General features: G+C 34.2%; 9 protein-coding genes across 25 annotated transcripts; 5 read left to right on the top strand and 4 right to left on the bottom strand.

Annotated features, from left to right (window-relative positions):
- Positions 1-4033: 4033 nt before the first annotated feature.
- On the bottom strand, positions 4034-4947 carry LOC140176443 (uncharacterized). The gene is made up of 2 exons (XM_072207815.1): positions 4825-4947; positions 4034-4777 (listed from the first exon to the last, which is right to left on the bottom strand). Exons 1-2 carry the CDS (start codon positions 4945-4947, stop codon positions 4034-4036), a joined length of 867 nt encoding a protein of 288 aa, XP_072063916.1.
- An 835-nt stretch (positions 4948-5782) lies between these two features.
- LOC112719785 (protein MAIN-LIKE 2) lies at positions 5783-12003 on the top strand. 15 transcript variants are annotated; one of them, XM_072207882.1, is made up of 9 exons: positions 5821-5966; positions 6919-7047; positions 7746-7793; positions 7874-7921; positions 9201-9316; positions 9424-10068; positions 10180-10347; positions 10443-10832; positions 10929-12003. In XM_072207882.1, the coding sequence occupies exons 5-9, from the start codon at positions 9203-9205 to the stop codon at positions 11871-11873; spliced, it is 2262 nt and encodes a 753-aa protein (XP_072063983.1). In that variant the 5' UTR covers positions 5821-5966; positions 6919-7047; positions 7746-7793; positions 7874-7921; positions 9201-9202; the 3' UTR covers positions 11874-12003. The 15 variants fall into 15 exon arrangements, with proteins under 15 accessions (XP_072063979.1, XP_072063983.1, XP_025626264.1 ...); XM_025770479.3 differs by having other exon boundaries at positions 10908-12003; XM_072207884.1 differs by lacking the exon at positions 6919-7047 and adding an exon at positions 7394-7545 and having other exon boundaries at positions 5839-5966.
- A 4808-nt stretch (positions 12004-16811) lies between these two features.
- LOC112719783 (glutamyl-tRNA(Gln) amidotransferase subunit A, chloroplastic/mitochondrial) lies at positions 16812-20896 on the top strand. The gene is made up of 10 exons (XM_025770472.3): positions 16812-17442; positions 17899-18210; positions 18389-18568; positions 18676-18770; positions 18911-18986; positions 19128-19205; positions 19432-19525; positions 19617-19666; positions 19895-20008; positions 20438-20896. Exons 1-10 carry the CDS (start codon positions 16909-16911, stop codon positions 20528-20530), a joined length of 1626 nt encoding a protein of 541 aa, XP_025626257.1. The 5' UTR covers positions 16812-16908; the 3' UTR covers positions 20531-20896.
- A 530-nt stretch (positions 20897-21426) lies between these two features.
- LOC112719782 (uncharacterized) lies at positions 21427-24474 on the top strand. Its single transcript, XM_072207873.1, is given in 10 exon segments — positions 21427-21753; positions 22269-22464; positions 22552-22689; positions 22823-22901; positions 23116-23184; positions 23281-23353; positions 23525-23581; positions 23797-23828; positions 23831-23940; positions 24225-24474. Coding segments are annotated over 9 exon segments (771 nt in total). The 5' UTR covers positions 21427-21753; positions 22269-22275; the 3' UTR covers positions 24249-24474.
- Positions 24475-25083: 609 nt separating this feature from the next.
- On the bottom strand, positions 25084-29237 carry LOC112719781 (citrate synthase, glyoxysomal). Its single transcript, XM_025770471.3, has 14 exons — positions 28683-29237; positions 28358-28538; positions 28093-28178; positions 27906-28010; positions 27736-27798; positions 27404-27513; positions 27085-27204; positions 26861-26936; positions 26685-26758; positions 26471-26591; positions 26130-26227; positions 25908-26031; positions 25519-25650; positions 25084-25406 (listed from the first exon to the last, which is right to left on the bottom strand). The coding sequence occupies exons 1-13, from the start codon at positions 28938-28940 to the stop codon at positions 25519-25521; spliced, it is 1548 nt and encodes a 515-aa protein (XP_025626256.1). The 5' UTR covers positions 28941-29237; the 3' UTR covers positions 25084-25406.
- Positions 29238-32751: 3514 nt separating this feature from the next.
- On the top strand, positions 32752-33864 carry LOC112723724 (zinc finger protein ZAT3-like). The gene has a single exon (XM_025775173.2). It carries the CDS (start codon positions 32752-32754, stop codon positions 33712-33714), a length of 963 nt encoding a protein of 320 aa, XP_025630958.1. The 3' UTR covers positions 33715-33864.
- Positions 33865-34588: 724 nt separating this feature from the next.
- On the bottom strand, positions 34589-40963 carry LOC112719780 (actin-related protein 2/3 complex subunit 1A). Of its 2 annotated transcripts, XM_025770470.3 has the most exons (16): positions 40864-40963; positions 40655-40764; positions 39466-39551; positions 39238-39314; positions 38980-39074; positions 38395-38464; positions 38010-38079; positions 37398-37471; positions 37271-37301; positions 36651-36732; positions 36217-36305; positions 36022-36107; positions 35724-35787; positions 35356-35462; positions 35087-35142; positions 34589-34966 (listed from the first exon to the last, which is right to left on the bottom strand). In XM_025770470.3, the coding sequence occupies exons 2-16, from the start codon at positions 40722-40724 to the stop codon at positions 34896-34898; spliced, it is 1128 nt and encodes a 375-aa protein (XP_025626255.1). In that variant the 5' UTR covers positions 40725-40764; positions 40864-40963; the 3' UTR covers positions 34589-34895. The 2 variants fall into 2 exon arrangements, with proteins under 2 accessions (XP_025626255.1, XP_025626254.1); XM_025770469.3 differs by having other exon boundaries at positions 40655-40864.
- A 3057-nt stretch (positions 40964-44020) lies between these two features.
- Positions 44021-46864, bottom strand: LOC112719779 (large ribosomal subunit protein bL19cz). 2 transcript variants are annotated; one of them, XM_025770468.3, is made up of 5 exons: positions 46742-46864; positions 46259-46624; positions 45344-45430; positions 45100-45233; positions 44021-44397 (listed from the first exon to the last, which is right to left on the bottom strand). In XM_025770468.3, the coding sequence occupies exons 1-5, from the start codon at positions 46763-46765 to the stop codon at positions 44289-44291; spliced, it is 720 nt and encodes a 239-aa protein (XP_025626253.1). In that variant the 5' UTR covers positions 46766-46864; the 3' UTR covers positions 44021-44288. The 2 variants fall into 2 exon arrangements, with proteins under 2 accessions (XP_025626253.1, XP_025626252.1); XM_025770467.3 differs by having other exon boundaries at positions 46259-46627; positions 46742-46862.
- Positions 46865-48061: 1197 nt separating this feature from the next.
- LOC112719777 (probable sugar phosphate/phosphate translocator At1g06470) lies at positions 48062-55128 on the top strand. The gene is made up of 13 exons (XM_025770466.3): positions 48062-48246; positions 48985-49858; positions 49960-50129; positions 50719-50804; positions 50927-50976; positions 51220-51287; positions 51388-51488; positions 51705-51717; positions 53128-53312; positions 53728-53814; positions 54051-54145; positions 54287-54438; positions 54723-55128. The coding sequence occupies exons 2-12, from the start codon at positions 49329-49331 to the stop codon at positions 54405-54407; spliced, it is 1506 nt and encodes a 501-aa protein (XP_025626251.1). The 5' UTR covers positions 48062-48246; positions 48985-49328; the 3' UTR covers positions 54408-54438; positions 54723-55128.
- Positions 55129-59768: the final 4640 nt, after the last annotated feature.

Raw genomic sequence — 59768 nt, 5'->3', positions numbered from 1 at the left:
AGAGAGTTAAGTGGGAAATTAATTGGTAAAAAAATGAGAAGTGAACAAAGAAGAGAATAATGGTATTAGGGGTGATCATGGGTCGGTTTGGTTCGGGTTTATGGTAAAATTAAAACCGAATCGATCAAAATGTAATTGGTTCCGTTTGGTTTGAATTTGTATTTTTTTTGTATATGTATTCGAACAAAACCAAACCGATTAAGAATGGATTGGTTCGGTTCGGGTAATTGGGTACCCGATGACTTTAAAATTCATAAAAAAAAACCAAATTTTTATCTTAAAAATTTAACAAGTACAATAAACATGTAACATCAATAGAAATAATCCAAACATGTTAAACACTAAATACATTAAAAACTAAAATAATTAAAATCCAAACATATTAATAATGAATAATCATTGTCTAATAGAAAAGTCATATATATTTTTGTATTTTTTTATTTAATTAATATATGATCGGGTTCGCAGGTTGGTTTGGGTTCCGCACTCCTAAAATCATCCTAAATCAATCACTAACAAAAGTCATCGGTTTAGTTCGGGTTAGACCCGATTACCCATTGATTTTAGAATCAATTTAATTGGTTCGGTTCGAATTCAGACGGATAATTAGGTACCCGCTACCTGTGCTCACCCTAAATGGTACCAAGGTCAATGGAGGAAATAGGCTAAGCAATCTCAATCTTAGTAGGATAATCGTTATTTAATTTCTTGGAACTCAACAAATTAGTTAAAACTGACATTATAGGTATTATAGTTAGGATAATGCATGAATGTTTTGTATTATAGTGTATAGTTGTAAGATGTTATTATAATTAGAATAATAATTGGTTACATTAGTAAATTCTATCAGCATAGTATTAAATTTGATACTTTTTGCATAAAAGCATTAAATTTATAATTTTTTCTTAAATATCTATCATGATTGATACATTGCTGACTTGAATATTAATAAGAAATGGTAATCGACCTCTTTTGTCTTTAATACAAACTTTCATATATATACACTTTAATCAACAAATCATAGCAAATCTTTTCTTAATATAGCAGCTTTGATTTGTTATTATAATTTATTCCTACCAAAAATATATATGACAGATTGCTATATACATAAATCAACAAACTTTCTAATTGACATTTCTATATATAACTTATATTGACCGTTATTACCCCCTCTCAAGTTGGCGCGTATAAATTTTGAATGCCCAACTTGACTAAGAATTTCCCAAACTGTTTCGTCCCGAGAGTCTTGGTGATTTTCCTCACACGGAGGAGCTGCGGGCTTAGCAGCCAGCAAACCTGCTTCAGTGATAATGTCCAAGGCGTATTTCCGCTGGCACAGAAAAATTCCCTTGGAAGATCGGGCAACTTCAACCCCCAAAAAATATTTCAGGTGCCCTAAGTCTTTCATGTGAAAGCACTTGTGCAAGTACTGTTTGAATTTGTTAATTGCATCACCATTATTTCTTTCAATTACAAGGTCATCAACATACACCAAAACAACCAGGTGAACGTCATTTTACAGAGACTAAACAAGAAATGGTCTTTTTGTGACTCCTGAAAACCAAATCGAGTAAGGGCAGAGGATAATTTTGCAAACCAACAACGCGGAGCTTGTCGCAAGCCATAGATGGATTTTTGAAGTTTACACACTAAGCTTGGTTGAGACACTTGGAACCCGGGTGGGAGCTTCATGTACACATCTTCATCAAGGTCGCCATGCAGAAAGGCGTTATGGACACCCATTTGGTGAAGTTCCCAATCCCGGGCTGCTGCAACGGCAAGAGTTGTTCGAATGGTCACCATCTTTGCCACCGGAGAGAATGTTTCATTGTAATCTAGTCCTTCCACTTGTTGATTTCCTAAGATGACCAACCGTGCTTTGAATCACTCGACTGACCCATCAGAATTGTATTTAATTCGATAAACCCACTTACAACCATAAGCTTTCTTTCCTGGAGGAAGAGGTGTGAGCTTTCACGTGTTGTTAACTTCCAGTGCTTGAATTTCTTTGGACATGGCATCTCGCCATCGCGAATCTGTGACAGCTTGGGAGAAGGACCGAAGTTCTTGCTCGGCTTGTAATGAAGCAAGAAAAATACAATGTTGGTCAGAGAAATTGTTACAATTCACAAAGTTTTGTATAGGATAGGACACACCTGAGGAAGTTGATGAAGTCGGATTCTGGACGGAGGGGTCCTTTTGGACAGTGGTGGTGGTGACAAAGTCGCGCAGCTTGATGGAGGGCATTTTCACACGGTGTCCACGGCCAAGGGGGGCTTCAGTTGCGGCTGGTGGCAAATCGGAGATAGGCACCGTTTCCTCAGCGCTGATTTTGGAGGGGATGACGACGTCCTCGTCTGGGTTGTCTCGGAGCTCATGTCCCCCCTTGTCTTGGATGTCAGGTGTAGTGGGTGAATATTCTAGAGTCTCATTTTGATTTGGAGGAATGGGCTCAGCTGTGGGGGAAGTGAAAATTGACCTAATTAGAGTGTCCTTTTCAAAAACATGCTCTAGCATTGGGGGCTCAATTTGGTCAACTCGTGAGTTTGCTCTTTGGACTTCACGAAAGGGAAACACACTTTCAATGAAATGGACATCACGAGATACAAGAAAAACTTTCTTTTCCAAATCAAACAGCTTCCATCCTTTTTGCCCAAACGGATACCCGACAAACATACATTTCCTCCTTCGACTGTCAAATTTGTCATTTTTCCTATTTTGGTTATGAGCATAACACAAAGAACCAAAAACTCGCAGGTGTTCATAACTGGGAACTCTTTCATGAATAATTTCATATGTGAATTTTCCTTTCAACACTAAGGACGGTGTGAGATTGATTAGGTGCCCGGCAGTTAAAACGCATTCTCCCCAAAACTCAATAGGGAGATTACCTTGGAATCGCAAGGATCGGGCAACATTTAGAATATGTCTGTGCTTGCGCTCTACTCTTCCATTTTGTTGTGGAGTTCTGATACACGAAGTTTGATGAACCACTCCTTGTTGCATAAAGTACTGCTTTAAACACATGAACTCTGTTCCATTATCGGATCGCACCATTTTGACGCATTTATTGTATTGTTTTTCAACCAGAACAAAGAAATTTTTCAATGTAACGGACACTTCTGTCTTTTCTTTTAACAAATATATCCAAACAGCCCGTGAGCAATCATCCACAATGGTTAAGAAATATGAGGCTCCACATGACGACAGAGTTTTATAAGGTCCCCACAAGTCACAATGAATCAAATAAAAAATACTCGAAGCATGACTATCACTTAATGGAAACTTATCTCTTGTTTGTTTGGATTTTTCACAAATTTCACAAATTTTATTCACCTCTTCGCTAGTACATTTGTCACTCACATTGGGGATCATTTGCACAATTTTAAATGATGGGTGTCCCAATCTCTTATGCCACATAGTCAATTTATTTTCAGCTTTGACATGACTTGCTTGAGCCTTGTGCACACCACGATACCAATAGAGCCCATCCTTCTGTTCACCCGCTCCAATCATCTTCCTCGAAGTGCGGTCCTGCATAATACACAGCTTGTCAGTCAATTGTACAACATAGTTTTCTTCATCAGTCAATTGTGGAATAAAAAGCAAGTTGTATTTTAATTTTGGTACATAAAGAATATTTTTCAACTGAAGTCCTTCGTCAAGAACCACAGTTCCTTGTTTGCAAGCAAGCACTTGCTCACCGTTAGGCAGCCCCACTAGGCATCCTGAAATTGTCCTTTTTTCACACAAAATTTTCAAGGTACCTGTCATGTGGTTAGAAGCATCACTATCGATGATTCACAAATCCCAAATTCTCTTACCAGTCATTTTCTCAAATTCAGCTATTTTTGTTTGCTGATCATATCAACTAATACCTTCCATTGCTCACTAGTTAACCTGTCATGTCAAGATTCTTTTCTTCTAGGTTATTCACACGACTTCCACTTCCTCCAGTACACGCCACATTAGCATGTATTTGAGCCCCTCGGTTGCGCATCCCTTGTCTTCTTGATCCTCTGGCAGTGCCTCTTCATTTGTGCCTTGGCCGGTCACCCCACCATTTTGGGTAACCCACTATTTGAAAACACTCTTTCACATCATGCCCATTTTTGCCGCACTTGGAACACGTCACAGTCTTTTCTCCATGTTCACCTTCCCCTCTAGCCTTGTTGCCGACATGCACCGCAAGTCCCACAACCAATCCCCTTTCATTCGCCGACTTGGTGATTGTCTTCATCCTTTCCTCTTGAATTAACATCGTGTACACACGATTAAGTGAAGGTAAGTGATCGATTGCAAGGATACTCGACCTCATAGTGGCATAGCTGACATCATCAAAGCTCATGACGAGTTGGTGAACCTTTTCTTCTTCCCTTCGCTTCTCAAGTTGAGAGCCAATTGAATACTTGCACCCACCACAGGTGTATTTGAGAATCTGGTCACAGTTTGCAAGTTCATCCCAAAGTATTTTTAACTTCTCATAGTACGCAGCCATGGACGCACCTTCTTGCTTACACCTTGTCAAATCTGCTTTTAACTGTTGTATTCGAGGTCCATTCACAACAGAAAAGCGTTCTTTGATGTCCTCCCACAATGTCTTTGGATTCTCTGCATATGCCACGGTGGCCCGCAAACTTGGCTCGATCGTATTCAAAATCCACGAAACAATCATGGATTGGACTATCCACCAATCTTCAAATTCAGTTGCATCCTTTCCTGGTTCTGTGTGAGTCCCGTCAATGAATCCCCACTTTCTCCGAGCTCGAAGAGAAATCTTCACAGCCCTCGTCCATTCGTGATAATTTTCCCACGCAATTGCACCTGCGTGATTATGTTTCCTGGGTTATTACTCGCGTTGAGGTCGTACGGCGAGTGAGTATTCTTCTCGTCTCCTCTTGAGGAGTGTGGTTTGTCTTCGATGGTCTTCTCTGGCTCTGTCGCCATAGTTTCTCAGGTCGTCCTCTATTTTATGTGTTTCTCAAGTTAGGCTCTGATGCCATAATAAGGAATGGTAATCGGCCTCTTTTGCCTTTGATACAAACTTTCATATATATACACTCTAATCAACAAATCACAGCAAATCTTTTCCTAATATAACAGCTTGATCTGTTATCCTAATTTATTCTTACCAAAAATATATATGACAGATTGCTATATACATAAATCAACAAACTTTCTAATTGACATTTCTATATATAACTTATGTTGACCGTTGTTAAATATACAAAATTTTAACATTTATTTTGATGTGTTATTGGTGTAAAATATTTTGATATTTATACGTTAAATTGTGTTTTTATACAAAATTAATTTTTGGAAATTTTATTGAATATTTTGGTTTCTCCCAGGATCTTCTAGTCCGGTAGACTAAAGATTTATCCCTTGATATTTGCTTAAACAGACTAGTGAACTAACCATTAGACCAACGGAAGTTGATTTAATCTTATGAAATTTTATTGAATATACTTTTTTTTCACGGTATCTCCTAATCAGACATAACAAGGACTAATCTGTCATGGACCAGAGCTCCATTTAAGGATTCGCTGCTAGCCAATGAATTGTTATATACACAACATAAGATTCGAACCATAACACTAACTTAAACTGACTAGTGACTTAAGTTACTTAACCACTTTATCAACTCATGTTGGTTAATTTTATTGAATATACTAAATTAGTAACACAAACTTTATCATCGTTATTAATGGCCAATAAAAGCCCAATAAGTCCAGATCACCAAAAATGTGAAATAAAACAGTTTGGGCCGAAGCCCCAAAGAGAACCCAATGGAAGGCCGTTGGGTATGAGTACTCGTTAGTTTTTGCGTTTTGCCCTGAAGAAAACAAAGGAAGCTGCTTTCTTTCTTTTTCTTTTCTTTATTAGTGGTAAGGCAAGCGACGACGCCGGTGGAAGTCGTATCGTGTTGTTTCTCCTCACAATCAATCCCTTCACTCTGTTTATGTGTAAGCCCTCTCTCTCTCTCTCTCTCTCTCTAAATTCTTTTTCCTTTTTATTTTTCATTACAAAATGCAATGCAATTCCAAAGCTAAAATACCCCACGCGGATCCCTTTTCTCTTCTCCGCCATTTTCTTATGCTCTCACTCTGTTGGAAGCGGGGTCCCAAAACTTTTGTGGGACCCAAGTTCTCAATTTTTTTTGGATGGTGCCAAGTGAGATACCCTTTTGCTTAATTTGCTCCAAGTTTTGATCTTTTTTTGATGGGGTGGTAACCTAAATGTTATGTGCTTATGTGTGGATGCAATGATTTCTTTTAGGGGAATGATGGTGCCCATAACAGAAATTTATTTGTTTCTTTTGCATTAAAGTGAGTGACTTGAATGGACTCCAACGAAATGGGAAGGGTGGTTGTTATGTATTTATGCTGAATTGTTATTTGTACACTCTTTGTTGTTGTTGCATGAAATAGGTTGTACCCGGAATCCTTCTTGGTTTTTGTAGAAGTTAAGGTTCAAGAGATTAATATGTTACTGAAAGATGAAAGTTAGAGCTGTTAGTTTGATGCTTTAGTTGTTACGGCATACAAGTAGAAGCAAAAGTAGCAAAAATGTTCTTGTTTATGTCACCATATTTTTTTGTATAAAAGAGATTCATGTGAAGTTCAAGAAGTAGCCCTCAAATAATACTTTAGGGGTATTTTATTAGTTAAGGAGCAACCAAATGAACTTTCTATCTCAATAGACTAATTGAGTAGAAATCCCAAGAAAGTTTGAAGTCGAAAAGATTATTTACTTAAAAAACGATTCCTTTGGGGTTTTGAACGAAACTAAAATGAGTGAAACTTGTGTTAATCCTTGTATAGTAAGTTTTAAGTGTTTATTATCATGGAATTAGTTTTGTTAGTGAAAGTTGTGGAAGGTGTACCTCAAGTCAGAAGGTTCATATTTTGTTTGTAGTCATTGGATTATCCTTTTAACTGATGAAAGGAGACAGAGAAGGGTTCTGGTCAAAGAAAGTGCCGAGTGTAGGGGAGGAAGAAGAGAGGATGGGAAGATCAAGGGCATGCTATTTTGTTAATTCCTTAGGTATAGCTTATATTTCTTCATTCTAATCCTTGATTGCCTTCCGTCATTGTTTATTTTCTTCCACTCACTGTTAATGGTTCAATCTAAACTTCAGTATGCCACCTATTTTCGGTTAGTAATCACTAGGATTGTGGGGTGTAATTATACATGCATCATCATGTTGACAATTTACTGTTGCTTCATGTTATTACTTACCCCTTGAGATTGCTCAAATCTTATGGCTGTTTGATGCAAATAGCAACCTACATCAGATACCTTAACACAATTCTTTAAATTTGTATCATTATCTTCTCTTTTTCTACTTATGTAGCATGCCATTACATATGTATGACGTTTTCTATTTTAGAAACTAGAGACTTTCAAATCATCCTGAAGGACCTACTGTAATCCATATGCCATGGCCATTATGTCAAATTCCTAGTGTGCATTTTGGCACTGGTTAAAATTGAGGGTTGGAGCATGCACTTAGTATTCAGGGATGATTCTACTTGCTCTAAAGTTAAGTTTTTTTTTTTTTTTTTTTTAAAGGGTTTGAAATGTGCTGCATGATTACACAGCAACCGCATTACAAGACCTTTGAACCTTTTAACATAGGAATAATAAATTAAGATAAACTTACTTCATGCTGTTTGTGGTCTTGCATATGTTTTGTATATATCAACCGACCTTTGTAATATCGTGTTTCCTTATATTTTCAGCCCTGGCAATTTCCACTCAGAATGTTGCTTACAAGGAAACTGAATTTGGTAACCCATAAAGCATGATTAGATGGAAGTGAAAGTTGAGGCTTGTGCTTTGTTTATCAGTCAATTGCTTTAAATTGCAGGAATGATCTGTTGCTGAATTCTGCAGTAGAAGCCCTTCTTTTATACTGGTAAAGAAAGAAAAAGCTTTCTTATCTTTTACTTATGTTAGCTTCATAGTTTTTTTTATTATGGATGGCGGTAAGCCAAAAATCTGCCATAAAATTATGGCGGATGGCGCTGCGGGAAATGGCGAAAATGGCGGACTACCTAAAAGATACATGTATGTACAAAAAAGTATGCAGAAAAATTCCAAATGTAATAAATTATAAAATCTAATCAATTTAATCAACTTTCTACCCAATTAATTCAGCAAATGCAGTAACAAATTCAACAAATAAACATAACATCAAGTCATAACACATCATAAAATATAAGAGGCAGGGGTAGGGGCATTAGAGGTAGGGGCTTGTCTAAGTAGACATAATTTATTGAACCTATATAAGTTGAAAAAAAATTGGAAAATAGAGAGGTTTATAATATAATTTATTGCATCGAACCTAGGTAAATAAAGGGAAACAGGAAAGAAAAAAAGGGTAGGAACACCAGAAGTCTGGAACAAAAACTAAGTTACGAACTAGAGAGAGGGAACCTGTGGCTTGCAGCAGCGGCTTCGCCAGAATGCAGAGAGAACGACAGAGAGGGAAGACGGAGAAGGAGGAACTGGTGCCGGACGGTGCTGCCTGGCATGCTGCTGGTGGTTCTTCTGGCAGCAGCGCAGCAGAGACGGAGAGATAGAAGAGAGTTTTTGGACCGTCAGAGAGGAAGAGGCAGTTTTATGAAGAAAGGAGACTGAGAAAGGTGAGTTGTAGCATTTTAGGGTTTCCTAAATTACTAAAATAACCCTAAAATTTTTCAAAATTCCAAAAAAAGAACCCCGGCAATTTCCGCCATTTCGCCGTCCGCGAAAAACTCATCGTGGCGACCACTGTATGGCGGCAAGGAAGAAATCCACCACGCCATAACGCTATGGCGCCGCCATAAATAAGAAAAATATATCTGGATATCATTCCTAAATTGGTTGGAAGATGCAAGATCATTCCATTTCAACTTTAATTGTTTTACTGCATAAGCATAATTTTGTTTCATTTTTTTGTATATGTATTCAAACATGTAATTAATAGTTTGGGACTGTGGTTACTATTCCTTGGGATTTGCGGGCTTTGTGATTTCATGTAGTGACAAGTTTCTTTCTTTCTTTAGTTTTCCTCCTCCCTCTTCCTTTCGAGTTTGCATTATCCGCAACCACCATTCCTCTTGCTTGTTGAGAATCTTTGCTTACAAAATAAAATAAATAAAATTTGAGGCATCTTTTTCTTATTTTGCTTTCCTTTTGGATGTTCGTCATAGTCATGCTAATGGAAGTAGGAGCAGGCGACCCTTATGCAACTAATCCGGGTCCAATTGATGGTTCAGTTCTTTATGATCAAGACAAGCATGTTTCCACAGCAGTATGGGATGGACAGGTGCAGTTCGCTAGCCGAGAAGCCCCGTTGCTCTGTATTTTTGGCTGAAAGATCTTATAAATTGCTTGATTATTTATCGAAGTCTTTTCTCATTAATGCTTTAACAGGAGCGTGGGGCTCTCAGATGTCATGAACACACTTCGAAACTTGATCAGTGGACACTTACCCCAAAACAGATCGAGTTGGTAGAGAGGGCTGGATTTGGATACTTGAGGTCAATCCCAGCTATTAGCCTGGACAATCCACTTATCTCTGCTCTAGTCGAAAGGTGGAGAAGAGAAACAAATACTTTTCACTTGAATGTTGGAGAAATGACGGTAACCCTTAAAGATGTTGCACTCTTGCTTGGTCTAGCAATTGATGGAGATGCTGTAATAGGTCTTACATATACTGCATGCAATTCGGTTTGTGAGAAGTATCTTGGCAAGGTGCCAGAATCTGGCTACACAAGTGGTGGAATGGTGAAGCTGAGTTGGTTGAAAGAGTTCTTCTCTCGCTGCTCTGAAGACGCTCCCATCGAAGTAATAGAGCAACATACTCGTGCTTATCTTCTATATCTTGTAGGTAGCACTATATTCTCCACCACTACGGGAAATAAAGTCCCCGTGATGTACTTGCCATTGTTTGAGAATTTTGATAGATGTGGACAGTATGCCTGGGGTGCCGCAGCGTTAGGATTCTTGTATAGAGCACTGGGTAATGCATCGCTGAAAACTCAAAGCACCATTAGTGGCTGTTTAACACTACTGCAGGTAGTTTAGATTTGTTCTACTTCCCTTAACTCTATCTTTGTCCTTTCCTCCCAAACATCAATTTTCCTTTCTATCAAAATCATATGTTAATCAGTTATTGTCTATTTGCAGTGTTGGAGTTACTTTCATCTAAACATCGGGCGCCCAAAGCTTAATCTTGATATGATGCATGATCGATTTCCATTTGTGCTTAGATGGAAAGGCAAACAAAGTGGTCCGACTGCAAATCGTGATGTTGTTTTTTATCGCAAAGCTTTGGATTCGCTAAAATCATGTGATGTGAGTCTTTTTTTGGTTTTTATGTTTAATTATGATCTGGGAATACTGGGATGTTTTTAAACGGAGAATCAAGTTTCACTGTTATCAATGTCCAGGTAGAGTGGCTACCCTACAGAAACATGGACAGCATGGTAATTCCTGAACATATCAAAAGAACTTTGTTTCTTGGGAGATCGAAGACAATGTTGATATGCTTCGACAAGGCAGAAAGACATCTTCCAAACCGGTGCTTACGGCAGTATGGCATGCTTCAATCAATCCCAGAGGATGTAGAGCGATGGGAGAGGAAGAGTAGAGGAGTGGATGGCGGGGTTGATTTATCTGGTAAAATGGAATCAGAGCTTAATGAATGGATGGATCGCCGTGTGCATATTGTTGACAGCGATGAAGGTATTGATGAAAGTGAGTACATGGAATGGTATTTGAGAATCACTCGAAAGTTCATCGGGAGGCCTATTTCTCTCTCGTCCGAGTTCCAGAGAACGGTAAGGATATGTGCAATGAATTCGGTTATATAACTTATTGCCTATTATAGATTAAGTTTGAAATGCTTTTTAAAGAAAATAAACAAATCTATGCAGAATGCTGGTCTGAGGGACATTGCACACATTGCGGATACCTTCTCGACGAAAGGGTTGGATCCACAACAAATAGAATCGATATCACGGATTAGATATATCGCCCATGAATGTTTGAGAGACCAAATTGGCGGTCCGGTCATGGTCTCAACCTCCCCCCAAGTTGAACTTGGAAAAAGGGTAAGAGGAAAGGAGAGGGTTAGAAGAAAAGGCGCGGGTAAACGATTACGGAAGGATGGTGCAGTTCAATATACTAGTGCAGTTAGTGAAGATGAACAACCTCAGTTTTATGGTACTGCTATTCCGGTTGATCAATTACATCTTACAAGGATTGATAGAGAGTTGGATCATGCACAATTATGTTCTGTAGAGAATGCAGTTAGTGCTGTCCAGTTGATTCACGCCGAAGGTGACAGTGAGAATCTGCAGCTCTGTGATGCACACATTGGTGTCAACCAATCAGAGCTGCACTATGCAGCCGTTGCTGATAATCACAACAAGCCGGACGATCGTGCTGCCGACGCTAACCATCAAGATCTAAAGGATGGAGTTGGTGAGGACATAAAGGAAGAGTTTAACCATATGACTGGTGAAGAGAATATCGATGAACTAACTGTGGCGAACACGGTTCATGATGTACAACAACCCTATCCTATGGTGAATGATAGTTCACAGGTTTGCGACGATGCCATGCACGCGATTAACAACAACCTTGCAGAGACAGCTGCAGATGTCAGTCAGTCGCGTCTCGGCAACTCGGCTGGGGAGGTCAACCCGCATCAGAGCAACGCAGACGACGATTTTGTTAATTCGCAACTTTCCCATATTAGCAATGAGAGTGAACAACAGCCATCTGCTAAAGCAGGAATAGAAGTGTCTCAACAACATTCTTCCATTGAAACCCATGAGGATATTTCACAGAAAGGTGATTGTAGTGTTGCTGTATAGGGTGAAAGAGCATACACTATTGTAGTTTTTTGTAGAGAAGCAAAATTTTAGGCAGAAGAAAACCTAATTTAAAAGATGTGGTGGTGCCATGTATAATTATTTATATTAATTTATCATCTTATTTTTTTTATTCTTAGGTGCATGCAATTTAATTACCAAGGTTGTCTCAGATCATAATTATAAAGCTTCCATGCAAGAGTTGAGACTATACATTATAAAAATGCATTACCATAGCTGAGAATTTTAAGATTAAAAAAACAATCAACATCAAAATCTGCCATGATTTTTAGACACAAAAAAAAAAAAAAATCTGCCATGATTTGTGTGTGTTAAGTTTAAATTTTACGATGAGATTCAATTGCTAATGAATAAAATTATAAGTTGAATTTAATTTTTTGAGTTGATTAAACTTAATTTACTAAACTTACTTTTACTTCTAGTTTCAATTAAAAAATATCTATATCTATATAAATTTTATAATATGAGAAATATTAGAGAGTCAATCAATTTTTTTTAGGCTAAAAATATATTAAATTACTAAACTAAAAAAATAAAATTAATAACTAAAAGGATTAATTTTCACGTACAAGCCTTTTCACTATGAACAATGCTAGGGAACCAAAAGGGTATTAGCCAAAAACCAGCCAAATATCTCTGGGTGAATTCAATATCTTTACGAGTTAATATATATGGATGTTTCTTCTGCGAAGTATCAGAATGTTTCTTTTTCATACTAAATGGATGTTCTTTTATATATTTTTCGATTTTTTTTGTATTACAAATGTGAATGTTTCTATTTCTTTAAGAATTTCATAATTTTTTTTAAAATTTTATAGATATTTAATTATTTTTGCTAAAATATAACTGAATATTTCTTTTGTTAAGTATTAAGATGTTTTTTTTTCATATTAAATAAATTTTTTTTTTATATTTCTGTAATTGAGATGAAGCAAAAGATAAGAAAAGGAACATTTCTTCTTCCATGAAAGCTTTGAGGAACAAGGAGCAAACACAATCTGGCTAGCCAAACAAGGCACGAGGCTACTCCTTTCATACCATAGGGGCAGTTGCTGCCGCTTAATAATAATAAAAACTAGTTTCATGGATCTTGTATGAAATAATAGGCTTCTATTTTCTGATGCAGTACTGCTATTCCCTTCGGAAAAGCAAAAAAAAAAAAAAAAGAAACAGAGGAAAAAACATTGAAAAAGAGATTGAAAATTAACCAAAAAAAAAAACAAGAATAACAAACGGGAGGTGGACTTCGTGTTGAAGCAGTTGTCTTGGATGCGCTTGTTGAGGGCGTCGCGGAGAGCATGGAAGTCGCCGGCGCTTCCAACAGCATTGGTGAGAGAGAGAGGTCGGTGTGTGTGATTGTTAGATGTAGGTAGGTTAATGTGAGAGAGAAGAGGAAGGTTTTTATAGGTTTTAATTAGGTTTACTTAATCAATTTTGAATTTTTTAAATTTTGAATTTAAAAAATTTAAAATTAATAATTAATATAAATTAATGTGGTTTTGTTTAGTTTTTGGCTGGTAACCTCTTGGTTCCATATACTTTTCCTTTCACTATACAAGTTACACAAGTCCTGAAAATCCCTAACCTCTTATGTTTCACGCGCCTCCTTAACAGATTTTTCAATCAATCAACGCGCAAATATATAACTTCCTTTTTTGAAAAGATTTCGTTTCCTTTTTTGAATTCCTTCTGCGTTTTCTTGTCTTCTCTCTTTGATCTCTTTCGTGCGTTTCTCTCTCCCTTCTCTTTCGCCGTTTACGTAAGTTTCACTCTCTGTTCTCTTCGTTTTTCTCGTTTTCCATTGTTTTTGAAATTAAGCTTTGAAATTGTTTTGAAGATAATGAATGATTCAACTTCAGATTATCAGCTGAACCAGAGCGGAGTGGATTTTGAATTTGAATCCAATGAAGTTCCTGAGGTGTGGTTTAATTTCAGTTAATAATTGAATTTGAATTTGAATCCATTTAGTAGTTTATAATTGTGTAGTTGAATAATGCGTGAACCTTGTCTGTGAAATTTTCTGTTTATTATTCCTTGTTTGAATTGAATCTAATGTACTAGTTCTGATGAATTTTCTGCATTTTATATCAGATGTTCAGGTAAATCATGAATATTTGGGTGTATTTTAGGAAAGTTTAGGTGTATTTACAGTTTATGACTTTTCATCTCACTGAGGGTAAATTGTTTTATTCTTTTAGTTGAATTGTTTTAGTTTCTGTTTAATGATGATTTATGAATCTGATTTTTGTTATTTTTTATGATGGTTTTATAGTTCTATTTACATTCTATAGTTTATGCTTGTTTTAATATGGTGTATTTTTGGTGTATTTTGCAGCCCTCTATGGTAATGAGTAGTTTGTTCTCCACATACAAGTATTTTTTTCATACAAGTCTTTACAAGTCTTCTCCTCCTTTTATTGTTTTGAATCCAATCAAGTGGCTGAGGTGTGGTTTAATTCAGAAGAAAAAAATGTAGTATTAGAGAAAATATTTTTCTGTACAAAAATGCTATTTGTACACTAAAATCAGCTACTAAAATCAACCACCAATATATTTGTGTATAAATACATGTGTAGTTTAATTTATTTTCAATGTATATTTGTATTCCAGTATGTATTTTATACTCGTGGCTGATTTTGGTGGCTAATTTTAGTATACACGTAGCATAACTCATTTCTGTATTTGCACCAAATTTGGGTGTAAAATGAAGATATTTGGGTGTATTTTAATAAATTTTGGGTGTAGTTTTATTCTGATAAGTTCTGCATAATTTAGAACTCTTTCTTTTCCTCCTCCTCATTTTCTGCTGCTTATTTTTTTCATCATCATCACCATCTTCTTCTTCTTTATTTCTTATTCATCTTTTCCTTTTTGTTTTACCTTCTCAAGTTTCTTCTTGTTTTACTCTCTTAACAAGAATAAAAACAAAAAATCAAACAAAGAAGAAGAAACACATAATGCTCCAAAATTACTTGAAAAATGATAAACTTACATTCATTTAACTAAAAGAAAGAAAGAAATAAGGAAAAGAAGAAGAAAAAAATACAGAATTAGAGGAAATATTTTTCTGTACAAAAATCCTATTTGTACACTAAAATCAACCACTAAAATCAGCCACCAATGTATTTGTGTATAAATACATGTGTGGTTTAATTTATTTTCAATGTATATTTGTATTCCAATATGTATTTTATACTCATGGCTGACTTTAGTGGCTGATTTTAGTGTACACGTAGCATATCTTATTTCTGTATTTGCAGCAAATTTGGGTGTAAAACGAAGATATTTGGGTGTATTTTAAGGAATTTTTGGTGTATTTTTATTCTGATAAGTTCTGCATAATTCAGAACTCTTCTTCTTCCTCCTCCTCCTCATCTTCTGCTGGTTCTTTTTTTTTTTTCATCATTATCACCATATTCTTCTTCTTCTTTTTCTTATTCATCTTTTTCTTTTTGTTTTACCTTCTCAAATTTCTTCTTGTTCAAACAAAGGAGAAGAAGAAACACATAATACTGCAAAATTACTTGAAAGAAGATGAACTTACATTCATTTAATTAAAAGAAAGAAAGAAATAAGGAAAAGAAGAAGAAAAAATGTAGTATTAGAGGAAATATTTTTCTGTACAAAAATGCTATTTATACACTAAAATCAACCACCAATGTATTTGTGTATAAATATATGTGTGCTTTAATTTATTTTCAATGTATTATTTGTATTCCAGTATGTATTTTATACTGGTGGCTGACTTTGGTGATTGATTTTAGTGTACATGTAACATAACTCATTTCTGTATTTGCAGCAATTTTGGGTGTAAAACGAAGATATTTAGATGTAGCACGAAGATATTTGGGTGTATTTTTATTCTGATAAGTTTTGCATAATTTAGAACTCTTCATCTTCCTCCTCCTCATTTTCTGCTGTTCTTCTTCATCTTTTTATTTCATATTCTCATAATTCTTTTTTGAAGGAAAAAATCAAATAAAGAAGAAAAAATACATAATGTTGCAAAATCAAAAGAAGAAGGAGGAGAAACACGATGATGAAGATGAAACACGTGAAGAAAAAGGAGGAGAAACACAATGAAAAAGAAGAAGGAGGAGGAAGAAGAGGAGGAGGAGGAGAAACGCGAAGAAAAAATGCCAGTTATGATTTTTATCGAGGAAGAAGAAGAAGAGTCGTTTTTAATGGTGAGGGAGCGCTTTGGAAACGTGATGCGCGTGTTAACACGCTTTTGTGGGTGAGTGTAGGGGTGTAAGTTATCGAACCGGACCAAAAATTATCGCAAACCGAACCGAAAATTACAACAATTGATTTAAAAACCGAAAAAATTGGTTTTTTTTTATTTTTTTCTGACAAAACCGATCGGTTCGGTTCGTTTTTCGGTTGGCTCAATAGAAACCGAACCGAACCAAACCGAACCGAAGATATGCATCCATTTCAATGTTTTAACCATTTTAACCTTTAACCTAACAACAAAAATCCCTAACCCCTAACCATTTCAATGTTTTACTCTTATTATTTCAGTTTATTGACTATTTTAAACCTCTAATTATTGTGATTCATATTTTGCTCATTAGAAATTAAAAATCGAAAAAACCGACCGAACCAAACCGCTGTTAGTTCGGTTCGGTTCGGTTCGATTGTTGTAAAAATAGTAAACCGAACGGTTGTGTGTCTATAGGAACCGAACATATCGGTTCGGTTGGTTTTTGGTCCAAAACCGAACTAAACCGAACCGATAACAGCCCTAAGTGAGTGTAGTTTCTATTGAGTTTGGTCTAACTTGTAAGACTTATAAATAAAAAAGACTTGTGTAACATGACTGTAGCTAAAAATACTGATTAAAAATAATAAATTTTACTAACATTGAACTTCTCTCAAGTATTATTACAATAACAAATGAGCTAGTGAAGAAAAAAACAATTTTAAGGAGAAAAATAAGAGTTGGTGACATTTGCCCCATCCTTTGTTATCCTGTTCACTCTGAAGTCTTGGGTCGAACAAGAAAGGGAGAAAGATGATATTGACACTCCAAACCCCACGTCCACTTTCTCGCCTCCCTCGCTTCCTTCCATTCTCCACCAACGCCTCTATCACCCTAAACCAATCACAACCCGCCACGTGTACCTCACCACCTCCACCCTACTCCCAAATCCTCTCCACTCGCCACTCTCTCCTCTCCCGCCAATTCTCCGCCGCCGACCTCCTCCGCTCCCACCTCCACCGTCTCAACCTCACCGAGCCTCACCTCCGCTCCTTCCTCCACCTCCCTGACCCCTCCGACCTCCTAGCTCAAGCCGACTCACTCGACCGCCGCATCGCCGCCGGCGAGGATGTTGGTCCCCTCGCCGGAGTGCTGGTGGCCGTCAAGGACAACATTTGTACTGCTGATATGCCGTCCACCGGCGGGTCACGCATTCTCGAAGGGTACCGGCCGCCGTTCGACGCAACCGCCGTAAAGAGGGCGAAGGAGCTTGGCGCCATTGTTGTTGGAAAGACCAATCTAGATGAGTTCGGTATGGGTAGCACCACTGAAGGTTCTGCATTTCAGGTTCTTCAATTTTCTTTAATGTTTAATTTCAAGTATTTGCGATTCTGTTATTTCTATAACTAGCTTATAGTTAATTTCATGCTGAGCATACTTAATTATATGGTATTGTATTGCATTGCATTTTGTTTTAATTGTGCGGATTTAAGTCTATGTCTGTTCTTTCTATGTTCCAATTTGGGTGAAATGAATTGTGTAACTTTTTCTCAACCATTTTCTTTTTAGTTTCATTTTGAGATAGTGAGTATAAACTTCACTGCAGATAGAAATTAAGCTCAATTTTATTGTTGAGGTTTCCGAATTGAGACCATGGGTCTAAGACCATGGTTGCATTGCTGGTACTCATGGATGTGGTGTAATTTGGCTAAGCTTTATGTTGTCTGGATTCTAGTGTTCTTGCTATGGCCCATTTATAACTGGGATTGGTTTACTCAGGTGATGCGTATGTTCATTCAATAGGTCACAGCCAATCCATGGGATCTTTCTAGGGTGCCAGGAGGATCATCAGGAGGATCGGCAGCTGCAGTTTCTGCCAGGCAGTGTGTGGTATCACTGGGAAGTGATACTGGTGGAAGCGTGAGACAGCCAGCATCTTTTTGCGGTGTTGTAGGTTTGAAGCCAACTTATGGGCGTGTCTCAAGATTTGGACTTATGGCGTATGCGTCTTCACTTGATACTATTGGTTGCTTTGGTTCATCAGTCGCTGATGCCGGGATTCTCCTTCATGCAATTGCTGGTCATGATAGATTTGATGCCACCTCAAGTAATCAAGTAAGAGTTCTTTTATATTTGGTATAATTGTTATAGCCCATCTAATCTCCTGTTGTTAGCTGAAGTTGTCAAAGGTATTGGCATAATTTGTCTATAAGATGGGCAGTTGCCAAAATCATTACAAGTGTTTATTTATGTATTTCTTGTTACTAAGCCGATTCCTAAATTTATTTCTCAGGATGTGCCCAACTTTCTGTCTCATTTTGTCTCTGCTAGTTCCTTTGAAAGTAAGCCCTTGAAGGGTCTGAGAGTTGGTCTGATCCGTGAAACCATTGGTGACGGTGTTGATGCTGGAGTAATTTCTGCAATTCATTCTGCTGCTTCCCATTTTGAGGAATTAGGATGCTCTGTAAATGAGGTCCTTCTCATCATTTTACTTAGTTCGTACCTATAGCTTCTTTATAAGTTTATGTTAGCACAATTATATTTTTAGTATGTTTCATTCATTTGCTCTTAAATGTACAGGTCTCACTTCCATCCTTTTCCCTTGGGTTGCCAGCCTACTATATCCTTGCTTCATCTGAATCATCTTCCAACTTGTCTCGCTACGATGGTATCAGGTGATAGCTAAATGCTCCATGGCCTCCCTCCGAGATAAAAACACGCATTCCACAATGTTTTCTTCTATGCTCTTTATTCTTGTTTTGTCGGGTTTGACACCTGCTCCTCCCCCCTTTCCTTTTTCTAATCTATTATCTAGATATGGAAACCAAGTTTATGCTGATGAGCTTGACTCTCTTTATGGAAGTTCCCGAGCTAATGGATTTGGTTCTGAGGTACATCCTTTTACTCCCTAGATTTCAAATTTGGTGATCTACGGGTTTTTGGCAGCTTTGTATATGTCTATGAAAGGGATGGTCTAAAATTTTCATTGTTGCTCTTAAAAGCTGGCTATGAATTTTAAATGCATATTTCAGGTCAAAATGAGAATTTTGATGGGGACATATGCCCTTTCGGCTGGTTACTATGATGCATATTACAAACGTGCACAGCAGGTACTGCTAAAGCATTATTCATTTTGCTATAACTATTATATTTGGTCCATTTCCCATTGTGTATTATAAAGTCTAAGCAATGAAATAGGGATACGTGGTATGATAGATACGCTCATGGATTTTCTTATTTATTTATTTATTTTCCCTGTTGCATTCATGTCTAAATTTCATCTACATAGGCCGGTTTAGAATCTTTGAAAAAATATTTATGACTATATTTTCACAGGTGAGAACCATAATTAGGAATAGCTTTACAGAAGCACTCAATCAAAATGACATCCTGATTTCACCAGCAGCTCCTTCACCTGCTTATAAAATTGGTAAGCATCTACATTTGCATCTTATTGCTTTGTCACGATTGCATTTCATTGCCTGCATTATTAATTGTCTATTTGCTTGTGACCTTTTAAGGTGAAAAGAAAAATGATCCCTTGGCCATGTATGCGGGAGACATCATGACTGTAAGCATTTCAATGTTATTGTTTGATTTCCGTCTCTTACTTTTATTACGTTAGCATTTACCCGGAAAATATTCTTAGTATGAGAAAAAGAATCGCCTAGTGGAATAAAGTCACCAATTAAGAGTTCATCCTCTTTGATATTGTCTGAATTTCTATTTCTAGGTACTTAATATTCATTTACCTGTCACTAACCATAATCTTTGGCCCTCTCTCTCTCTCTCTCAACAGGTAAATGTTAACCTAGCTGGACTACCCGCCTTGGTTTTGCCATGTGGATTTGTTGAGGGTGGGACTGCCGGGCTTCCTATTGGTCTACAAATGATTGGTGCAGCATTTGGTGAGGTATGACTTTTTCTATCTATTGCACTCAACTCCTTGTTGATGGATATCAGGGATATTGTCTTTAGTTTTATTCCCGTTATCAATCATCATTTCATATAGACATGAATCATGATTTGATGCATTTTCATTGTTTCCTACATGTAGCTTAACGGAAAACAGAATTGTTTTCTTGTTGCTATGCAATTATCAAGGGACATAAGTATTTAAACCATTTTAAAAGTTGTGTTTTTTATGATTTTTGTTGAGATAAAATCCAACATGTTTCCAGAAAGCTAATTGCAAATAAGAAATTTGTGTGTATGACTTGGGTCTTGTCCGACAATAAGAAAAAAACTGCAGTGTCTTTGCTTTATCAGTTCTAAAGAGATGAGTCGAATTTTATTCTTGTGAATGAATAATTGGATCCCCATCCTTTATATGGTCTTGCAGGAAGAGCTTCTGAGAGTGGGACATATCTTTGAGCAGACACTTGAAAATTGCAGATTTGTTCCACCAATTATAGCTGAAGACATTGCAAGCTAGTATAAATGATCCTTCTACCTTTCGGTGATCCATAAAAAGTTACATTAATTCATGACAATATGGTGGTTGAAGTATTTTTTTTAAGGCAATTCAGTACTATATGCTGGTGGCATTCAATGATTCAAATTAGTAGCTTAAGGAATATGATTGACAGTAGCAATGCGAGATTCGTTTAGTTAGCTTTTGATATGGTGAATGGGGTGTCACCAGCATTTTTGGTTTTTGATGAAAGACCCCCAACAGCTATAATTTGGTCAATGTAAAACTGTGTTAGGTTGATTTATGTGTAAAGAAGCAAATGGTTGTTTAGCACTTTCCAAAAAATTTGGTTAATGTAACTACTTCGTATTAAGAAGTATTAAGAAATTTTTAAGGTAAAAATCAGTGCAGTTAACTTCATGTGAAGTTGATAATTAAGAGCGGTTAGATAACAATTTAGTCAAATCAAATCTGTCAAATTATTTAACTTTTAACTGTCAAGTTTACATGAAGTTAACTTCATTTCTACCTATTTTTAAATTTGCTTGGATACTATGCCTTGAATGAGAAAAATTTGTAACCACCATTGGTGAAGTTGGTAGATACCTAAGTTTTTTTAGGGTAACATAATGTCATAATGTTTTAAATTAAGAATCTATCTTATCATAAAAGATTTATTTAATATGTGCTTTTAATAATAATATTAAGATTATTATTAGTAAAAAAATTAATTATTTTATTTTAATAAATACATAACAAATATATTAAAAATTTAAATATTATATTTTTTTTATAAAAACCTTTTAAATCGATAATTTTATACACATATTAGCTAATTTTATCACAAATTATATAATTGAAGGAAAAAAAGACCTACATTCAATATACTTTAATGAAAATCTAAAAATTAATGCAACAATTGAATGAAATCTTACCCATATCACGAGTATCCAACAAACCAAACCCAACCTTATCCCAATAAAGTTCATCTAAAAGACTATAATATAAACTGTGCCTTTTGTGCGTTTGAGTTAGGAGTTAAGACTCACCAACGGCGCACGTTAGCATCCTCAGCTCACCCAAAACACCGCGTGAGTTCACGCTCCCTGGAATCTTCCTCTCTGCGTGTTCCGATTCCTCTCTTTCTCTCCCTCCTCGTTCGTCCTTCGATTTGGCGACGAGGTTCCCGTACCTTATTCGTTGATCCACCTTCGTTCGGATCGCGTCTAGATTCGATCGATTATGTAAGCATTTAGCCAAATCTCGTTGTATCTTTCATGAATTGGAATCCTGTTTTTGATGATCTACTTTATCTGTGATCCATCCTTGTTAATTAATGTTCTTTCGAAAATTGTATTAAAAAAAAATGGAGAAGGAAATAACAATTCTCTCTCTTTTTATTTTTCCCACTGATTTATTAGCCAAAATTGTGGAAGTATGAATAATTCCACGGATCATCTGTTTCTTAATGATATGAATTAATAGTAAATGTGAATTTCTTAATGGAACCGTATTCAGTTCTCATCTTTGTTTCTGTCTTGAAAATTTATCTTTGACGTCATCAAGTGAGTTTTTCAATTGAGAGAATCCAATTCTATGCATGTATATATGAATCTACAATATTTTTCTAATAGAAGTAAATTTTCATTAACAAGAAGAGAAGGATGTTATATGAGGAAGAGAACATGAGAGGTTAGTTTCTATTGGTTTTCATGATTAGTTTGAATGCTTATAGTCTTCTTCTTTTCTTGGTTATCAGTGTCATTATGATGAGAAAAGGCGAAGTTCAATTACCTGCGCGGAAACTTCCATCCCTGGTTGATCTCTGTGTTCAGAAAATAATAGATAATATAAGATACCTTGGAAATGTTGGTTGTGTCGATCTACACCTGCTCGAGCGAATTTTGCCACACTGCACGGTTGATCAGTTGATGCATGTGGAGAAGGCAAGCGAAGTAAGTTAAGGTTCTCGTTTTTGTCAACTATGTATGGAGCTATCACCAGGTGAAATGGTTTGTCTAATTTCCCAATATGCTATGCAGGGAGCTGATTTGAGTCCGGTGACTGATAAGTTATGGAAAGGATTCTTTGAAAAGCAGTACGGGTCAAATTGCTCCAAGGAAGTAATGAGGAGGATGAGAGAAAAGAAAGTGTCATTTAAATGGAAGCAGTTGTACGAGGTGAATTTTTTACTTGGTCATTCTTTGATTTCTTTATCATAATTCTTTTTGGTTCGACTCGGTTATATTTTAGACGAATGGGGTGTATTCAATAAAAATTGTTAGCCGCGCTCACTACGTTAACTCTCTGCAGGCAAAACAGAAAGAAATAGCCGAGGCTGAGAAGGAAGTATCTAATCGAATCAGGAATCTGTACAAGAAAGAAGATGCAAGTATGTTCCTAGTGTGTGCATTATTGGCTACTTGTTTTAGTTTTCCTTGCCTTTCCTGCTTTGCTGAACGTGAATATCCTTTTGTCTACCTGATTTGAATCTTTCTCAACCTTTTAACATACATGTTTGTTTTATCCAAACAAAATGCTAATATAACTTGATAAACATACATGTTAACTGTTAGCTTGATGAACAATGTATTGGAATTCTGTAGAAAAACAGAGTAGGCAAGTACAGCTGTGCACTAAAACTCCTCCTTCAAGTAAAAAAAGATTCTGGGGAGGTAACTAGTTCAGTCTACTATTGTGCTTTATATTTTATTTATGTTTCATCAGGTTGCACTTTTAAATGTTGTTTAATCTTTGAGGATCTGTTGTAGATGGACCAGGTTACAATGTGTCAAATTTGAAGAGCAACATAATGAAGAAATCAAAGATAGAATTTCTAAAGAGGTAACTTATAATGCTGGATGGAAGCAGGGGCCTTAAGGTTTATAATAATTTCTTTTGGTCATATCAATGATCATAAGTTGGGCAAAATAAATTAGTAATATAATTATGGTTGTTTTGTTGTACAATTTTATCTTATAAATATTGACCCCTTTGTCTTTTCTTCTTTTACAGTCATGAGATGAAAAATCTTGCAGTGATGAAGAAGAATACTTTCCAGAGGACTAGTAGGTATATATGACAGCAACTTTTTGGTTAGAAACTTTTTCTAAGCATTTTTCTTTGTTTTTTGGCTATACATCTACCCAATTTGTAGTGTTTGTAATACTTTTACAGGAGCTAACAGTTTAGTTATTGCTTCCAAAATAATTATCTCAATCCTCACTCCCTTTTTTTGTTCTCCTTTTATTTTTCTAAACAATCTTCCATTGCTTGTTGTTCTGCAGTTCAACAAGCATTATAAGGACTGGAAGTACTTCTGGAATTGGTTCAACATCAAAAGATCCCAAATCCATCAGAAGGATGTTTTAGGAGCAAATTATGTGAGAGATGGCAATGCTATGGATCATTATTTGCTTTTAAACTGTAATGTTAGTTTCAGCTATCTTAACGCTAAGAAAAATGGCTTACTTTTCTTTGTTGTATTTATTGCATAAGTTGCATCGAGGCATGCATGGTAGTTGATGTAATGTGTTTCTTACATAAATGAAATTAGCATCTTCATACCGAATGAGTTTATGATCTAGCTGCAAAACAAATGGAAAAAAATATTTACTTATGAAGGGAGATGCATAAGAATATCATGGGCAGAAAGTTTGTGTAACCAATTTGTATCGTATACATTTATTCAATGATGTACACTTTTTGTATCCAGATACATTATTGTACCAAAAAGTGAAAGTGACTGATAAAAAGAAACGGAAGGAAGGACACAATGGATGTTACATGAACTCATCATATATGCGATCCTTCTCTTTCATGCTGAAGGCATGGCATGCAATGACTCTGCCTTAGACAGGTGAGTTCCTTGATGTGTATGAGAGAAAAGTTATGTGCTTAAAGCACATTGAATGAAAGTGAAAATGTTTAAGAAAGTTATTTGAAATGTTACCAATATTGTCCTGTCAGGAATATCTGGTATAAGGGTTTAGTATTGACTTTTTGAATAACTAGGTTATACCATTTCATTTCATCAAGTATCCAACAACCACGTTATTGCTGTTGCACTCTTGGAAGTGTTGAAGACTTGGACACCCTCAAGAAAATATAAATGTTTTTGTGACTTACGTGATGCTTAAACATATCTTAATCAGCATGTAATCCCTAAATTCGACTCTTTTTTTTTTTTTTTTAATGTAAACATGTTTCTGTTGCCTGAAGTCATTGAATCGGCCTCATCAGTCATCACATTTGTCATATGACACGCATAAATATCTCTATATATATATACATCTATAGAATAGATATAGGGAACTACTTGAGGTACTTGTCTTGTGTCCAAATTATTTTGTTCCTAAAATATATCGAAGTGGAGTTGAGAGAAATTAAATGATAAAATGAAAACAAAATACTAACAAGCGTCTTAAGCATTTGTGAAATGCATTCAAAAAATTAAAGGATTTATCTTTTTACTATTATTTATTTATTGCTCAAGTGTCTTAGACAAATTCTATAAAGGCACTAATTAGGAAAAAATGGCAAATCTAGTAGGATATAATAAATGAAAAAGTAAATAAAATAAAATCCAATGGAACTTCTTTATATCACCAATAATGTAAAATAAAATGATCACAAAACCAAGAATATTAACGAGTTTGATTTCATTCCATCCACAAATGTTACTTGGCATATATTGATTGATCCCTCTGGAACTGCAAATCCTGCTATCATTATTCTGCTACTAGAATAGAATACAAAACTGGCCGCATTATTTATGAAGATACATCCTCCTGAGGTCTCTTGCCTCATTCTGCTTTAGCCATAGTAAAACTTAGGCAATATAAGCCATAAAAGACTTTGGAACCTTTAAGAATTACTCCCTCTGTTTTAAATATAACTGTACAGAAAACAATAAAACATACTTTCTTAGAACTTAACAGACATATATTGGAACAAAGGGAGTGAAAATCATATATTGGCAATGTCATTAGCAAAACTATATATATTACCTATATCCCAGTTCCAGCGAGCCGCCGCTTTGAGGCATTCGATACGGTCAACTGGCCAAGCTTGTCAGTGTTACTTGATTCTGTTCTTTCTTTGATTGGTGCATAATGCCTCAGCCATTCCCCAACATAAACCTGGACATGAAATAGATTAAGGTGACATTAGGAGAACACTAGGGGCAATCCAAAATCATCCACAACAGATATCACTGTTAGTACTGGTAATCAGAGATGATAGAAAAACGTAGAAGAAACTAATTCATATACTAATGGGATACTAACAACTAGGCCAATTTGATTCTTACCCTCAACCATGGTTGTGCTATATTTTAAATATCTCAAATGTCTAAGAAAACCATAACTGAAGAAATGAGTTGAAGAAAGTAAACAACCTGTTGAGGCCTCATAATCTTCGTATCAGGATCATCCAAAGACTCTCGCCAATGCGCCAAGTAACCAGCCATTCGAGGGATAGCAAATAAAATAGTAAAGTACTCAGGTGGAAACCCCATGGCCCTGATCACATAAAGGCATTAGCTAAAGCCTAGTAACATATATTAGGAGGGATAACCTTATCTTATGCTCCCTAGAAAGAAAAACCTGGTGAGCTTTACCTATAAATTAGTCCAGAGTAGAAGTCAACGTTTGGATATAGCTTTCTTCTGATGAAAAATTCATCAGATAGTGCAACCTTCTCCAAGGCAACTGCAACCTGCACAATCAAAAAATTGTATATTGTATTAATAAGTTTTGATTTTAGATTGAAACCTTTTGAAGTGCTTTAAATTTGAATAACATTCAGATACAGATACAAAACAGCTAGAATAGTTTGCAGCAAAATCTTCGAAATGTAGAATTTGATATTGTATTAATACCCCTGATCAAACCATCTCCTACTCAAAGAATAATAAAATAGACGGCAAATAGATGGAGTAAGATATTAAAAGATGAACACCTCAATAAGAGGATCCCGGCCAACAATGGAAAACACTTCCTCTGCTAGTCTCTTTAGGACCTTTGCTCTGGGATCATAGTTTTTGTAAACACGATGTCCGAAACCACTAAGCTTTCGCTTCCTGGAGAAATAGCATCCAAAACACAAAGTAGAAGGCACAAAAGTTATACAAGAAAAAGAAGATCTTTAAAATAATACTAATAATAATACACACTTTGCTTTAACACCATCAATGAACTCTGGAATTTTGTCAACAGTTCCAATTTCACTCAGCATTTTAAGAACAGCCTGCATCAAATGTCAATTCATATATCACAACCTCATTTTTTTTCCCAAATAAGAAACATGCTAAATAAAAATGATCATGGAATCTCATCAATGTTATATTACCTCATTAGCTCCACCATGGAGAGGTCCGTATAGAGCTCCAACAGCACCAGCAACAGCAGTGTATACATCAACACCACTGCAAATAAGGTAACCATTAAGCAATCTAGAACAGAATGATTTCTTTTGCTGAAAGATCACTATTCAGAAAAAGTTCTATCCAGTGTGAAAGCTCGTTCGATATGGTGTAATAGCAAGAATATCAGCTGAAGTAGGAATATGTCTACCTTGATGCAAGATGCCGAACAGCGGATGTGGAACAATTCATTTCATGTTCAGCATGCAGGATGAAAATAATATCCAGTGCACGACTTAGCCGGGGATTCGGTTTATATGAGCGGTTGCCTCTGAAGTTAAACACATTGAACATTTTATTTCAGTCATACCCGATGCTGATATAGCTTCAGCATAACAAAAATCAGCTAGTATGTTACTACCATTCTATCATCAAGAATAAATGACAATCCTGTTTAAATAATGAGATCACAAAGGAAAATAAACCGAAAATAACGCAGTTCCTCTGACAGAAACAACAGTTAGACATACAGAGAATCAAGCATGTATAGGAAGTTCTCTGTGTAAGAAAGTTGATTGGATGGAAGCACAGGTGGCCGTCCTGCCATTCTGAGATAAATTGCTGCAGCAATTGTTGTTATCTGCATTGAGAAAGGGAAAATGATATTGCCAAAGAGGTAATAAGATAAATTCCAAATAATAAGTATAGAATTACATGAATGCTACACAAGAACTTCAGAGGAAACAAACTTAGCCAGGGCAGGTAGCATTCAGAATAAATCAATAACTAATTCAGCACACATAAGTAAAAGCTACAAACCACAGATACTGACAAAAAAATAGAGAGAATGGAGTGACCAAACCTTTCCGATAATCCGAGCTATTTGTTTATCTCTGACTTGCTTTGAGTTGTAAACATCAAGACCCTGCATTGAAGTATGATAAAGGGTTTTAAAAGAAATGATCAGAGCTAGATGAAAAAATGTTGAAAAGCTGAAAAGTTGGGAAACTGTTTTTGTTTCCTTTTACTTACTCTGAGTGCAGGATTAGCATCAGGATGATGAACAGATAGAGCACTCATGGCATTAACAAGCACACCCATAGGATGAGCATCATGTGGCATTGAGTGTATGATATCCTACAAAAACAAAAGAGAAATCAGTTGTTTACAAATCTAAAAATCTAGAATCTTGCATTAATAGAAAAACCAGAAGGCTCACCAAAACTCCCTGTGGTACAGCTGAATGCTGAGATACAGCGAACTCCCAATCCAATAACTGATTTTCAGAAGGTAAATTTCCATACACTACAGACACATGAATCAACCTTATGAGAGAAATAAATTTGACGAAAAAAGTTTTCATGAATAATACAGTGAATAATACTATACGGATACTATTGCAACTTAGGAAAACTCCATAACCGGATAAAAATCAGTTACACATCTCAAATTACTCTACACAGTTGGCTGGATCTCAAACTTACTTATGAGGTAGGCTACTTCCATGTATGTGCTTTTCTGTGCCAATTCCTCAATAGGATAGCCTCTATATCTAAGGATTCCTTCATCACCATCAATATAAGAAATAGTTGATCTAACAGGTGCAGTGTTCAAATAGCCAGGGTCATAAAGTTTCAATCCCTTGTCATTCTTTCCAACCGATATCTGCAATTAAATAAATAAATAATTTAATTAATATTACAAAAACAACTTCCAATTCCTCCTTCGTTCTCAGTTTTGGCGGGAGAATTAGCCATGGTTACTAACACTTGTTCAAAATCGGAGTTTTGATTGCAGGGATAATGGTACCTTCTTGAAGTCGGTGGCTTTGACGGCGCCTTCGGGAGACACCTGAATATAGTACTTCTTACCAGTCCTCTCGTCCACCACCGTCAGTGTCCCCTTCAGGCTCGTCGCCGTTGCCGGAGCAGACAGCTGGAGTGGCTGGAGAAGGTCCTCGGAGGCGGTAGAGTCAGAGGAAGGAAGGAGGTGAGCGGTGAGAGTGGCCAAACGGTCACGTGCCACGTGGACATGCGATGATTCGGAGGTGAAGGTGGTGGCAGACATTAGTATCGAATTTTGTGAAGTGCAAGCAAAAAAATGATGAGAGAGAGAGAGAGGATTGGGTGAGAAGAGAAGAGTGTGGAAGGAAGAATAAAAATACGAAGAAGATGATGATTGGATTGAGAGTTACGTAGAAGAGTGTGCCATGGCATATGGATCATTTTTGTCATGCCGCATGTTACTATATCTGTTCCAATTTTTGGGGTTATAATAAGAAAAGTATGAAGAGCCAATGAAATATTTATACAATGTGTATAATGGAGGAAATTTTAAGAATCTAGTAATTATTAATAGTTATTAAACATTTAAACTCCACTTCGCAGTTTATCACTTGCTGTTAAAAGTATTGAATTCTGGTTTTATTGTTGAATAGCTGATGGTAGTGCATGATTCTCATTTCTCACCAAAATGACATGGTTTTGACTTTTGAACCATGGTTTCATTTGATTCTCTGGTTCCCTTCAAGTGTTGTGAAAAAATTACAACTATAATACGAATATATAAATAAGAGTTCCTATACATTTGACAATCAAGTCTAATTAAATTTGTCTAAATTTAACAAAAAATATTTTTATTATACATAGCATGTATATACGTGCTGGTGCGTTTTATTTTTGTTTCTTCTTCTTTTCTTTTTCATGTTATTACAGTCATTTATTCTTTTTTTGTTTGATATTTTTTTTTTGTTTTATTTTTTTTCAAGAGAGTAAATCAAGAAGAATTAAAAAAAATAAAATAAAGAGAAGATGAAGAAAAAAAATGACAAAGAAGAAGACGAATCGAAAAATGAGGAGAAAAAAGAAAAGTTTTGAATTATACAGGACAATAAGATCAAATGCACTGGATTTACATAATGATTGCAATACAATTAACTCATAAATGCACCGAAATTACAGGAATTTTTGAGTTTATAAAATGTACAATTTTCGGTTCATTTGTTATTATACAATGGTGTTATTATAATAATATTTTGATTCATTTGCAATCCAAGTGTGTTGTCGATGAACAATTTGTCTTAAAAATTGGGATGACTTTTAAGACAAATTGAATGGAATGAAATGAAATATAATACAATTGAATAAAGTGATAATGAATAATTTCATTTTTCTTTGCTAAAAATTTAGTCAATACTTATCAGTATAAAGTGAACCTCAATAGAATTAAAAAACAAAAAAAAAAAGTGAATCTCAATTAGTTTAAATTTGAACAAGTTGCCAAAAAAACTCAATCATCAACAAAAACACATCGAATTCATTTTTAAATCCAAATAAATCTCAATTAAACTAAGAAATGAATCGAAATTACTTAAAGAATAAAAATTTTGATCAATACTTATCAGCAGCATCTAGTGAACCTCAATTAACACACAAATGAATCGAAATTAGTTCAGATTTAAACAAGTTGTAAAAAAAACACAATCACCAACAAAAACACATCGAATTCATTTATTGATCCAAATGAACCTCAATTAAACTAAGAAATGATTCGAAATTACCTAAAGAATAAAAATTTGGTCAATACTTATCAGCAGCATCAAGTGAACCTCAATTATTCACAAATGAATCAAAAATTTGTTCGGATTTGAACAAGCAATAAAAAGACTCAATCGTCAACAAAAACACATCGAATTCATTTCTGGATCCAAATGAACCTCAAATAAACTAAGAAATAAACTGAAATTATTTAATGATGGCACCAGAAGAAATTAGAACTAATAAATATGTTAGCAAAATATTGGTATTGTTGGTGATGATAATAACAAAAGAAAAAGATAACAAAGAAGAAGCGAAGACAGTGAAATGTGCACGCGTAAATGTAAAATATTTGATTGGATTTTATTAGGGTTATGACTTGGATGTAGAAACGATGATAGTGAAAGCGTGCGCGTGTGAATTTAAAATACTTGGTTGAACTTTGTTAGGATTATGACTTGGATATAGACCTTTATTCTATAAATAATTAAGAGTTTATCATACTTTTAAGGCACATGTGAAGATTATAAAATAAAAAATTATTATTAAAAATATAAAAAATTTAAATTTTTAATATATTTATTTTATATTTATTAAATAAAAATACTTAAAACTTTTCACTAATATTAAATTTATCATGTACTTAAAAATACATGTTAACTAAATTTAATAATTAATTATTAAATTAATTATTTATATAAAATATATATTAAAAATAAATTATATAATATAGATATTTATCCAAAATGTACAAGAATTAATTAATAGTTGATTGTTGGATTACATATAAAAACTACAGAGGTAAGGGATTTCTAAAAAATATAGATATATCCTATATGGTATTCACAATTCCCTGCTTTGATCCATTTGATGACTACATTTGCCCTATCGAAAATTGTTATATGTTATTGATGCTGCCCTGCTGCAATTAATAACAACAACAATAAAAATATTAAACAATGTAAACAATAGATATATCAGATATTCAATTCACTAGGTGTGTGAATAGTTATTCTAATATTAAAATTTAGGTGGATAATTTGAGGTGTAGTATGTTTTTACTTTATTTGACCAATTTTATAGTCTATTATTCATCATAAAAGTCATTGTCTATCTAACAAAGTCCTAATAATAATAATTAAAAAAGGAAAAATGTGAGACAATTAAGCTAAATCCAAAGTGCACTTGTGCATGGAGTCATAAAACTAAAAGCTCGCCAAGAAGGAACACTTGGACATATATAAGCATTGCCGGTGTCTTTTCAAAGAAGACAGAGAATTTCTGATGAAGACTCTTAATTGCTATTTCACCATTGTACTGAGCATCAAATTGCTATAATGTTGTTGTTGTTGCTGCCATCAGTGTCACCAAATTATAGCTTTGTCCATCAAAAAAGGCATCCAAAAAAATTCAATTGTTCTATCTAACTCCTCACCATATGCAACCCCTAAATCTTTAGCAATGATCATAACATGGCTATACAAATGATTTAAGTATAGTAGCTTAAAACTCTTAGACAATCAATATATAATAATTAAAGCCATAAATTATATATAATTGAGTGATTGATTATAATTTAAAAAAGATGAAGGCTCACATACAATTATTTTTATATAAAATTAATAATTAAAAATACTTAAATGATAATTTAATCAAATTTATAAATTCAACTAATAATTCTTAAATAATTTCAAATATGAGTTTTCACCTTTCAAATTGTATATATTATTACATGAGTTTTGTTTTGATGATATATAATATATAGTTATCTAAATGAAATTCATGTATTTAGATAAATTTTTAAATAACAAATTTGAATATTCGTTACTTTTAAAAATGATAATATTGCAATACATGATTAAATTTTTATATTAAATTATTTTATATTGTAACTAAATTCTTATTATAACATTACTGTTAAAATAACATCTCATGATCAATTACCAATTTTATCTAAATTTCTTTTGAAATAATAAAAAACTTATAGTGGTATTTTTCTTTTAAAATAAAAAATCTAATTTTAATATATTATTAAAATAATTTTACACGTACATCTAATTACATAATATAAAAATAATTAATTTTTTAATGAATGATCATGTCAAAATGTAATTGTACTAAAATATTTTACACACGTGCATAAAAAAAAGGAGACGAAATAATGAAACTAGGAAGAAACTGCCAATTCAAAGTGTGAGAGAGGTATAGTAACTGCCAGTAACCGCCAGGGACGAGTGGGTTTGTATTCAACACATGCCTTTTGCATTGTCTCCATACTTGAAAATTCAAAGGAGTTGCTTTCCTGCTACTGCATATATATATATACATACCCACAATAACAAATGCAATATAACTGCAACAACTGCTATTTACGAATCCCAGGCATGAACGACATTAACAACTACTCTTCCTTCGCCGCCGATTCAGGTTCTCTGGACTCAAATCATTCATGCTTGATGGTTGCGGTTGGAAGTGTCGGTGTTGAGTTTGCACCTTCGTCGTCTTCTTCATCATCATCATCTCTTACTCGGTGCCGTAAACCTAGAAAGAAGAGCGCTAAACTGATAAGCATAATGGAAGAAGAAGGAGTGAAAGGTAACAAGAACCGAGACTCGGAGGAGGCGCCGAAGATCACGCGTCCATGCACCCAGTGCGGCAAGAAATTCTGGTCATGGAAGGCTCTCTATGGCCACATGCGGTGCCACCCTGAGCGGCCGTGGCGAGGCATAAATCCTCCTCGGAACCTCATCCCACCACCACTAGACACGAGCGGCGTCACAGTGGAGGATCAAGAGGTTGCCACGTGTCTCCTGCTGCTAGCGAACAGTGGGAGGGAGACGGTTAAAAATGATGAGTCTAATGAAGTGAAGATAGTGGAATGTGGAGATTCTTATCATTACAAAGAATTTGAGTGCTCCAGTTGCAAGAGAGTGTTTGGATCTCATCAAGCACTGGGAGGGCACAGAGCAAGTCACAAGAACGTCAAGGGCTGCTTTGCCATTACTCGGACCACCACCGAGGATCATCTACTAAACATTAACCTCCTCGCGCATGCTGACCACGGCGACGGCGACGGCGACGGCATCGCCAGCCACCAGTGTAGCATATGCCTCAGGGTGTTCCCCAGTGGCCAGGCTCTTGGTGGACACAAGAGGTGTCATTGGGAGAAAGCTGAGATTGATGAGACTGATGGGTCAACGTCAACACTACTCCCTGTTGACCTCAATTTGCCTGCTCCTATTGATCAACACTACTACCATTGCTCTTCTTCAACACTCACTCTGGATTTGAGGTTGGGTCTTTAATTTTAGCCTACCCTGCCTCATTTCTTATTCTTAATTATTTTAATTTCCTATTTTTCAGCTGTGTGTATCTTAGGTTATATATCTTTTATACTTAGCTAATTGACTTTGGAAAAAAAAAAAAAAACTTAGCTAATTGACCTTATTAATTCATAGTCACATACACAATTGATGTAGTGCTAACGGTGCGCTGCTTAATGTTCCTCACTATATATGTATCCATTCCTTAATTCTCTTTCATTATTACAATATTGATCAAGTTTCAATATTGATTTCTTCCCCTTATTTTACCTTTTATCTGCATTATTCTTACACTTTGTAAAACACATATGTATTAACATTCGAACTGAACTACAATTATCACTGATTGATTATAATTCAGGATGTTATGTCTATAAATTCACATAATTATTTTCTACATTTAGAACACAAATAAACCCATGTTGTAGCTGGAATTTGAAAATTACTCTTACCTTATGCGGAGCACACGAGTCCGAAGTTATGTTAATAGAAAATAAATGATAACTATTTTTTTTATGTCAATGATAACTTTATTTTAAGAGAAATAAATAGACGATGAACATTTATAAAAGAAATAGCAGTTTTCTAATTTTCACTTTAAATGTAATAACGTATATTGTTAGAAAAATATATTAATTCCGATATGGTATTTTAATGAACGACAAAACTGAAAAATATATATGGTAAGTCAATTAACTTATGAGTTATCAAGGAGTATCTCCACATTCATCATTAACAAAGTTGAGCATCACACACACAAAATTTATACCAATAGAAGTCTTTTATCTTGTCATCATATTTATAGAAATGTTTAAGCTTTTCTTAATCACTTTTATATACATTTTTCGTAATCTTCTTTTCATGATATAATTTTAAAATTTTATTCATTTCTTATCAATAATTTTTAATACAAAAAAATACACAAAATAATACACATAACATTCTTCCTTTTCCCAACCCTTCATCTTTCTTGTTATCTAAGGTCTTGGCAGAGTTCACTCACAGATCTACACGCGTATATTAGCTATGATAATGCTAGATATTCTTTTATTGAAATAAAATTACAAAAAAAAAAAAAAAACTTTAATCTACATTGTATGTATATAATAATGCTGCACGCGACAATTACCTAAGATATTTTGGCACCAAATGTGGACAAGTTACTAATGTACTAAAAGTTCCAAAAGATCTTGCTCAGTTTCCAAATCCCACATGACTATTTTTCCATCCAATCCTGCAGTTTTGAGGAACAAGATTTAGGGCTTTAGCTAATGTAGCTGAATCAAAACTGGCAAATGGAATTATAAAAGGAGTGAAGAAAAGAAATTCAGAAGATCATCCACATTGCACAAACCTGATGTGCTGAATCGCCTTATCTGTGTCCCTTGCCTGCTAAGAGGGATGATAGAACTACAAGCCCAGAAAGCCGACAGTAAATCAATGAACTTAATACAGTTTATAAATACATAAGATGCGTGAATCTAACTGTTAGTTAAATTGTATTATGGTTAACGAGTAGCAGCAAGTCCACAACATAAAATTTTAATATGAGTCTCGTGAAGAAAATAATATTATATAACCAACCAAATGAAAGTAAGAGAAGGTCGCGAAGGAGATGTATACTTTATACAGTTTTCGTGTACAACTCCACGTGTTCTTGAAGTTTCGACGGCATCATTGCTCACTCCAAGCTTGGCTTGGCCATAAAACTTCCCAAATGCTTCAGAAAACTGATTAAGCAGACAGAATTAGATAAAAGGGAGAGACAAACCTCGTGTTAACAACATAAAAAGGACAATGACATGCATACAAAAAAATAAAATAGCAACAAAGAAATGCCATACACCAATCTATCTAAAACTTGATTTAGCATTCATATATGGCTCCAAAAAGGCGGTATGATACCCAAGGGATTCAGTCAATAATAAAAAACAAAACATGTCAGTTTCTCACGACTATATTGGACAATCCTTTTTAAGAAACTTAGTTACCTGTGAGCCATATCTTGATCCAGATGATACTGCTTTCCGTTCTCCAAGATACCTGATAAAACTCCTATAGAAAAGTGATAATAAGTTAATAACCAAAATATAAGTTAAAAAAATAGAAAATAAAAAAAGACGAATCAACACACAGCAACATCTCCCACTCACAGCATGATTGATATACGAAAAACCCCACTAATGTCTAATTCTAGTAAGATTTCACACAAGTTGACATAGCCTCAATGACTTGGCCTAATCAAATTGGACACTAATCTTATAAACCCGTATTTGAGCATTCACATACCAAATTCCTCTTTCATCTGCAGCAAAGACCATTGGGATGCAATCATATCCCACGCCTATCACCATTTTCTCAGAAACAAATAACACCTGAAAACATATCATACAAGGATCCACCAGTTCAAGAAAATATCAGCAAATTATTGGCGAAAATCTTGAAAAATTGAAAATGCTTTAGAAAGAATGGATGCTGACCCACATCACGGAGAGGCAAATCACGGAACACAACATTTTGAGCCAAAGGAGAAGGACCGACATCATCAACAAAATATATCACAGAATTATGGCCTGCAAAATAGCAACAAATACAGTAGGTCACAAAAGATTATAACAGAGATATATGAATAAAATTGCATGGCTTTGATAGAAGTTTGGCTCCAATAATTATTTTTGAGAAAATTCAGATAAGGCAAGATAAACTAATCAAATTTGTGCACCATGAAAACTTGACAACACAAGTATATGCTTCTCAATCTTCTTTGTTAAAGCATGAAGAAAATGACTAAACCTGAGTGAAACTCACAATGAGCAACCTTAACTTTGGAAAAACAAAATCCAAAACTAAAAGATAAAAACTGGCAACAACAATTCTGGTTAGCCAGCATATCAAGCCAGAGAGTAGAATATTCTCACCTACGTAAGCTAAAGTATTTCCACTTGGTGACCACTTGACTCCAAAAGTCCAAGATGATGACAAATCAAGCTGAACAATTAACTGTTACACAAGATATATACTATAAGCGGAGGCCACACTAATGCAACATATCTGTCCATTTCCTTCATCTATTTTCTTGTTCTTTTTATGACTTATACAATGGAAGAAAAATTGTATTAACAAGAAAAATATGTAGGAAACCAAAACTCAATTGATCTTATAACTTCAGAAGAATTCAATCATTTGATCAAATCAAAATGCTCAGAAGTACTCAATAAGATATCCACAGGATATGAACTATCATGAACTTCACAAGAAATTCATATACTGCAGCATGCATACGAAATTAAAATAATTTAATGTCACAGCTATTCACTAAGTTCACAAGTGCTATATTCAGCTTCCTATTTGTGCGAATAAGGATCATCAACTATCTACATCAATATAATACCTAAGCAATGAACCTAATATGTCAATACCATACTTGGCACTAAATCTGAGAACCTCATCAACAATAAAAGAAAGGATAGATATCTTGACTTTGGGGAGGAGGCTTATCAAGAATTCACATGAGGAATAAGAGTTAAATATTGAATACCTCTCCAAACCTTGACTCTTTTTTTGGATCCCTGTGCCAATTCATCATGTAAACATGAGTAGTATAACATAAGCATGAAAAAAAAATATAGGAATGTTAACCATAATCAGAGTTTCTGTTATCATACCTTGCATCTACACCTTTTATAAAGGTGGAAAATATTCGGCATTTTCCATCTGTGGATGTTGATGCAACCAGAATCTGCAGCAAAATATAAAATAAAATAAAATAAGATGCGGCTTAAACAGGTTTCTAAACGAGAGTAGACAATGATCTAACATTGGATTGTTAAACTAGCGTGCTAACAGTGTTGCATATAACATAACTAGGCTAATGATAGTCTAATAATTTTACCCTTGAGTTTTCAAGTTAATCTTTTGTCACATATAAAGTTCAAAGTACTTCATTTTGACCAACCCGATTGAATAATATGGTTTATATCATCCTCTATTTGGATGAAACAATAAATTAAATAAAATTTTAAAAACTAAATACAGAATAAATTAAGTTTATATGTTTGAAATATTGAGGATTAATAATAATAATCTATGAGTAACAAGTAGTTTTCTTGTCTATTAGCCATTAATATAATTTATTAATCACTAGAAAGAATTTCCAGAATGGCAAGGAAGTGCATCCACAAGCTTATCAAGCCTACAAGGAAGCGTTCTAGCTTCTATTTATTGTAAAATTACAAGAAAGTCTCAACACATATGAATAAGTAAGTTAGAATGCTAACATTATCAGGATGCCAAGAGACACTTGTCACTGAAGAATCATGTCTTTTCCTGATTAGTTTGCTGACCCACCTGCAGAAAAAAGAGAGGAAACAAATCAACAAAATAAAGAATAAGAACAGAAAACAGCATGCAGCATCTAATAATTAAATAAGGTATACATGTATACATTTTGATATTCTTTTAACCTCATAAAACATACAAGTTTAGAATTTGCAGAAAAGCTATTTTCAATGTCAGATTCTACTTCTAGCAGCTGTTGCACTTATATAAGATAGGAAAAGTCATAAGTATGCCCAAAAGAAAAAATGGAAAAACATAATCATTACATTGCCAGGATGAAATAAGCATGGAAAAATAAAACATATGAAAGAAGCAAGGACAAACCAGTTGTTTTCCTGCTCATAGTAGCATATACAAACAGTTTTGGCTCCACTTCCCACTGCGAACTTGTTTTCTGCTAGCACAGAACTTAGACACACATTAAAAACAAATGAACCAGAAAAACAAAAACTATGGAATAATTCTGGAAAACAAGAAGAAATGTTATATAGGAGTGATCACTTGTTAAAGAAGGGGAAAATGACCTCGTAGAGGACCAAACCTCTGACATTAACATCACGCCATAGTCTTAGCTCTTAAAATAAAATAGGACCAGAAAAAACATGACCAGGATTTAACTATCATTAGTTTATGGCAACAAATTAGTCATTGTAAAATCTTGCAACAAATCTAATAAGTGCAAACAACTAGTCAACCTGTTCAGAATGTAGGCAATGAAATAGAGAGATCTGAGTCCTACACAAAATGCAAAAAGCAACAACACCTATATTTGATTTAGATTTCAGATGACTTAGCCACCACAAACATGATTAATTCTAGGCATAAATTAAAACTTTCTGAATAATTCTTTCCTCTCAGTAAAGTTCATGACTTGAGAGAGTTACTAGGACATGGCAGCATCCTTCATACCTTTCGGACTCCACTGAACACAGAGAGCAGCCCGGTTTAGCCTAAGGATAACAAGTGTGGGCACCCATTCTGATCTCTCAAGGTTCCAGACATATCTACAGAGAACAAAGGGTTTGCATTTAAATCGTTGCAATGCAAGTGAAAACAGGAAATTGACAACTATTATGTCCGAAAGCCCAAGAGAGAGAGAGAGAGAGAGAGAGAGAGAGAGAGAGAGAGAGAGAGAGATCTATTGTTCTAGATCACACAGACACTCACGAATTCCGATCATGGGAGGCAGTAACTATTTTATTTGATCTCGCGCCCCAGTCTATCCCAGATATTATCTGGTCATGCTGTAAAAAAAAGCAACAAATTCCTCAGAAACTATTTATAAAGTCCCTAGCCAACTAGGTCTCACCTAACTATGCTGACATACAGAAGGAGAGTATAAAATCAGTACCAAAATCATTTCAATTAAGCAGAGAAAGAATATTAGCAGGGTACCTTTTGGAGAACATGCACCTTTTCCCATTTGTCTTCAACCAATCTATAGATGTGAACTTCACTGTTGTTTGGACATAATGCAACCACTACAAAAGTATATTAATATATTATTATATATTAAGAATTCATGAAGCAGCAAATTATGACCAAGATATGTATGACTGGAAGCAATGTCAGGGAAGGGTAAAGGATGGCTATCATAAAGGGCTTTCTGTATTAGCCTTGTGTTGCCACAAAACTGGTGTTTGATAACAGAAAATACTGTTGATTTTAGTGGAGGGGCAAGGTTAAGTGCATTTGCCATGGTTATGTTGGGAAAAATATTATTCCAAAACATAATCTATCCATGAGTGTCTACAATAATGACAGTAAAAAAAACTTAAGGGCTATCATGTTGTTATCCAAAACTCCAACACAGATTAGGATGATCTCAAACATCTAAACAACATGAAGGAAACTTGAACTTTCTTATTTTTCCTCCTCCTCCAAATATCTTCATATATCAAAGCAACATATTTCACTCCGCACACTACATGTATCCATTATTTACCTACGCATTGCCCTAGGTCTAGAGCTTCCAGTTTTAGTACCATTTTTTTAAACCTATGGGGCTCAATTCTATACATCCTAGATTCCTTCTACAATAGTTCAACTCACTTCCATTATATATATATAAAACACTATTCTCTAAAATTAGAAAGCACACTAAGTTGTTCAAAATTCAAATAAGCCGGCAAACATAATCTTGTTCAAACAGAAATGTGATGTCAACATGAAAAAAAAAAAAGCTACTTATCAATCATTCTCCACGATTAATCACTAACTCTTTAAACATTTTTTCCCAAGCTTTAAGGATCTAATCGCTACAAAAGCAAAACGATTTGATAGCTGAAACATGAGATATTATCATCTCCGCCACCAAACACGATGATACTTCATTGGATTACAACGGAAACGAAGAACAAAATCAAATATCAGATCGAGTCAGAATCCATTTACAAAACTATAAAACTCCGCCAATCCAAGACCTAGAAACAAATTAACAAACTACCTTATATTTTCCGTGGAATAAATTTTCGTTGAACACGAAAAAAACACACACAGAAGCTCTAAATCGCGTTAATTCCGATCGTGAACAAAAAAAAAGAGAAAAGAGAAACAGAGCATAGAGATAGACAGAGCGAGTTACTGGATCGATCGGCGCTCCAAGCGTGGCAAGTGATGCATTGTGCTAGTTGGTGAACCGCGGTAACCGCCATTTTCTGTGCTGAGCTGAAGAGAGGGAGAGAGAATTGAGATCTGAAATTGAGAAGAAAGGAGAGATTGGTTGAGATGCTATGCTACAGAGAAAACACTGAAGTGCTTGTTGGCGTGCGAAGGAAGATGAAAGTGACACACCGAAAGGGTTTGTTTGGCACTGTTTTTGTCGTCAATTCATCATCATTATCATTTTCAATATTTTTTTGTCTATTCCACTGAAAATATGGACTGTGTCTCTTGTTTCTTATAAAATTTCCACAGTTAATCATTTTTATTTATATTTACAGTACTTTTTTTCCGCAAGAAAATTTTAGTTTGGGGATCGTTGCGGCTAATTTTTTGGTAATGGATTTTCATTAAGTGTTATGCATTGTTATAAATTATTAGTGTGTTTTTTTTATGAATATAGAGATAATTTTTTTAAATTACAATTCATAAATGGGAGATTTAAAATTGTGGGAAAGAAAAAATTTAGGATTCGATTTGAAACATAGTGAATTTTTTTTATAGGAGACTCGAACCCACAATCTCTTAATTGAGTATAGAGAGATTATGCCAAACTTAGTGAATTTAAAATTAGATGATAAACATATTGAATTCTTAGTATTATAAACTAAATTTGAAGTTTGGTTTTGTGAAGTTATTGGCGTTCGTCCGATCTTGATAAATTTAAATTTAGCCGTTGGATTAATACCAACCCTCTAATTTGTGACAAACTAAATCGAACTTTTTAATTTGTTCACAGCTATCTTCCAATTCCTAAATAATATAGAAAACCTTTTACACTTTTAGATAACATAGGTTGTGTTTGTTTATAAAGACAGAATATTGAAATACAAAATCGTGTTTAGCAGAGGAGATATGAACAGAGACAATGTGTCTAAAGACACTGAATTAGTGTATTTTATGTCCATCCTGACAGGAAGGACATGGAAACCCTAACAAGAAACACAACTTATTTTTTATTTTTTCTTTTATTATTATTGTTAATTTTTCATAATTATATTTTTTATTGTTATATTTTTCATCTCAAATTTTTTGAATAAAAAAATGAAAATAAATTGAATTTTCATAATTTGTTCTAATTTATCACCAAACAGAATATAAAATTTTGTGTTTCTATCCATCAATATCTTATCATATCTTATTCTCAATGTCTTATCCTGTTCTGTTCTTAAAAACAAACGGAGCCTATAACAGTGAATAACATTACTGTTTCTTCCATATAAAAATTAAAAAGCGGCTCATTCCTCATTGCATTGCATACTAATATTTGCAAGAAATTTATTTTTGTTATTTATATTTGCAAGAGTTTGTTTCAGATTAACAGTTTAATTGAGCCAAAATATTTATACGATATTGCTCCTCGATGAGGGAGCTATTAGGCAAACTTTGCTGTTGGTAATAATATATAAATCAACTTGCATAATGACTCTCTGGCCAAAAAAAAAATTGCATAATGACTGTTATGTACTTATGTTAGAAGAACCAAAAAGCATTTTAATTGTTAAATTTAAAAGTTAAAATACAACTTAAATAATAATGATCAAATGATAATTTATATGATTATAAAATTTTAGAGGATTGGAAAATGCGTAAAATTATTTATAACATGCTAGAAATGTTTAGAATGTAATAGTTAAATAAGAATTGTAAAGTTTAACTACATCAGAAAAATAGGTCAAAGATAATAAAGATAATGACTAGATATATATTATATTCATGAGTCATCATATTTATCAAAACAACTAATGTAGCAAGTTGAACTTTTTACAAGTTCTATTACTTTTGTTACAACTCATATTTGATTGTTGATAGTCAATAATAACCTTTCTTAACAATTAAGTATACCTTTTTATTTTGTCTATATAAAAGTTTGAAATTTGTGTGCTTTAATTATCTTTCCATATGTATTGAGTTTTAAGAAATTCTCTTTTTCTTTGTGAATGTGTTGGAAATTTGAGAGATAAAAAATATAATAGTATTATTCATATCAGTAAGTGATGTTGAGACTAATTAATTATGGGAGGTCTTCTTACATTTCTTGTTTTGGGTATCACATTTTTAAGAGAAAAGGATAAATAGGTCCATGACTTTTTGTCCTGTAGACATTTTTGTCTCTGACCATTGAAAAATACTTTTAAGTCCCTAACTTTCACAAAACTTGGACGGATCAGTCCTTGACGGAGGCATTTGGACGGATCAGTTCCTGACGGAAGCATTTGGACAGAGGAACTGATCCGTCCAAGTTTTGTGAAGGTCAGGGACTTAAAAGTATTTTTCAATAGTCAGGGACGAAAATGTTCGTGGGGGCAAAAGGTTAGGGATTTATTTATTATTTTCTCTATTTTTAAATTAAACTAGTTTGAGTGATGATTAGAAATCTTGATTTATCATCTTAGTTGTTAAATAGATAAGAATTATATATATATATATATATATATATATATATATTGAAAATATTGACAAGATTAAAAAAAATTGAAACTTTATTTAGAATTAAAAAGATCGTTTGAAATTTCTAATCTTTTTCAAAAAAAACTTTTTAATATTTTTAGTGTATCTTTTTGGTTAAAATATTTTTAGTATATTTAATACATTGAAAGTTAATTAAACATATAAAAAAGTTTAGGATTTTAATTAAAAATTTCCTGTTAGTTCTTTTACCAAACCCTAAAAAGAATTGTACACTAACATTCAATTATCAATGTAAAATTTTTAAAATAGTAAATGATATAGTAAATATAATTAGATATATTCATTATCCTATTTCTACATTTTTTTAGTTCTTCAGAATTTATTTCTAATAAATGGCAACATAGCAACTCGTGAATACCAACTTGAATTTTAAGGGGTTTAATAAACATGGCTTGAGCTTAGGATTCATTACTCCCACCCATGTTGAATCCACTATCCACCCTCTCTGAATATGAACATCTTTTTGTTTGTGTAGTATGATCTGGCTGAGGCAATTGACTGGGGAAAAAAAAAAGATCTTATCTAGTCACAAGTTTACCTATATTTGGACACATTTAATAAAAGTTGGAAGAACTCATGAATAGGTAAATGTATCTTCAACTCAGCAAGTTAGACCCAGTTTTATTATGAAATTATCTAAAATATAAATATCTCTTTACAAGGACAATCAGAAAAATGGACCAGATGGTTGATATAATTACTATTACTCATCACTTATGAGTCATAGCTGATAAAGACATACCCCAGTGTACCTAAGAAAAACAGCAGGTTATAACAGTAATAGAGTGGAAAGATTATGCATGATATTCCTTGGAACTTACTAGTGAATAGTGATGCCTTCTTCTTAGCTTGGCTTTCTAACACATAACAAGCATACAAAAACACTATAAACATGAAATATTACAAATAAAGGGTGGCTACACTTGTTTCAATTCCCTTGACAGAAAATTTAAATGTTAAGAAAAATCACAATTTTCTGCAACAACGCAACGAATCAAAATAATTGAATTATGGCCCTGTGATCATTACTGGTTCAGCAGACAACTTTGTAGATGAAGTGATGAAATGCGGGTAGCATGCGTCCTTCATTTGAAAGTTGAGAGTCTGGGAAGCTTGTCTCTGAGATAGTACAATCTTGCTCTCCTAACTTTACGGTGGTTTATTACTTTGATTTCTTTGATGTTTGGTGAGTAACTGCGACAGTAAACATGTGAATCATAGGACAAGAAAAACACGATAGGGCTTCTTCATAAGATAAAGATAGGAAAATTACATTGGCCTTAAGCATATATTGATAATTTGAGGAAATGAACCATTTCACTAAAGCTTCAATAGTCAAAATCAGAATTTGTGCAGCAAAGCATTGCATATATTTATCAGTACACATGAGTATCACATGCTCCTTTCTTTTAGAGGAAAGTTAATATGACAACCCCACATTTTGAACATACATTCCCCATTCCAAATATTAGGATCACATTCTTAGTTTCTTATACACAGGAAGACAATAACTAAAACATGAAGACGTGCTTATGTAAGTGACTCCAATTGTAGCAAAAAATGAAGCCTAACATGCTTGTATGGACCCTAGAATGACGATATCTTCAATTATGATGGTCTATGATCCTCTGCTTATTTCCTAACAGTTTACTTTCAAAAGGTGCATGGTACCAATTTCAAACTGTCTGACAGTACTAACACACCACCAATGTCACAATGTTAAGCATCAATTACATGGGAGTAACTGCTTCATTTTTACCCTCTATTATTTTTTTCAGGGATGCAGGGAAATGATAGCATAACTATTTCCTAGTGATATGTGGTGAACTTGGAATGCATCCAAGAGAAAACTATTGCATATAGCATAAATGATCTCGGAGCAAGCGGGAAACTTACACTGGGAAGACTATCTCAACTCCCACACCAGCAATGATTCTTCGGATTCGAATGGTAGTGTGAATACCGGCATTCTGTTTTGATATGACAATACCTTTATAGGTGGACAACCTACGCTTATTCTCAGGAACCTCCTGTAGTTGGTCGAAAATAGATCATCGTCAGATTCAACTCCGCAGAAGTGGCTTGCTAAATTTTACTTTAAAATAATCTTAGAAAAAAAAAAAAGAAACCAACAGGATACCAATTTGATTTGCACAATGTCTCCAGTCCTAAGGTCTGGAGTTGGTCTCTCCTTATCTGAAGCCTCAATTGCTCTTTGATTCAATATCTGCATGAACGGCAGCATGCACTCTCAGATACATACTTGTTTCCGTGTTGAAGGTGATATTACAAGTTACACAGACCTAGCTAGTGACAATACACCTATGCTTTTGAAACTTCAAAATAGAAACTATAAAAATGAATTCATTCCAACTTCCAACTTCAAAGACCATTTATGAGTAAAACAGATCATTTTTCACATTGAACTAAAGCAACACTTATTTATGAGTACTCATTGTGTCTGAAATGTTACATACAATGTGAATGTGTCAAGGTGTACAGACAGTTTGAAACCAAACAATCACGCAAACAAGTGAATGCTCTTAAAACTGTAGAAAAGCAAAAGTCTTATGTGCTCCCAAATTACGAGAAAAAGTATTTCTATGTTCCATTAATCACTTGATCAGTTTCTGTCCTACCATTTTATTAAAAGACGACGAAAAAGAAGTCATGAAAATAAACTCGTGCCAACATCTCCACAAAATTACTTTTCCTCGGCTCCAAAAACATAAACACTATATTTACTCATACAAACACATTTTCACAATCCTAGACAACCTCTTGCAATAAAGGGATGAAGAACAGGATCCAAATTATCATAATCATGACTCCTTAATACTATGTATTTTTCTTTGATGATTTTCTTAATCTTATGCAAAATTAAACTCTGCAATGGATAGTTATCTCTATCTGGAGGTAGTACCTAACATGCTGCAACATTGATGAATCTTTAAACAATGTGCACAATTAAAACTACAATTACTTGAATCATTGTATACTAACAGTAGGAAACACAAACACATTACACAATGAGGTAATTAAATGACGAAATTACCCCCATAATGTCACCAAGCTTGACTCGAGGTTTTCTTGGAGGCTTGGGTTCCTCCTCCACCTGTTCTTCCACTCCTGCTTCAGCTTCGGCTTCCGCTTCGGAAGAAGCCGAAGCTGATTCTTCTCCTCCACCTTCGACATTATCATCCGAAGCAGCAGCATCAGCACCTTCAGCATTGGAATCAGCTCTGGCTACAAAAGTAGCAGGCTTTGCAATGAGAGGAGCGCAACGCCATGAAACCGAGCTCGAAATCAATGGCGCGTTGCGACGAAAAGAAGATACCATAGCAGAGAAACCTAACGGCTTGGATGGAAAACATTGATTGAGGTTGGTTTGCAGTATTGAAGAAGAACCAAGCATCATGGCCTGCTGCATATGGATTTTTTTTTTTAAAATTCACATTAAAAATTAATTCATGAATTGGTTAATTATATCATAAATAATTCGAAGGAAAAGAAAAAGAAGAAAGGAGATGGAAGGAACCTGAAGAACAACTTGGGAAGCCATGGTGTTCGATGAGGAAGAGATGGAACGGTAGCACTCTTATCTGCTTCTATCCATTTTTTTTTTCGTACGTGAAACTTTTTTAATCTTAATCTGGGCTTTATATTGGGCTTGCTCAAAATTTTCGGCCCAACTGTATAAAACAAAGGAAAAAGTATCCAGTACCAAAAATTTGACCAAAAAGTACAGGAAACATTTCAAGTGCACCGGAGAGTATCGGTGCACTAGTTGTTTTAACCGTTGATTTCAATTAATATATATTATATATATTTTTTATAATTTAGATCAACGATTAAAACAACTGGTGCATCGGTACTCCCGGTGCACTTGAAATGTTTCCAAAAGTACAATATACACACAGAAAGAACTCATCATCTCTTAAATAAGTAATGAAGATTTAAACCTCATTTAGACAAAAAGTTTTCAAATTTCGGCTTAGTTGTTCTACTTATTGATGTGTTTATAAGCTAATAAATAATTAAACATTTTACTTAACAATAAATACTCCTACAATAGAAAAAATAATTTACAAAACAAGATACATGAAAAAATAAAAAAGAGAGACAAACATAAAAAAAAAATGAAAGCAATTGGTTGTTGAATCTTGAATGGTCCTATTAAAGTGTGTTAGTTAGGACTTAAGTTGGAATTGTGATTATGTTATTTAGTCATTATTGAGTATTGATGACATTTTCAATTTCACTAAAAAAAAATTAATGACATTGCTAATACTCGCACAAATCTACTATAGCTGATTAATTATAGTTTATTATCTAAAATTTTGAATGATAATAATATCATCTTAATTATATATATATATATGAAAAATTTTCAAGTGTACTAGTACACTGGTATTTCAGTGATTTTTAACCGTTGATCTTAATTATAAAAAGTATATATAATATATATAATTAAGATTAACGGTTAAAAATTACTAAAACACCGATGTACGGTATATTTAAAAACTTTCATATATATATATATAGAGAGAGGAGGGAGTTATTTAAAACAAAAACAATAAATAACTCATTGACTTTTTAAGTTTTTATTTCGAAAATAAATAAATTATTAATTAATTAAAAATATAAAAATAATTTTTTTAAAAAAAATGAAATATTTAATTTTTTTTTTAAATAATCTATTTATTCTTATATATTTTAAATAAAAAATAAAAAGACTCGTATTTAAAAAATAAAAAATATTTTTATATTTTTAATTAATAAACAAATTAAAAAATCAGGATATATTTATCTTTTTCTAAAAAAAATATATATATATGGCGGTATAATCAAGTCAAATAGTTTGGTAGTAAAACTTAATTGCAAGTAGCTTTGCTTGGTTCTTGAGCAACACATTGGTCAATTTTTCATTTCATTTACCGGTGTCTTTGAAACGCTTTTTAAGTCCTCTTAACATTTTGATCCATTTCCGTACCAAGTTTCAGATCCGAAGCACTCATAGTTCAAGATCCGATCTTTCCCCAGGTTAGTTCCGTTCTCCATGATTACTTCAATGTAGCACTCTAGTTACAAAATTATATGGTCGGCGTCAACAAAAATATCTCTTTGATCTCAAACTTTCGATTTTTTTACGAAGCTTCTTCGTTCGTAGATAACACGACCTAAACTTTAGTCTAAAACGGTCTTCTGTTTTAATTCTCTCTCTTTTTTGTTGTTATTTTTTTTTAATAAAAATTATTTTGTTTTTCTTTTTTTGATAAAATTACTGGCCTTTTTTTTTTCGAGCTTCATGTTTGGTTTAGCGCGAGCTGATTTTAGTTCAAGCGGATTTCTGAATAGTTGTTGAATACCTGCAAAGAAAAGAAAAATCGTTACTTGCCTTTTTTTTTTGTTGATTTTGTTGAATATTTATTCGATGCTTTAGCTACTTTTAGGATTATAGCATGGCACGTTGGTTCTTAATCTTGGAACTGTTGGTAGTTGTGGTTTGGCAATGCATCTAGATGTTAAAAAAGCTAAATGAGTAGTTGAGTGGTTAAATATAACAAGAACAAGAACAGGAATATAGTTGAGATCATTAAGAAGAACTTGTATTCAAATGACTTTTCCGCTGGCACATGTGTGATCTGTGATTTATAATCATGGGGAACTGATTTGCTTCTTTCTTAATCAAATTCCAAACTTTTGAAGTTTTTTTTTTTTTTTTCATGTTTTCTTTATTGGAAACTTGTGTTCAGATTTAATTTGAATATAATTTGGCAGATGTAGGCGCCACCTCTGAAAATTTTGACTTGCACCTGAATCTGAAAAGTTGCCGTCATCGGTTTATAACTATAGAGCAGCTATCCAAGAGATCTGCAGCTGTTGCTTCTGCTGGATTGGATTCGGAATATATCTCGGTATATACCAAGGGCGCATCTGCGCAAAGGCAATCTTGATTTCACGAGTTAGATTATTGAGGCAGGGTTTATGCCTGAACAGAAGTTAATGCACTAGTTGTCTTTGCTCCCAAATGATCTTATGTTGGATTTGGTTGTAAGTGAAGATATTAAACAGATTTGTGTGGGATATCTACATTGTCATGGATATAACTAAAAATACAGGAGATGGTACAGAGTGAATTTTCTTCAGAGGTGGTTGACTTCACCGAGGTCAATGACGTCAACAATGGAAGCATAGGGTCTGGCTTTCGTCGAGAACCTTCATTTTCAGGATGGTGTGATGATAATGGAACAGTCCATTTGGAGCAGCAACTCAGGGATGAAGATGTTAGTTTAGAGGAAGACTCGGATTTTGAGTTGCCTTTTCCTCAAAAGAACGAGCAGCAAAGCATATCTTTTGATAGAGACAGACGCTTTCACCTGAAGTATCAGCAAAGGAGGAGTATGCAAAAGAATTTTACAGGTACCATGGATGTGGATTCAAGTTATCAGAGCGGTAATGGATCTGGAAAGTATGTGCCTTTTGATGTTGAAGACAACTCGGAAAGGGGGATGACTGGTGTTGACTCCTCCGTTCGTGCGGTTGATACTGGATCTTTTGTAAAAGGCTCCAAAGATCCTATTTCTGCAGCAAATATCTTAAAGACATTGTTTTTTATACTTGTGTGGTACACTTTCAGTCTATTTTTGACCTTGTAAGTTCCTTGTTTATGCTTTGGTCTTCAGAAGCATTGCTACCTGCTTAGCGTATTTATATTCTTTTAACTTTTATCTCTCATTCTAATATTTTGAATAGGTACAATAAAACTCTTTTAGGAGATCATATGGGAAAGTTCCCAGCTCCCTTTTTGATGAATACCATCCACTTTGCAATGCAAGCTATTTTAGCTAAATCTATCACCTGGTTTTGGTCTGAGAGATTTGAAAGCAGTGTTGTTATGTCTTGGAATGACTACTTCTGGAGAGGTATGATTCCAATTTCTTCTCCCATATTCTTTAATACATTTTGCTGACAATTTGTTGCTTTATTATTCTTACAGCTGCCAAATGTTCCACGTCACTTAACTTTTCTTCATATTGCTTTAGATTTGCAATGCTTAGTGGTTGTAGCTCTTCTGGACATCAATGTTAGATATTTGGGGTATGTTTGGCTGGAGGATAAAAAAGGGGTAGAAATTATCACAAATGTGCTTTACTGTCCACCCAAACAGACCATAGTTTATTCTATTTGAATATGCTTTTAGTTTCGTGGAACTTTGCTAGACTTTTATCTATATGGATGCTCAACTATGTTCACATGTTGAATAGATAACCTAATAATCAGTTATTTCTATTTGTTGATTTAAGTGCAACTTTTACACTCAAATGCACAAAATTGCTTGCAATATGAATTGATCTTAGCAAAGGATGGTTGGAAGTGAGTCAAGTGACACTTCTATTAATTTTACTTCCTCTCATCTTCCACCTGAAAGCGCACTTTTTTTGGCAAATTTCTGCCATTATAATATTAACCTTTCTATCAACTAATGCCACAGATGGAATTTGCCTTTCACAGTTGTACCAACTGCTATTGGAACAGCGATGGATGTTAACCTGAGCAATGCATCTCTAGTTTTCATCTCTGTCACATTTGCTACAATGGTAAGTAGCATTTCTTTTCTTTTCATGTTAATTGAGATAAATGTCATTTTGAGTTTATTTTCCTGTTTTAATGGAAGTAATCATCCTTCCGAACCTTAATCGCATTCCTTTGCTCTTTTCAGTGTAAATCTGCTGCTCCAATTTTTCTACTTCTGTTTGCGTTTGCTTTCAGGTGAATTTCTTGTAATTACCTCTGTAAATTATGTGGTTATTTGAGGGAAAAAAAATTAAATCTTAAGGAGCTGCTCCAAGAAAATTGTGGGAGTATTATGGAAAGCAAATATTATTCTTGAGAGATCTCAAGTGACGTACTTCAGATAAAAACGCTCTCAGCTATATATATAATTTCATGTATATAACATTATATACACATTATAATCTTACCTAACATTTAAATATAAATATATGTTGGAAGGTTGGAGACACCAAGCTTTAAACTATCAGGCATCATCATGGTAATCTCCATTGGGATACTATTAACAGGTACAAATGAGGCCCTTCATTTTTCATGGTGATAATTTAATATTTTAATATGTATCTCAAACCTTGCATCTGGATTTTATTTTTCTTTGGTATAATGCAGTCGCAAAAGAAACAGAGTTTGAATTATTTGGATTCATACTTGTCATGCTTGCTGCTGTTATGTCTGGCTTCCGCTGGTGCATGACTCAGATTCTTTTGCAGGTATTATGTTTAGATTTCATTTTTTCTATATTATACTTTTTCTACAGATGCATTATACCTGCATTACCAACACACAATTGCACTTGCACAAGCATGTTCCTGTTTTATTATTTTTGCCATTCTTTATAACCTAAACAATGCTGCTTCATGTTTTTTGGGTTTGGACCTGATTTTTCATTCTCGTCCTGCGTGTTGAACTGCAAAACCAATTGGCAGAAAGAATCCTATGGTAAGTTCTGTGAATCTCACTAGTCTCGATTAAAATGATTGATATTTACATATTCATTTTTGCTTTTGGTCAATCAAATCCATAAATCCCAATATGTGAATGATCCTGATAGATTCAGCAGCTAGCAGAATTGATAAGCTTTGTTGAAGAACTAGGGATTGCAAATCACAGTCCCTATAGGAATACATGGTTGGAACTACCAATTATGGAGGGAGCTCAGCCTCTCCAATTCTAATAGATTTAACAGAAAAATGCACAAAACTGAAAACTAACTAGTCAACTAGTATTTTTAGGCAGCAGCTAGGACTAAGACTACTACCCTCATGCCTGTTAGCTTAGCTCAAAAGGAACAAACAGCCAAATAATGCCAGCAAGTAGAACTACTTGCCTCTCTTCTTGTAAACTAAACCAAACTTGTTTGGGGTCACCCTATCAGATCCTAGGAGTATAATAAACATAAATTAAATGTTAGTTGTGGGTGTGAATACTTGTCAAGGAAACAATATATTTCTTTTGAAAAGTTTAGGATAAAAATATTTTTTATTCCTGTATGCAACAGTATATTTACTTTTGTACACATCAACAACAACAACAAAAACAATAATAATGGAGATGCAGGGGAATGAACCCTGTACCTCTTGCATGCAAAGCGAGCGCTCTACCATTTGAGCTACATCCCCAAATACGATACACATTCTTAAAATTTAGTTTAGTTCTTCTTACCAAATACCAACTACCAAGCCGTGTTCAACTTGGTGGCTTTAGCTAATTTAATTGTTATAATACCCCGAACCTGAACATGGTTTGTTAAAGTTATAAAAAAGGTGAAGTTTAAGGACCAAATTGAAAATTAATCTGATGTGTCACCAACGATAATTATTTGTTCCTTGTGAAATTCAGTAATAGTTTGCTATTGATACATGACACATATTATTGTTTTGATTCCTATACCTCTTGTGAATTTATGCCAAGCCTGCTGTATTATAGCAGCAACAAACAACAGGGATAAAATGGGAACAAATTTAAAACTTTTTTAATGTGTGTAGGGATTAAATTAAAAATGAGGATCACATGTAGAGACTATTTTTAACAAAGTTGGAAAGAGAAGACAATATAAAATTGGAGCATCAGGAATCTTCTTTAACTTCAAAATAAATAAATAAATGTTCCTGTAGAGAGCCCAGGGCACTTTAAATCCAAGCACTTCATGTGGACTTTGGAGGTCTTAAATTATAGATGGATATTGTTTATTTGAAGACTGAGGGAGCTAACTCTGAATTCCATGTTCTAGTGCACGCTTGTTAATGTTTCACTTGATCCTCCCTTGAATTTCCTCCAGCTAAATATTTATCAATGCTGTCATATTTTAGCAAAAAATTTATTTACCTTTCCAGATGATACTGATTTCAGGTCTAAAAAATCCGCTTACCCTGATGAGCTACGTAGCTCCAGTCATGGCAATGCTTACTGCACTTCTTTCGCTTGCATTAGATCCATGGGATAAATTCCGAGAAAACCAGTACTTTGATAATTCATGGCACATAACACGAACTTGCTTGCTGTTGCTTTTTGGTGGTGCACTCGCCTTTTTTATGGTAGGCTTATATATTCCCTTTAAGATGCATACATGTTTTGTTCCTCTTTCCCTTTTCCCTGACACCAAAAAAGCGAGTTTTACATATTTATTACGTAAATTACACTGTCCTGACCTCCCCTGCCATTTGGTGAAATTCAACCTGGCTCTCCTCTGTTTCTAGATCATACATTGACTTCCCTTGAAATTTTGGTAATAATATGTACCAAACGCCTCTAATGGGAGGTCAACGTAGGTTGAATTGTACTGAACTCAAGGGAGGTAAGTGTAACTTTCGAGTTCTATTGATGTTAGTTAATGCTTGACTTGTTTCTGGTTTGACATGTCTTAGAACAGATTTTATTTATTTACAGACATTAGTTAATGTTAGCCACTGATCTTTCCTACATTTGGATATTTTATTTCTTGTTGCGTAGGTACTAACAGAATATGTTTTGGTCTCGGTAACTAGTGCTGTCACAGTCACAATAGCGGGGGTTGTAAAGGAGGCTGTCACCATATTGGTATCATTCCTTTCGATGACTTTGTTCACTGATATAATTATCCAGTAGCATCCCCTCTTCTTTTTGGCTCAGATTTCTAGACTACATGTTTACTATGTGATATTCTACTTGTATAACTGAACTATATAGCTTAAATGCATATTTGTATCTATAAACTTTTCACATCAAGGTTGCTGATTATACATGATACATCTACTTGAACTTAAATCTTATGTGTTCTTGCTGTTCATATGTAGGTTGCAGTATTGTACTTTCATGATGAATTTACTTGGTTGAAAGGATTTGGTCTATTCATTATCATCGTTGGCGTCAGTTTATTCAATTGGTACAAGTAAGTCATGAACCGATGTATATTTCAAGTGACAGTTCCTAACATGCAGTTGTTTTATGTTGTTTAACTAAGCCAGCTGATTTAACAAAGGGATAAAAATGTTTTTCTTATTTTTTTTTTCCCTTTTATTTTTCGTTTCAGATACCAGAAGCTTCAGAAGGGGCACACAAGTGAGAATGGTGTGTCAGAGCATCTTGCAACAGATTCTGCTGCCAAATATGTTATTCTTGAGGAGATGGATGAACATGGTGATGCCATTTAAGACCTTGATGCAACAAAGGACCCAGAACCAAGTAAGTCTTTCATTGGGTGCAAGATAAAATATGCAATGTTTAATCCCTTCATTTATATATTTACAAGTGCACTAATGAGTTTAATTTTGATGCACATTATAAAGAGGTTTAAACAGTCAATCTAATCAAATTCATGCATTTAGATGACTTTTTAAGGTAGTAGGTCTAAACTCTTTTATACTAACCATGCATGAAAATTAAATTCTTTTCTAAATGTCACATGTGTACTTAGTCACATTACTATTTACTGAAGTTGGTGTTTCTAAATTTTGTGCATATCAAAGCCTCAAATTCTGAAGAACAAAGGGAGCAAAATTATCTTTCTGTGACTTGCATGTTGGCTAGCAAGGTCTCATATTTTCAGATTTCAGATAGCCATGATGTCCCTTGTTGGAATTTTGATGTTAATTTTCGTTTGAGCTTTTATGAAATTGAGAAAAAATTTTCAAGCTATAGTTGCCAAGATGGTACCAATACCAAATCCAGTCTTTGTTGTATTCTGGTTGAATATGTGAATAATCAGATTTTGGCATTCTTTGGAGTGTATAACATATAAATGAGATCACAACAGATTGGAATAGATGATTTTTTTTTTCAGGATTGTATAGAAATCATTTCTCATCATGATGATGGTTATTTTGCATGTATAATAACGATATATACTATATGCAGTTAATAATTTCTTATCAACGTGGAAGGTAGTGCCCATGAGGCCATGACTACAACTTCTCAAATAAGTGTTATTTGTAAATGTATTTGGATTTTGGACCCAAATAGATAATATTAAGGAAATTATCTCCTTTTCATAATTAACTGATACCTAACTATACAAAGAGAGATAGAATAAATAAAAGAAAGGGTACAACAAAAGAAAAAGTTAATAAATATAGTTTTGTATATTATATATATTATAGAAGTTTAAGTAATGTCAACAAGATTTTAAAAAAAAAAAAGTGGTATATTATTTACATGATAAAAATTCTGATACAGTTAATATCATGTGAAGTTAATAGTTGAGAATTGTTAGATAATAATCTACTCAAATTTATCAAATTATTCCATCTTTTGATTTTTATCGATGAGATATGGTTAATGTTACATAGGGTCATTTGGGAACTTTAAAAGTAACTTTTTTTTAACTTTTGACTTATGAAAAGTAGTAGTATTAATATTTAGTACAATTTTTAAAATTAAATTATAGTTTTCTAAAAAGTTATTTAAGAGCTTATAGAGAAGTTAAAAAAAAATTTAGGTTAATAGTTAATACCGTATTATTGTAGGCAATTGAAGTAAGTGGCATTGGTTACACTTTTGATATGATTTTTGAAACCGAGATATTTTTTTATTTTTTTTTTTTTTTTAGGATTTAAGCTCTCATTTGCAAATAAATTTCACTCAAAAGAAATAGCCAAAATTGTCCTTAAAAGATACCTCAATCTCCATTTTGATCTTCGAAAGATAAAGATAATCAAAATCGTCCCTGAAAGATACTATTGGTTACGTTAGTCCTTCCGTCAGTTAGATGATAACGTGTCACGTTAAGTGTCACGTGGCATATGATGACGTGGAGGGCTAATGCCACGTGTCACAAGATGATTGGTTGACATGTCAGGTCAGTGACACGTGGCATACCACGTAACATTTGACATGTAAAAAAGTTATTTATAATCAAAATAGTCCTTGAAAGTTTAGACGTAAGTCATTTTCATCCCTAAAATTTTAAAAATTAATCAAATTAGTCCTTATATAAGTTTTTTTATTTTTTCTTGATAATATTAAATTTAAAATATTTTTTGATACTACTAATTTTAATAGAAATGTAATTGACAATCAAAAAATTAATAATTGTATCTTTTCTTCTTAAAAATTTTTCAATAAAAATATCTCTCTCCTTTAATTCTTGTCAAAATCTCTCTTATTCTTTTCTATTCTAAAACATTTTTCTTGCATTATTACATTTTGTTGATATATATATATACTCAAAATTGAAACATAAGTATTTGTTAACCTAAACAAAGTTATATGCTCAAAATCAAAATTTATATATGTTAACCAAAATGAAAGTAATACGGTAATAAAAAAAAATATGGTTAATAAATTTTTATTAACTTTGTTTAGGTTAACATACATAAATTTTTATTTTGAGCATATAACTTTGTTTAGGTTAACAAATACATACATTACAATTTGAGTATATATATATTCCAGCAAAATCTAATAATGTAAGAAAAAAGTTTTAGAATAGAAAAAAATAAGAGAGATTTTGACAAGAATTAAAGGAGATAGATAATTTTATTGAACAAATTTTTAAGAAGAAAAGATACAATTACTAATTTTTTGATTATCAATTATATTTTTATTAAAATTATTAGTATCAAAAAATATTTTAAATTTAATATTATCAAGAAAAAATAAAAAGATTTATATAAGAACTAATTTGATTAATTTTTAAAATTTTAGGGATGAAAATGATTTACGTCTGAACTTTTAAGGACTATTTCGATTATAAATAACTTTTTTACATGTTAAGTGACACGTGGCATGCCAGGTGTCACCGATCTGATATGTCAACTAATCATCTTGTGACACGTGGCATTAGCTCTTCACGTCATCATCCAACTGACGGAAGGATTAATGTGACCAATCGTATATCTTTCGGAGATAATTTTGATTATCTTTATCTTTCAAAAACTAAAATAGAGATTAAAATATCTTTCAAGACGATTTTAGCTATTTACTCGTCAAAATTATTTAACAGATTTTTGTTACAATGACTTAATTTCAATCGGGTATTGTATCCCTTTTTTATCCGAACTTTATTAAACTATGTACACCTTAGAATATGTAGCAAGTAGCAACTCCTTCAGTTATAGGATATTTCAATAATTTTTAATTATTGATCTTAATTATAAAAATTATATAATATATATAATTAAAATTAATTGTTAAAAATTATTGAAATATCGATGTAATGATATACTTAAAAGTTTTTTTAAACTATATGCTATTATTGTGTTGATTACAGAAATGTGTGAGGACATTTTTTTTTTATGTTTAATTAAACTCCCGTTTCTCATATCGAGAACGGATATTCCTTTTCTGGCTGAGGGAGAACAAGGATATTCCTTTGGACAGATGTGCTTTTTAGTTTTTCCTCACCTATAATTTAACATTTAATAATAATGTTAAAAAAACAAAAAATACTGTCGAAATTTATTTTATTTAATATTTATTAATTATTATAATAAATTAATAAATATTAAATAAAATAAATTTGAGTTAATTTTGATAAGGGCATGGATGGTGGTTGCGGGACGGTGATAAGGGCGGGGAAGAGAGCGATCGAAGCAGGGGCAGGGGCTCTTCATGAAGGTTCTGCTGCAGGGAGTGAGTCGATGCACGGGGACCGGTTGGGGGTGTCTGAGAAGTTCTTGGAGACAACTCGTGAAGCAAAAATGGGTATACATGGGCTGACTATTGATGAGGGGGCAATTGGGAATAAGGTGGTCATGGAAGCAGATGAAGGAAAGTCCAGAGAGAGAGAGGACGACAGAATTTTTAAGGAAGCACAACTCAAGGAATCGGAGGTTACATGGAATCTGGCAGTGGAATCCGGCGCTGTGTTATATGATGAAGATGTGGATATTATGAGTATTTTACAAGCTGAGAATGCAAAGATAGCGGAGAAACGGAAGCTGGCGAAACAAAAAGAAAAGGCAAGAAGGAGTCGTCCAAAGAACAAATGTAAGGTGAGAAATAATTTGGTTAAATGATTGTGAGTTGTTGGAATATTAGGGGTTTGGGGGGAGACGGAAAACTGAGCATGATAAAAACATTAAAGAAGAAATATAATGTGAACATGTTAGGCTTAATTGAAACAAAAAAGGAGGTTATTTTGAAATATGATGTTGCCAGGATATGGGGAAGTAGTACTGTAGGATGGGAGTTTGTGGAATCTGTTGGGGCAGCTGGTGGGCTTCTGTTGATGTGGGATGATATGATGTTTCAAAAAAGTAATTGTTATAAAGGGGAGAGGTGGTTGTGCGTTGAAGGCGTGTTAACAAAAAATAACTTCCAGTGTGCCTATTGTTTGGTGTACGGGGCACATGGGAGGGAAGAAAAGCGGGTGGTATGGGAGGAATTGAGTTATATTGCGGGTTTGTGCCAGGTTCCTTTCTGTTTGTTGGGAGACTTTAATGAGATTTTACAAGTGGAGGATCGCAAAGGGGGGATGAGTTTGTCGGTCTCGGCGGAAGAGTTTAAAAGTTGGGTTCAAGACATGCAGCTAGTGGATTTACCCCTTACTGATAGGAAGTACACATGGTTCAGGGGCAGTCTTGTAGCAGAATAGATAGGGTGATGGTTAGTATTGAATGGGTGGAAGAATTCTCTGACATTAGGCTGAGAGGTGGTCCAAGGGGCTTGTCCGATCATTGCCCGTTAATTGTGGATGATACACGGGTAAGAGAGGGTCCTCGACCGTTTAGGAGTTTGGATTCCTGGTTTACACATGAGGGTTTTCTACTGACAGTAAAGAATGAATGGCGAAAATTGGGAGGTGCTCCGTTCCTTGGTAAACTGAAGGCCTTGACGACACCTTTGAGACAATGGCATAAGGATAATTTTGGTGATATGGATAATAGGATTATGAAGTTTGAGGATGAGATAAGGAAACTGGATGATCAGGTTAGTGAAGGAATCTATGATAATACAACGGAGGCTAGACGGAAGGCGTTGGTGAGATTTTGTGGAAAGTGGTACGTTAGGAAGGAAATCCAGTGGAAGCAGTTGTCTCGGTCCAAACATGCTAGGGATATGGACAGGAATACCCGGTATTTTCACAACATTGACTCAGCTAGAAGGCGGAATAACAGGATTGATGCTCTAATGATACATGGGAGACTTGTAAGGAATCAAGTAAGGATAAAGCATGCAATAAGGGGTTTCTACAAGGAGTTGTATCGGCAGGAGCCTGCTCCTAGGATTGGTGTACGGGATGGGTTGTTGAAGCAAATTGGTAGGGATGAGGCAGACGCCTTGGAGGTCCTCCCTTCTGTGGAGGAAATCAGGAAGGCAGTTTGGGATTGTGAGTCTTCTAAGGCCCCGGGTAGTGATGGGTATAACATGAATTTCATTAAGAAGTGCTGGGAAGAGATTGGTCAGGAGTTCACTGAGGCAGTCATGGATTTCTTCCAAAGGGCTAAGCTACCTACAGATGTAAATCTAACTTGGGTGACGCTGGCCCCAAAGTTTGTGGGGGCTAAAGAGATCAAGGATTTCCGTCCGATTAGCTTAGTGGGATGTGTGTATAAGGTGGTTTCGAAGGTATT

Source organism: Arachis hypogaea, chromosome 11 (genome assembly GCF_003086295.3).
Source record: "Arachis hypogaea cultivar Tifrunner chromosome 11, arahy.Tifrunner.gnm2.J5K5, whole genome shotgun sequence".
Lineage (NCBI taxonomy): Eukaryota > Viridiplantae > Streptophyta > Magnoliopsida > Fabales > Fabaceae > Arachis > Arachis hypogaea.
The sequence above is the reverse complement of the archived record's forward strand: the minus strand, read 5'-3'. Positions and strand labels throughout refer to the sequence as shown.

Excerpts from the sequence above, each read along its gene's own strand:
- LOC140176443 (XM_072207815.1), bottom strand. The coding sequence starts at position 4,947 with ATGGCGACAGAGCCAGAGAAGACCATCGAAGACAAACCACACTCCTCA. Across the intron at positions 4,778-4,824 it reads CAGGAAACATAATCACGCAG|ATTTCTCTTCGAGCTCGGAG; the intron begins GTGCAATTGCGT and ends AGGGCTGTGAAG.
- LOC112719785 (XM_025770479.3), top strand. The coding sequence starts at position 9,203 with ATGCTAATGGAAGTAGGAGCAGGCGACCCTTATGCAACTAATCCGGGT. Across the intron at positions 10,069-10,179 it reads GCTGTTTAACACTACTGCAG|TGTTGGAGTTACTTTCATCT; the intron begins GTAGTTTAGATT and ends GTCTATTTGCAG. Across the intron at positions 10,348-10,442 it reads ATTCGCTAAAATCATGTGAT|GTAGAGTGGCTACCCTACAG; the intron begins GTGAGTCTTTTT and ends ATCAATGTCCAG.
- LOC112719783 (XM_025770472.3), top strand. The coding sequence starts at position 16,909 with ATGATATTGACACTCCAAACCCCACGTCCACTTTCTCGCCTCCCTCGC. Across the intron at positions 18,987-19,127 it reads CTAATGGATTTGGTTCTGAG|GTCAAAATGAGAATTTTGAT; the intron begins GTACATCCTTTT and ends TGCATATTTCAG. Across the intron at positions 19,526-19,616 it reads TTCACCTGCTTATAAAATTG|GTGAAAAGAAAAATGATCCC; the intron begins GTAAGCATCTAC and ends TGACCTTTTAAG.
- LOC112719781 (XM_025770471.3), bottom strand. The coding sequence starts at position 28,940 with ATGTCTGCCACCACCTTCACCTCCGAATCATCGCATGTCCACGTGGCA. Across the intron at positions 28,539-28,682 it reads AAGCCACCGACTTCAAGAAG|ATATCGGTTGGAAAGAATGA; the intron begins GTACCATTATCC and ends ATTTAATTGCAG. Across the intron at positions 26,228-26,470 it reads GCCGGGATCCTCTTATTGAG|GTTGCAGTTGCCTTGGAGAA; the intron begins GTGTTCATCTTT and ends TTGATTGTGCAG.
- LOC112723724 (XM_025775173.2), top strand. The coding sequence starts at position 32,752 with ATGCAATATAACTGCAACAACTGCTATTTACGAATCCCAGGCATGAAC.
- LOC112719780 (XM_025770470.3), bottom strand. The coding sequence starts at position 40,724 with ATGGCGGTTACCGCGGTTCACCAACTAGCACAATGCATCACTTGCCAC. Across the intron at positions 38,080-38,394 it reads TATGAGCAGGAAAACAACTG|GTGGGTCAGCAAACTAATCA; the intron begins GTTTGTCCTTGC and ends TTTTTTCTGCAG. Across the intron at positions 35,788-36,021 it reads GCAGATGAAAGAGGAATTTG|GAGTTTTATCAGGTATCTTG; the intron begins GTATGTGAATGC and ends ACTTTTCTATAG.
- LOC112719779 (XM_025770467.3), bottom strand. The coding sequence starts at position 46,765 with ATGGCTTCCCAAGTTGTTCTTCAG. Across the intron at positions 45,234-45,343 it reads ACATTGTGCAAATCAAATTG|GAGGTTCCTGAGAATAAGCG; the intron begins GTATCCTGTTGG and ends GACCAACTACAG. Across the intron at positions 44,398-45,099 it reads GTTGAGATAGTCTTCCCAGT|TTACTCACCAAACATCAAAG; the intron begins GTAAGTTTCCCG and ends TTACTGTCGCAG.
- LOC112719777 (XM_025770466.3), top strand. The coding sequence starts at position 49,329 with ATGGTACAGAGTGAATTTTCTTCAGAGGTGGTTGACTTCACCGAGGTC. Across the intron at positions 49,859-49,959 it reads TTCAGTCTATTTTTGACCTT|GTACAATAAAACTCTTTTAG; the intron begins GTAAGTTCCTTG and ends TATTTTGAATAG. Across the intron at positions 51,288-51,387 it reads CATTGGGATACTATTAACAG|TCGCAAAAGAAACAGAGTTT; the intron begins GTACAAATGAGG and ends GGTATAATGCAG.